The sequence below is a fragment of the Styela clava genome, chromosome 1, assembly GCF_964204865.1.
Source record: "Styela clava chromosome 1, kaStyClav1.hap1.2, whole genome shotgun sequence".
Lineage (NCBI taxonomy): Eukaryota > Metazoa > Chordata > Ascidiacea > Stolidobranchia > Styelidae > Styela > Styela clava.
Window position 1 is genome coordinate 29409372 of NC_135250.1, and position 55059 is coordinate 29464430.

Consider the following 55059-nt stretch of genomic DNA (forward strand, 5'->3'; position numbering starts at 1 on the left):
GGGTTGTTTTGTTACATCTTTGCCCCATGCTAGGCTCTAGATTCCAGATAAATATTCTATGATATGTAAGGAGTAGTGATTTTCCCATATTTCCTCTAAAATTTGAACCCTCTCGTCACTCCGCCCCCAACTTTAAAGTGTAACACCATAATTCAATTCTGAACGTAAATAAAATTATGTTTGAAAATTCCTAACCGTGGCTCAATGGTGGGCAGCTGAGCATTTTATAGCCGACCTGCAATAAATGTTAGTTTATGGCAGTGGTACACAAAAAGGTTCTATAAATCCAATATTACATATAATTTTATTGGCAAATGGTTTTCGTTCATATATAAAACGATTATACGTTACGTTCAATTCATCTAAACAAATTCACCCGCAATACGGGGGTGTAGGGAAATCGCTATATACCATTCTTTTGAATGATATTGAAATTCTAGATGATCGCTGTTTTTTCATTGATGCTCAGTAAGACACGAACAACGCACTGGCGTAGTTGTCACGACTTCCGCTGCCTATTACTCATTTCTATCAGGTCAGTCGTAGTCGTATGTTACACTAGTGCGCTGTAGCACGAATTTATTCCTTAAGTATAAAACACAATCGCCTGTCTATGTAAAGCACACGTAATGCACAATCGACTGTCTATGCGCTCCAAACTGAAAATGAATACCTGTGTACGATATTATCGATTTGGAGAATGCTAAAAATAAATAACGTTTAAACAAAATAAATTTAAACAAAAACGTGTTGCCAAGAATCTTTCATATACAATTGCACGTTTATTTAAGCAAGTTTAGAAATAAATATTGAATGAGTTGTAAATAAATTAGTAAAATATAAACTATGGGATCAAAAGTAGGACTAAGAAAAAAATATTGTCCATGTCGACTCGTCTTATTGAAGCTGGACTGCGCTATTCCCGGAGATTGAATTACGGACTTTTCAAGACTTTTGAGGGTCCAAAAGCGTTTCAAGCTAATAAAAATTGTTATGTATAATACGTAAAATGATTCTTTTTACATTTAAAAGGGGGGGGGGGGGATTCCGACACTCTTCAATGGTAATAAAAAAGTCAAAATTTTGTACAGAAACTCAAAAAGCAGTACGTTTACTGGGCGTTCTTAGTATTCTATCAGAGAGGTCTAGTAGTCGCTAAAATTTGAATTTTTTGGGATTGAGTCAAAGTCGAAATATTTTACAACACGCCAATATTTTCAACCGATTGTTGGAAGTTTATATATTTTTGTCTGGAAGTTGGAAGTCGACGGTTGCGATTTTTGCCCAAGTCAGAGTCAATAGTAAACTTTTCCCGGCTCCACAGACTTGTATTGAAGACATCAAGAATCAGAGATCATTTTCATGAAGTTCCATCGTCTTGATTGTTAGTTCTATTCCGATTTGTCTTTTTGTCAGCTACCCAGACTATGCTGTTATTACAAAACAGTTTATTTAGTGTCAGAGCCAATGCTGAATTAACCATTGAGCAAAATGTCGATGTCACTACCCTAATAGAATCCATCACTTAGAAAGTTTGCTGGAAGTTCACATATAATAAAAACCCTGTTTTATCAATATCTCACTATTCCATTGTAAATATGTGGCTTCAAAAAAAATTTAGAAATTCACCCCAACTTTTGGCGAACAAACAAATACCAAAATGGCGGCAGTTCGAAATTTTCGTCTGAGCCTGTTCGAATAATTTACTATTCGATTCGGAATGTCCTGTCCTACCATACCCATAGCTTCACAGCAGCTCACTTTCTTGAGTTAGAAATTGAAGAGTCCAGTCATGCCAATAATTCTGGTATGATAATGTCTACTCAAACGCGGTACCGACCCAATCTAACTTATCTCACCCTGATCCTTAAATAGCTTTCTCTAACTTATTTGCGTTCACTGGGCCACAATTTGTTTCTAGTAAATACTTTCAAATAACTGGTCGTTTTACGTATTCATAAACCAAATTTTCGTTTATATGTGTTTTCGACTAATACTCTAGTACAGTGGTTCTCAAACTTTTCAAGTAGCGCCACCTTTTTAGAATTTTTCAAGTCTCGCGCCCCCTCGAAAATAACTAGATAACAATGAGCTGCAAATGACAGACAATAAGGCGAAAGTATGTTTTATCAAAAAGACACGTTAAAAATTCGTGAATGGAACTTAAATATTCAAAAGTAAGAAATGTTAATATCCAAAATGAGCCGGGCAAAATCAAATATATATATAAATATTTTTAATTAGCTGCACGCCCTCTAAAATTGTCTATTCCTCATGGTGGGCGCGTCCTACCGTTTCAGCATCACTGCTCTATTATGTAAACAAGACTTAATTTGAAGCAAGATTCAATCAACCCACCTCATAAGCAGGATCGGTACCGCAGTTATAATCGACGAAAAAATCCAAGTGAACCAATGAGATATATATTGCGTTGCTGGGTACATTTCCAAGTAACAAATTGTTGCGAGTAGGAAGGATAAAACCTCAAAACTTGACAGCATCGCGAACGCAGCTCCTATAATAAAACAGTATACACAAAACTTAAATTATTCTGGCAGGAAGTAGCATATTGTTGCGATTATCAAGGATAAAACCTCAAAACTTGACAGCATTGCAAAGGCAGCTCATGTAGTAAAATAGCATCAACAAAAATTGAATTATTTTGGCATGGATAATCAAAAAGTATAAGTCTTTCAAGGTTTAGTTTTTCATGAACCGTGCGTTTTTTGTGTGTATTCGGTAATTTGATAAAGGAAACATAGAGGTTCTTCTTGGTGGACATCTGAAGAAACACTTGGTCGTTTTGCTTCAACTGTTATTGCAACAACTAATCGCTGTCGCGTCGGTCTCTCCAGAATTCTTTACTAAATGACTGAAGTACAGGCTAAACGCTGGTGAACAATTTTGTGTTCAATTCTAATCGAACTTAAATTATGATTAAAACGTAGGGTTACCATATTTTTGTAATCTCCAAAGACCATAACTGTGATTTTTTCTATTTTCAATTTACAGATTTTACATTAGGGGCTTACATTTGAAACTATGCCGACCGACGAAAGAGAAAGAGTTTACGTTAACGTTAAGCACCCTTTTGGCGTACGCTTAACAAATTGTAGCAATTATCCGCTAGCATTGTTAGCGGAAAACAACGAAACAAACAAAACCACGCATCCATCTTTAGTAGGTAGGCTACCGGTACGCTACACAGCAACAACAGTATCGAGAACATGACAATTGGTATTGTTCTTGTATTATGCCAACTGGCTGAACGCCAAATCGGGACTTTTGGCTGACCAGTCGGAACGCCGGGACAAGACGTTAAAAAGTGGGACTGTCCCGCCTAAAACGGGACGTATGGTAAGCCTATTAAAACGCTTACCTTGTTCCGATTGGGAAGCCAATGATGAAATTTGGGCCTGAATGAATGGCTTAGCAATACTTCCAACAATCATTGCGCTTGTCGCTGTAAATAAATCAAATGCAACATATAAATTTGTAAAGGAATTTCTTTAGAAAAAAGCCGGAAGTGGGCGGAAATCCTTCTTATTAAATTTGCTGATAACTGCTGATACGACTGTACGCATCTGTTAAATACCTTCCTGGTATCAGTAGAAGGCAACTGGGCAAGATTTGGTATGAGATATTCATATTTTTTTCTTTGTGATATCAATAATAGACTATTGTGCGATTACTAAAAGGTCTAATGAATTCGAAGTAGAGTAGAACTTTAAATACTCCGGGGTGGAGAGCATTTAGTCCGTTACAAGGTTCGATCTACTAAAATTGTTAAAGTATATTTAGATAACTGACTCGAGTTATAGTTTTTAGCACCCGGAGAAAAAAATTAGATCAAAACTGATTTTTTATTGTCCCGGAGATGATGAGTACTGGCACTTTCTTCGATTCTGAAGAAGTGTTGGGAAAGCCAAAGTCGCCATTTATCGAATACCTGTCCTAAAGTAACTGACTCCATTCATCTGAATAAAAAGACTCTTAAACCAATTCTACATCACTGCTAGTGTGATTTGACTCAAATAATTGGATCGCGACTTAGGATTAATGAATTTCTGCCCAACACCGCTTGAAAGCTTAGCTTCCTCAATGTACTACTGTTTTTCTTCTAAAATAAATAAATAAAAAAGAACATTACCAAGAAATACAATCCAAGTTTCAGTAGCGATTGACATAGTGAACGGAAACATAAAAAATCCAAGCAATCCGACCAGAATTATCGTTTGGTTACTCAGATTCAACAACCTTTGGAAAAGATAAACGACCAATGGTGCAGCACACACAGATGTAAATCTGATCGCCTGTAAATTAAAGAGAAAGTAAAAATCGCATTTTTTTTTTTTTGAGCGAGAGAGAGAATTGGTCAAAACGGGATCTCGAGCACTCACTCAAAAATAAACAAAAAAGGTCACTAAGCAAAGTTACTTGTGGCCACTGAAATACAAAGAAATAAATTTATGTTTGTGCCTTACGACTTACGCACCGTCTCCACAAAATATAAGTTTGGAAAGGAAAGTCATGAAAGAGTCGCGTGCGGCCTAGAAAGGCCTTCACCTACAATTGATTCATGTTGGCAAGAAAAAGTTATGTGAACGCCCTCATCCGAACGACGCTCACAGAGAAAACGAGCCATATTCTCCTCCAGGGGTGTGCAACCTGTGGTCAGCGGGCGGCCCACAAGGAAAAGTTGTGCGGCCCGCGGAGAAGTGACAATTTTGAATGTCGCGAAACTAGTTTTTTAATTTACTTTATTATGGTATGTTCCAGTAATTCTAATCCCTTAGCGTTGCAAAGCTGTACATCAATCCAATTTATAATCTATGCTGACATTACAATACCCTGACAACTAGCTTTGCGAAGCAAACATCGCATGTCACAAAATCAATGAGCAAATTTTTTTACATGGAATTAATAGAAAGCCTATGTTAAATGAAGATGCGACCCGCAGTTTCTCCCAGTTATTTATATATGGCCCCCCTGTATTAAAGGTTGCATACACCGGCCTAGATACTTCACTGTGGCCACCTTACTTTTTATTCATTTTTTTTTATCTGTGTCTCTTACCAGTTGTGCTCCAAGAAGCAAAGGGGTGAAGCAGAGCGGGTAGGAGAGAAAGAACATTGATTGAAACAAGAACACTCCAACGTTGACAAACATGTAAAGAAAATAAGACAGAAGATAGAGCCAGATCCGCCACACTTTGCCTCGTATGATGCCGCCACCATGCTTGCATCTATAGTCAGATGGAATCCGGTCTAAATACAGAATGCGTAATTTTTTAGTGACGTAGTCCGGTGGGGGTTAGGAATAACATATGCAAAAGTTGTTGAGCCAGGCCAACTAGAAGTGCATGTGGTACTATACCAGACCCTGATTTGCTTTATTAAACATATTTAATATTATATATTTCTGATATTATCAGATTGTTATTGTATTACTGTATTAATATTAGGCGTGGTATTAAACTTACCGATATTAGGGTCCGGTCCAAAGCATTCGTCACAAGATAAATATTCTGAGCTGTAAACACGTAAAGCTGACTTGATCAGATCCAAAAATTTATATTTTTGGCGAAATTTCGATTCTTTGGAAGAGTTATTTCTTCCGGAAAGCAGGAGGGTTGATTCAGTTTGGTTTTCATTATTTTCTTGAGCGTATTCATTACTATAAATGTCGTGTTCTTTTGCATGTGTTGTATATCGGTGTTTAATCATGCCCCTCGTTGCAGGGGTGACTTCATCAAATCCCTCCTTCCCGGAATCCCTCGTTTCATATACGTTGGGATGGGCATTTGTATGTGATGTGTATCGGTCTTGTGTTAAATCCCTCGTTCCAGGGTTCACACCATCGAAACTCTCTTTCCCGGGATTAGGAAGAAATGGCAAAATGCATAAAGCTATGAAGCTGAGGACGACCGCTCCCCATGATATAGGAATAAAGCCTTGGCTATTGATCCAATATCCTCCACCAAGACCTGCGAAACCTCCAGCAGCTCCGAGTATAGTTTCCAGAATCGTATATCTAAAAAGATTTGGACAAGTCGCTTATTGTTTTATTAGGCGTTTTCGCTTGAAATTTTTGGCGCTCCAGAAGTATGTGTACCACCAATATGAAGGTAATTAAATTAGTTCGCCTACTTTTTATCAAGTTGTGTAAAGCGACTGAAATTTATGGGCAGGCATTTATTCATTTGGCTAACACAACAGTCCCTGAAAACGTAATAGAACTAACATATAGAAAATCGGAATAAAATTTTGTCCTAATCCTAACCTGGTTCACACACTACAGGAGTATCCGCCGATCGGTATATCCTAACACTTGAAAAAAAATGGGTAGTAATAAAACTTACCGTTTTCCTCTCCCTTCATTCGGAGTGACGTCACTCAAGTAGGCGTTACCCTGGATCAACATTGTCATGTAATATCCAGTTAACCCGTTTACAGCTGCAGCAACGAATAGGCCAGATACTGGCCATCTGGTGTACGAAGAAAAATTTGTTGAGAATTAAGTATAACAAGTGTCACAGATAGGCCTATGCTGCTGTCATTGTTACATCAGAAGACCCAAGATTTTGAATTGATCATTTATGGATAACGCTACATTTAAATAGCGATAGATGCTAAAAAAACATCTGACATAACCGAAAAACAGCTGACTTCCATGTCAGAGGCCGAAGAAGAGAGCAAGGGGTATATATTCTCTCACACGCGTAATGGGTGCTCGGAGTCTTATAATGCAAATTGGCCTGGTGTATAAATAAAACATATTAAGTACAAAGTTTAACGAGGTGGACACGATGGCCCAACGGTTGCAGACTTAGACTGAACTTTGGTATAATCTCAGGCTACTTCGAGTTCAAATACCATGACTACCATCTCACCCAGGGTTTAATAAACTGTTTACCGAAAGATGCCCACACTGCCTCCCTACCAGGGTCATCGAAATCACGAAGGATAATTGCAGGGTACAATAGCAAGCTTATTCCCAACGCTAAGAATAGTGCATGACCCCTAAAACTGGGGGTCGCGACACCACAGAGGGCCTCACAACAAATTTTAGGGGTCGCAAAAGTTACACTAGTTTCACACAAAGAACTATATCTATAGTATTTTTAGACGTAATTTTCAAAACCAGTGCAAAACATAAATCTCACGATTTCGAAAGAATACGTACAATCGAGGAATGGGCGTGCTTTTATTTAACTGTTCAGCATTTTAAACGGGGTCGCTAGCTTAAAAGTTTGGAAAGTCATGAAATAGTGCATCACCATCTCATTTTGAGAATAAATTAATTGTTGCATATCGACAACCTTGTATTGGATAAATCTTGAATATGAACTAGAACCACATTAAACCAGAATTTCAAAACAATTAAATGTCACACCACCTGTACAACATAACCAATGCTTGCATTATCCCACCGATGATCATTCCAATGATGGGAACGGACATCACTACTTTCCTCCCAACTCTGTCTCCCCAAGAAGTCAGCAATCCTCCGACCACAATGGCTGGTAGAAATAAAAACAGACTGTGACGGAAAGTCCATCTGTAACGGTAAGAAATTTAATGAATCTCTACGAAATGCATACTAATTATGAGAGCGATTCCGGAAAATACTCCTAAGGAAATTTCGTCGTAGGAAATTTCGCCGCATAGTAAAATTCGTCGCATGAGAAATCGCCGCAAGATCATTTTGCTGTAAAACAAGTATTTTTGATCAAAACAGTTAGGTTTATAGCAGTGGTTCTTAACCTGTGGTACGCATACCACTAGTGGTGCGCGGGAGCTTTTCAAGTGGCACACGAGCAGCTTTGAATTATTGCAACAATTAACCTTTTAGTTGGCTGAAATATGCCGGCAAAGCTTTATCTTCCCTAGTGTATGTATTCGCTGAACAGCGTTTATGGATGTTTTCCCAAGCATCAGTTTCCTTGTTTATTTCCGTAATTATTACCAATCAGCAATAAGTCAATAATGACGTGACACGTAATAATTGCAAATCCTGCACCCGGACCACTCAAACAGATATTCAAGCATGGTTGTAAACATTTCCTCGTTGTTATAGTTTTGAGTGATACTTGTCAGTTTTCAGTAGTGTTTCAAAAAGAAAATAATTGGTAAGTAATTAACTTAATTGTCATTGTGTCTTAGTTGCAGTAATTAAAACGAATCTCGCAAATGCTGCGATGGACAAGGCTAAACTTAGCTATATCAGTACCTGCAAACGACACATAGTTGGTTAATTTCAATAAAAATATTAGTTTCAAACACGTAAACCAGTTTATAAGCGCCAACACACCAAAACACTTAGATAAGCATAAATTTTACAATAGTAAAGTAAAGAAATAATTTTGCCGGGGCAAATAGTCCAGGGGAAACGTCCATAGCGCTGGTGCGCTGCCAATCCCTGTCTTTAGAGATCGCCCTCGCCCGCTTTCCCATTATTAAATGAAGCGTTATGGGCATGTTTTTACCGTTTTGCGTGTTACGTCACAAAGGATGTAGTGCCACATTATAAAATACTCCCACGGCACGTTTCTTGTGTCCTTTTTCCCTACGCCAAAAAGGGGCTTTGTCGGTGGTAGGCAGCCGTAGTAAAAAGCAGTAAAGTGGTACGCGGTCAGCGAAAGGTTGAGAACCACTGGTTTATAGGGTTAGGGTATGCTCTTAAATGACGAATCTTTTTAAATCAAAAGATACTCGGGTACAGTGTTCCCTCTAAGGTGTGCGCGTGTGCGCGCGCACACAGCTTTCAGAGGCTGCGCACACGCATAGATTTACTGCGCACAGACGTATTTCGATGTAATGTAACAATGTTCTCGGTTGGCAGGTTGAGAAAGTTTGTTGTCGGCCCATCTTAGAACGCCAAAATTTCTTCATTGGTTTTTGCACAAATATTAGTCATTTCCAAAAAAAAGCGCACACACCAAAATTTCAGCGCACACATACTACAAAAATTAGAGGGAACATTGCTCGGGTAGTACCCGCAATAATTAAGCCGACTCTGCCTGACCCACCATATCCGTTCATGTAAAAGTTATACCGCAACCAGGCCCACCTTGATACTTCCCGTGCCACTATTTCGTCTTCCAACGTTTGATTAGTACTGTTGGAGCCGCAAAATGTTTGACCGGTCTTCGTGTAGTTGTGTTCTGCAGATATCACCTAAAGCGAAATATATTCGTTTTTTTTTAGAAAAGATTGTTTGCAAGGTAGTGTTACTGGTTCGTTACTGGTCAATTTCCGTTCGTATCGTAGCAGGTATTCGTTTTTGAATTTAGTCTAGGAGGTTTTTTACGGTCTGAGGAGCTTCAGGCCAAATATTACAGCAATAATCCGTGCATTGACGTTCGGAGATGAAGCACAAATGTGATTTTTAAGGTATAACTCAGTGGCTCATACTGAAAACATACCTTGTACAAACAGAATATTAAATAAAGTATCATATGGTATTTTCCTCTGTCCCGAGACTCGAATTAGTAGAAATTGCTTATTTGCAATAAATATGATGATTTATGAAGCCCCGAGTCGTTTGTGACTTTCAAAGTTTCGATTCATACTTTCTGACATGGAATGGTCAGAAAACGCCAGTTGTTACAACTAAATATAATACTTACAGGAGAGAATAGGTTGCAATCTAAGTAATTTACTGGCTAGCAGCGGATACCCATAAGTGTGGAATTGTTACACACACTCTTTGCTAAATATCGTATCTTTTTATGCCGACAAGAGTTTTTCAAACCAAAGAAAGCTTAATTTTTACATTTCTAAGATAGAGATATTTTTACCTGGTAAACATACTGTGATGTCATAAGCGGTGTCAAGTACGCAGAACCGGAAGCAAGAAAAAGCATGAGATCCAGCGTGTAATATTTCAGCATAGTACGTTGTGTGTGTATATAATGAAAGTAAATGGGCGTACACTGAAAAATAAACTGATATGATATAGGTATTTTGAATGTGATTTGTGAACAATGAATCTTATTCGATGTACTATAGTATACTAAAATGTACTGTAATGTATTACGATATATGTATATATATATATATATATATATATAAAAGGTATAAGTATGCGTACACTAAAAAACGATCTGGTATTTAATAGGTGTTTTGAATGTCATTTATGAACATTGAATCATATAATTACTTTCCCAAAGTAAATCAGGTGTAGACGATTTATAATAAAGCGTTTTCATTCCTTCACTTCGAATAAGAATACGAATGGGCAGTTACTATTACTTGAAAAGCTATTTTTTCTATTATAGGACAGAAATTGCTCTACTCCGTAGTAGGGTAGCGAACACGTGTGGGTGAAACGAAATCTAAAAGTTAACATAGCTAGGCACATTGCTTTATTCACTTAAGTAAGTAAAATCCCTATCTACTATCTGCGTGTCTCAACCCAAAAATTCAATTCTGACGGAGCCTAATTAGTTAATAATTTTATGGAGCTAGAGCCTTCTCAACACTGAGTACATAAATATATGAATATCTTATTGCACCTGCTCATTAGAATTCCCTTTAAACAATATAACGGCAGACGTTGCATTGAAACGCAGACAAATTGATTTTGTCTTTTTTCCATTTCTTACTTCTATTGCGTTTTTTAGCGGCTTTCGCTAATTAGGACTAAACAAATAATAACATGCAATAGCAAGACTTTTGCTATGCGAGACTAACGGTTCGTGTCCAGTCCCTCATCTCATCGCCGCATATTTCCCACTTGCCTGCATATATTGCTACGTATGGACTGTACAGTAACCTGTTGGCCCTCTGTGCTAATGCTATATTACTGATAAAAGCCAGATTGAATACTGAATACCGTAAACAGACATCTATTTCCACTTCATGGCGTGACTAATCAATATAAGAACTTCCTTAGTTTTTTGTGTTAGCCCAAGCACGATAGAGCGATAATACTTTGCAAATTCAGTGCACGTTGTTATACATAAGCATCGAGTAACGTTGTATACAGTTGCATACAATTCTATTTCGAGATATCTATATGAATATACAACGGATTATCCAGAAATTCGTGCAATTGCGCATATCGGAACGCAAACCCAATAAGATCTAGCGCAGTCGTTCCCAAACCTCTTTGGAACATTTATTCATTTTCTTATTGAATGGATAAAAACTCCCGCTTTGCCAGTATTACATTTGCTGTTGTATAAATTCATAGTTTATACAACACAGATAATAATAAATAAAACTGATATACATAATAAAATCTTAGTACACACACTATCTTCCTTCTACGCCAGAGATAAAGCCTGATCTTCCATTGCTATATTACTTGTGATTATCTATTTTATAAATAATAATATTTTGCCGCGGGGTGTTTGCTATGTGACCTAATTCCTTTCCAATTTGTAGATTTAATCGCTTCCGCTATTGTGTGCGAAACAAAAACGATTAACTCTTACGGCGGTTGGCGTATTGTGGTAAGCGTTGGGAATGAGGTCGCCGTCGCAGCTCGGATTACCCTGCGTGGGTTCGCACGTTCGAATCCAATGGGGGGTACGTAAATTATGTGCGAGAGGATTGCTGGTATTCTCCTTGTCGAAGGGTGGTTCATGTGACCGCTGGTCAATTACAGCTTCCTCCACCATCAATTCCAAGCATCTGAAACAAATAACTGGCTAACTATTCTCATACCCGACATGGACTGATAACCGGGCGAGAGGAAGTGGTACGCCATGTATTTAATCTTTGTTATCGGCTTTTCTCTCCCCCGAAATAAGTCCTATCCTACTGAAGATAAAAGGTCCCGTGAAAAAGTATAATTGTAGCGATAATAATAGACAAATAAAATGTGGAAGATATTTATATAAATTACCTTTAATACAGAAGAGCCAGACACAAATAACTGGGCGAAACGGTGGGTCGCTTCTCCACTAAACATAGGATTTCTAGTAGTGGCAGGCACAAAAGTTTTCAAGCTGTTAGGGCGTTGAAAGGTCAAAGATATAAGGTATAGGCTTTGTAACGCTAAACGAATTGGAATTACCTGCGCGTACCAGATTAAACTAAATACTAAATCAAAAACTTGTTTCGCAGGCGGCACACCATTCAAAATTGACACCTCTCCGCGGGCCACGCACTTTTCCTTGTGGACCGCATTTAGCCCGCGGGCCGCAGGCTGCACACCGCTGATCTAGATAATAAAGATATCACGTATTTGTTGACATCTAAATTCTTTTATCATTAATAAAAAATACTAAATAATTTACATTTTGGCGTCATACTGCGTTAAGGCATCATTGTCGACTATATTAAAAAATACAGACTGTCTTATCACAACTATTTTTGACGCTGCAGAAGTATGTGTACCAAGATGGCTCACAATCTGATAACCCTAACCCGGTACAATACTATGTTCAGGTTGTGCACCATTTTGTTACACATACTTCGGGTGCACACTATTTTCATTCATATTCATTTACCATTCAGACTTTATAACTCCATCGCATTAGCCGAAGAATTGAACAGGCGGAAAACACCAATAACCGGAAAGGCAATGTCAAAAGGAAAAGGTCTTCCAGTTAAAATAAAAACGAAATTGAAGAAAGTGGAATGCATTTCACTACGTAAAAGACAACTGCTTGCACTTATGTGGCAAGACAAAAAGTTCATTTCAATTCTATCGACGTACTGCAAAGGCAACAATTTTGATGAAAAAAAAAAGAGTTTTATAGAAAAGCAATTGCAAGGAACATCTAAAACTGATATGGACAAACTAAGGCCTGCGGGCCAAATTCGACATGATGCTGCCACAGCCAAAATAACTGAAACCAAATTTTGATGTTTTAGTTAAAAATAGCTCGAGGAATATGTTGATATTGCGATTAAATTCAGTTTGGCAATGAGATTTTTTGTTTTCCACCTTTGCCTTGTAATACTGTAATATTGTTCTTAAAATGTAACTTTTGACTTCATACTTATATGGCCCGCCAGTCTAGACTGGCAAAATGTGTGGCCCCTGGTTCAAAAACCTTGCCCACCTCTCATCTAAAACCATCATGAAGCCGTCATGCATTGAACTATAAAATAACTTCATGATCGGTTTTGATTTAGCGGACCAAAATACTAGTTACTTTTCAATGAAATCGATGAAATGACGGAAAAAAATATTTTTCTGGTGAATTGAGACGAGCGCCACCAACAGTTATATAATTTATAAGTTATCTTGTTCTGAAGGTAGATATGTATCACTTCTTGAGTACAGTCAAACGGTCATTAACTCTTTTATTTCTAAATAATATCTACTTTCAAATCCTCCCTTTTCCTGGTACTTGACCTTGACTACTTCAAACCCATATAAAGTTCTAAATTTTTATTCAATCATCATCACTAATAATTCATTAGAAAGAAGAGCTAAAGCACTTTCAATATGTTATAAAATTACAGACGGGATTGAAGTAATTGTTATTTGAAATTCCAAATTTATGAAAAAAACTTATTCAAAAAAAATGTAAATGTTTCTTCATAGTCAAATAGGTATAAATATTCAATATACAAAATATTATGTTCAATAAAAAAGCCATAGTTCGGCGTTAGCTTTTAAAAATGTCCTCACAAATTTCAACAACGTGTTTTCTAACAGTGTTCCAAAGGGCTTTGCCGTTACGCCCTATGTCAGAGTTAGCAGTATCAATTACAATGACGCTCCGGAGGTATTCGTACCAAAATTACGCGCAACCTGAACAACCCTAACCTGGTACACGTACTATGTTCAGATTATGCGCCATCTTGGTACGAATACTTCGGGAGCACCATTACAATGATAATCTTGAAGAGTGTGGTATAGACTGGAACAGGCTCTGGGATGTAACGACACATGTAATGCAAACATATGTAGTTTCTTTCTTTGTGTTTTAGTACTGCACACTTTACACCCAGGGGCGGACACTTTCCATAATTTTTTTTGGGGGGGGGGCGTCGCCTACCGAAAAACACCGCGCCGTGCATCGTCACGTAACTATAGTCGGAATTTCCCATTGCCGTCTGCAACAAGCACCGCGATTACGCGCTCGTTAAAAGAGCCGCCTATTTAAGCGTATATTGATTTTTCTGTCGGGTAAAATATTTAATCCAGGACAGCCACGAGATTCTAAAATGTCCTTATATATTAATTTAATTATGTGCAACGTAACTCGCGGTTGCGACTTCTTACGTCAAAATAAAAATATTCCTAAACTAAAGTACCACGGCGATATATGGACATAAAAATATGAAATAAGCTGCCTGATGCAGTTAATTTTGATACATATTTTTGCAATCTTCCGAACTCGTTATCGCCGTTACAAAAATCTCGATATCTGATATAAAATCCCATATAGTACAATTTTACTTCATACAATGAAAATAGTTATAAAGTATACTAGTAAATTAAAAATACAAATTCTCCGCCTCGAAATCCACGCGGAACAGTCGCCGGATTATGCCACTTGTTAAAAGAGCCGACTTTTTCAACGAAAAATGATTTTTCACTTATGCAAAGTAATCAATCAAAGACCGATACGGGCATATTCAAAATGTCTTGATTTATTATTGATTTAATTGTCTTCAATTTAGACTGCGGTTGAGTCGACAAAACAAGAGCCACTCTAAAACACCACGGCAATCCGCGGACATAAAAATGTGTGGTAAACTGCCCGTTTATATATTGTTTTGATTCGTATTTTTGCTATTTTGCGAGTTCGATAAATTTGAGATGTACTTGTAACACTGGCTCCGCTCAATCGCAATGTTGTCACTCCGATTATTTTTAAAGATAAAACCTTTCGAAAAATCCGTAAATTTTCTGTCAATTCTCACGTAGTAAAACTTATTTCAGTACGATAAAAATACATAAATAAATACAAAAATTGATCGAATATACTTTAATCATCCTATGTATCATCACAAACCGGGAAAAAGTCGCGTTCTCAGCTTTGTTTAATGTTAACACGAAAATTTTCGACGTCAATTTAAAAGTAATGAATAGAAAGGCAAATCCCGCTCACAATTGACCGTGTTTCGATTTTAGTGACGAAATGTTTTTAAACGTCGAGCAAAAACAATTTGTGCCGTAGGCACACGAAATTTTGCGATTTTCGATGCCTAGAAAAGTGTTTTTAGACTGTCGCGGGCATCAACAAAACTTATATTGTTAACAGTTTTATTTTAATTATTTTATATTGCTGCTTTCAACTTATGGATACTTATTAGAATTCTCGCCGGGTTCATAAGTCCGTGTTTGTACGAAAATAAAATATTTATCATAGTCATTGTGTCACAAATTTGTGGAAAGTTTGTTATTTAGAGAGGATAAACGCCAACGTAAAGGCGTTTACGACCTAAATAATAGGTCACAATGATGAAAACAATCGGCGATTTTAGCAATTGCAGGGCAATTGCACGCCTTATTGGCGACTTTTTCAGTTTTCAAGAAAATTCAGAAGGGGTGGGGGGTATCTTTTTTAGATAGTTTCTGTGGTCTGAAAAGTCGAATAGGCGTTTCGACATAGGTAATGCTTTTATCTTTCCCGCAAATTAAGCTGGGCCTTGCACGAAATCCATAACGTGAAAAGATACGTCCAGCGGTGAAAATTGTTTATGTTAACTTTAGATCTAGTTAATTTTTTAGCGATAATAACTAATTGTTGTAATGAAATACAGTTTGCCTCTTTCACTACTCTCGCAAGTGCAAACAATAACACTATTGACAATTAGAAAACCATATTAAATTGTACAAAAATGAATTTGTTGTGCAAAACGCGTGATCGGCGGTGCGTTTGAAGACGGAGTGTTACCCTTGCGGGCGCGCAAGTTTCACGAAAATGTCTGGTCCTCATTGTTGTAAGAAAACAGTTATAATATCGGTAACTATTAACCTGTTAATTTCGCTTGACTATTGCACTTTTCGGAAATGATAATTTTGTAGGGAGGAAACAATATATACTAAATGTTTTTGCGAAATTATTGGGAGGTGGGGGGGGGGGGGGGGGGGGGGGTTCCGACCGAATATAAGGGACCCCCTGTGCAGAGCCTTGTCTAGATTGAATGAGGATTCGAAACACCTCATGCTTTTACACAAACACGCTTTAAAGGCATTCAGCGGTATCGGTAAATTAATAAATTAATCGTCTCATACAAGTGATAAGTAGCTAAACCCAAACTGTATTCCATAAGAAGGGTATATACGGCATGTAGGATTTATTTACTTTATAGGCTTGTTCAACTGTGGGCCATAGATACAGTAAGTTGGGGTGTAAATTAAGCTGAATTTGCGGCTAACGAATATTCGATAATACAAGAGCATATGGTTGTTCAACTGCGGAAGTAGTAATTCAAAGTTTTAATTAAACTGCTAAGGTAAATATCAATTACTCTTAAACTCAATTTTCCTAAACATGCAAGAATCAATGCAAACAATACACAAAAAGTGTATAACGGAATTAGAAAAAAATAACGTGAGTGATTCATTGCAATCGATGAGGGGTCGCGAAGGACTGTAACAGTCTTCGAATCAGCGACACCTGTTGACTGATTAATTCAGAGAAAAGAGACCAAAATATACTGATCCAATAATTCAAAAGTATCACAAGATGAAAATCACAAAATATCACTGTAGTGAGAAATGACGCAGCAGCGCCCTCGTGGGTTATGACAAAAATTGCTCATTCATATGAATAAGCAGAAAAGGAAATGCAACTCGATGCGATTGTTAATAGAAAGCTCAAGCTGGAGTTTATAACTGCAGTAAGTTTGGATTCGGTTTAAAAATCAGTTTTTAGATTATCAATCATTCAATGGACAGAGTTATATATCATTTTCACAGATGGCTCCATGGGCTGTCCACTGAGGATAGATATTAAAAAACCCTTGTCTATTGTCCTCCGGGTTTTGCCTGACAGCAAAAATTACAGTTGAGCGTGATGTATCGATATTAGGGCGCCAAACCTCAGTCGGCAGCAGAATAGCTTGGCCCGTCGCTGATTTCAGCTGACCGTTCTGTTGAAATAGAATGAATATATGTCTTGAGAAATATAACAAATGATAGTTTAAGAATATAGTTGAGTATGGCTAAACTAATAATCCTTGTCACATTATCTGACAGAGCAAAACAAATTATTTGGTCCTCGTTTAGAAACTGAATGAAGCGTGACATCATCACGTGATTATACTTCACAGTCACACTTCAGTGATTATCGTAGGTGGAAAGGAATTGCATGAAATAGCCGCAGACAAATTAGTTTGGATTAGTGTTCTCTGATTCAGTATCAGAGCTGTAAAGTTGAAGCGGTTCACTGGTGTTAAAGTCAAATTTTTAATTTGGCGGAAACTTTACACGGAGATTGAAGTTTCTGGTTGGTTTTTGTGATAGAAACTGGAAAATCCTGGAAGCGAATTTTTTAAATCCGATAGAGAAGTAAAATTTAATATCAGCTTGTAGTAGTTACTGCTATAAATGGCTCGATTTGAATTTTCTCGTATGCTACAGCTATATACGTTTGATTTCAAGATAAAATCTAATAAATAGCACATTAAGTGCGAAAAAATTATCGGCCACATCATATAATGAGTTCACGTATGGCCGCATAAGCAACGATATTCGATACTCCTGTAGTATGCGAAGCAAGATGGCAGACACTGGAACGTAGTATGTGTACCTGATTAGAGTTAGGCCATAATTTTATTCCAATTTTTCTCATTATAGTTCCATTAAATAGCCAAATGACTCCCGTAGTATTTGTACCTGAAATTATGGCCTAACCCTAACCTGGTACACCTACTACGTTCCAGTGACCGCCATCTTAGTTCGCATACCACCGGAGTACCCATGATTCAGACTCGCTTTACCTTGTAATTCATTCCGGTACGAACATTAATCTCTGACTCTCCATCAGGAATCATTGATCGTAAGTATTCTAGAATCAGGTTGTAGTGTGTGAAGTCATAAATGTTGGCAAGGTTTTTCCGGCAAATAGAGTTAGCGACGCTGTTTGAGACGTTCTTCACGTCATAAACTGTCGCTTGAAAACATTTCGAATTATAGGCAACGCCACATTCTGAAAGACAAATTAATTACAGTTAAGAGTTCGAAGTCAGATATTTATAAAATACAATTACTAGGATTAAATATTTTTTCCCGGAGGAGAGGAAAGCCGATAAGACTGCCTAATCATATGGCGAACCACGGCCCCTCGTTCGGTTACCCGTTCATGTTGGGAATGGGATTATTTAGCCAGTTATTTTTTTCGGAAGCACGGATTTGATGGTGGAGGAATCCATAACCGACCAGCGATTACGTGAACCGCCCTACGGCAGCGAGGACTCCGCCAATCCTCTCGCACATAGCTATCCCCGCATGGTATTCGAACCTGCGAACCCACGCATTGTAATCAGAGGTGCGATGACGAGCGTATCCCTAATGCCTAATACATCCACGACTATCAGACTTTTATACAGACAGCAGGTTAAAAATGGGAATGATTGAATGTCACTAATCCCCAAAAACATAAATCACCTGCAGAGGTGCACACTGGTGTTGTCGACCATGAACCGTCAGGTTTGCATGTTGCGGTTTGTCCCGTTTTCAAAGTGGAACCATTGCTGCAAGAGTAACTGACCTCCTGATGCACACTGTACAAGTCTTGCTAAGGAGAAATTTTTACGTTGTCAAGATTTCGCTTTGCACATGGTGTAGCTGCAAAATAAACAAATGATTAAAAAGTTTAACTTAATTTGCAGAGTATTTGTTTGTGATTATTTTTTAAACTTGTGAAATTTTTCTCCACTTCAAACAGCAGCCACTGATACAACATCATTGTCATCAATCTGACTGAAATGTGGTTTGAACCCCAGTGGATCGGACAGAATATTCAAAGAATCAACAACGTGCCATTGTCTAAATACATCTTTATACACTTACCCAGTCCATAACATTCGGAGAAGTACAAAGTTGTTATGTTGTCTAACTCTACATTCCCGGATGCCTCAAGCTCAAGCTGTACCTGAATGGATAAAAAAAATAAATTGAAGTTTGAGCAGGACAGCGAGATAGAGTCTAGAGTCAAAGTTAAGAATGCTTTCATTAAAAAGTCGGAATCAAACTTTCCAAATACGAAGTCAGCAACCTGAATTCCAGATTTCTAAATGTAATTATTGGAAACAAACTTTAGACAGATCGCGAAAAGAATTGATTTTACTAAGCATTCTCAACAGGCTTGCATGCGCTGAAGTTTTTGTCACAAAATTTTGATTTACTTGATAAGACTCAAAGTAGAGTAATTAGGTAATATATAATTTTTAAGTAAGAGTAGAATTTCTGTCAGTTTAAAATCAGTCCTTGATTGTATCAGAATTGCGAGTGGATTCTCACATAGTCAAAAGATCTACAATTGAGGTTTACACATGTGGAGTGGAAGAGTGATAAAATGGTTGAGTTTGTAAAGGGATTCTAGAGAAACTCCAATATGCAAGGACATAATTACAACCTTCTGCGTGCAGATGAAACTGAACTACGCCCTACCCAAATCTTAGAAAACTTTTACGTAATGTGAAATGGGATTTACATCCGAAGCGATTCCGATTTAAAAACCTTTTCGATAACAAATGTGTTGCAAACCTCGGTATCTGTGGAGTTTACTTTCGTTAAAGTGAATTTCTCGGTTGTCCAGTTAGTCGAGGCCGAAAACGGCCAGATTGTTTTCCTGAATATTACAAAACATATTATTGCTGTCTTAAGCTGCTGTCCTAACACAAATTTATTTCTGTAACGTTTCGTCTGACCAAAATCAGACCTCCTCAGACAAGCAGTTCTTATTGCTCTTGATCGGTAAGTATGTTGATAGGTATTTGTTTGTCTGTCTGTTAGATGCACGCGATATCTCACGAAAGCGAGGTTGAATCTGCTCCAAATTGCATGTGCATTCCACGTATCTCGGACCAGAAGTCTATTGATTTTGAATTAATTATGTCGTATAATTAACGAGTTATTAATTAATTAATGAATTGATTAATTAATGAATTGCGGGAGATCGATAAGTCGGCGGTCACTGATCGTTATCACGTTTATTCATTGTTTGGTCACAATTGATTTCAAACAAATTTATTTATCGATGTATTTAAACCGCATGATTGTTACTTATCGATTTTAATCGGTAAGTATGTTGATAGGTATTCGTTTGTTTGCCTGTCTGTCTGTTAGATGCACGCAAATCTGCTCCAGAATTTGCATGTGCATTCATCATATGTCGGACCAGAAGCCTATTGATTTTGGATGAATTATGTCGTATAATTAGCGAGTTATTAATTAGTGATGGGACACAAGGTGTCACTATGGAGTAAGAGTGCTGTTTTGGGAAATCCCCTAACTTTCGATCGATAAGTCTTCGGTCTCTGACCGATATTCTCGTTTTTTTCTTGTCATTGTTGTAAACTGCTTGTCTGAGGAAGTCTGATTTAATTCATACGAAATGTTACAGAAATAGGTTTGTGTTAGTGTGCAGCAGGACTCTTGAATTGCATATATATTATAGTATTTTTATTCCTGCTAAAGCATCCTTGCACGGATAGTCATATATTCAATGATTTTGAATCTCGAAATGCAGCAGGTTTAGAACAATTATTTACACTATTCTTTGTAAAACCTCAATTACTCAAACCAATAAATGTCCATGGTAATCTCCAAGCAAATAATTCGGTGCTCCCGAAGTATGCGAACCAAGATGGCGGACATCGGAACGTAACATGGGTAACAGGTTAGGGTTAGGCGATAATTTTTTCCAATTTTCCTTATTTTAGTCCTATTATCAGTTCGAAGACTAGCCAAGAGCCTCCCGTAGTATTTATACCTAAAATTATGGCCTAACCCTAACCTAGTACACATATTACATTCCGATGTCCGCCATCTTGGTTCGCATACTTCGGGAGCCCCAATAATTCTTTACTGTACATTGACTGCTTCACTAGTTCTGCTTTAGAATGAAAGCGACAAATAAACGGGTAATAAAATGAATGCAGTTTTAGCTACTCACGTTACATTTCCGTTGTGTGCCTTGGCCATCAGCTCTCCATCAGATGTTCCTTTTATGTCGACACTCATGCATAGTGACTCATTGCCAGCCAAAGCCTTGGGTAAAGATCTGATTGTACCATTACCAGCAAGAACATAATCTAAAATGAATTGGAATAAAATATCTGATATGAGAATCGTGATAAAACTAAGTATTTTTCGACACAAGTTCTTCCAACTCTTGAAGAGTCTAAAATCTGAACGCGCAATAACACCACGTTGTGTGGCGCAACGTGCTAGAAATGCGCGTGCAATCGCACCTCTAATTACTCTAAGTGGGTTCGCTGGCTTGCATTATATATATTAACTAAGAGCGAGAGGATTCGCCTCACCGGCGTGGGGGTGGTTCACGCAATAACTGGTCTTTCCACCATCAAGTCCATGCATCTGAAAAATATATCGGGCTAACTAAGCCCATACCCAACATAGACCGGTAACCGGGCAAGAGCCGTGGTTCACCATATTATTAAGTCTTCTTGTCGACCCCTCTTCACCCCCTGCGAATAAAAAATAGTGTCACAGTTTCGAATAGATGTTGCTACTATGGGTGTGAATGAATCAGAAGACTCAAGGGTTCCGGATTGGTTGTTTATTGTACGGCAACTCCGATATCAAACTTAAAACAGCATAACATATTACATCACTAAAAACCCAAATATACGACCAACTTCCAGCCCGACAGCCGGGGAAAAGAGAGCGAAAGACATAGCTTTTCTCTCACGTGTAGTAAGTGGTCGGAGTCCAGATCCGACAAAAAAGCATTGAAAAGAGTCAACATAACAGTCTATAAACATCAAAATATATATACACACAATATAAACGCGGACGCTATGGTCCGTGTCAATAGAATACGATTCGATATTCCAAATTTGATTTTAAATATTCTAGAAAAGTAATAATTCTAAATTTACTATCCTTAGTCAGAAGTTATAACACTCACTCAGAAGTGAGAGAGACTTATGTTGGAAAAGTTATCACCTCAGCTGTCATCACTCAGAAGTAAAAAAGACCAATTTCCAATGCAAAGTTACGATAACTCACTCAAAAGTAAATGTGACTCATTTGTAAACGTTTCATATAAAAACAATACCTGTAGCGTCATTATCTCTGTATTCTCTCTGAAATGTCCCATCAACTTTCGCGTAACCGCATGTAGGGTTGATTGATTCAAAATCACATGAAAGATCGACTGAAAAACACAAAAGAACTTATTTTAAATCACAGCCTTGTATTGTGGCCTATATATTTTTATTACTTATCGATCGCTAAGTATGTTATTTGTAAGGTATTTGTCTGTATGTTTGTCTGTTAGACACACGCGATATCTCACGGAAGTGAGGTTGAATCTGCTCCAAATTTTGCATATGCAATCATCATATCTCAGACCAGAAGCCTATTAATATTGGATGAATTATGTCATATAATTAGCGAGTTATCAATTAATTAGTGATGGGACACGCGGTGTCGCTATTGAGTCAGAGCGAATGATACACGCCGCTAGATCGATGAGTCGGCGGCCTCCGAACGTTGTCTCGTTTTATTCGTAACAGGGTCGACATCGGATTGAAACAATTTCAACTCCGACTTAGCTTCGAGGTCCAAAGATAATCAAATGTCGGAATGTTAAACTTTCAATTGTGATAAGTCAAAATTGAAAGTTCCTAACAGATTATTTAAGGAGGCTTGCATTAATTCGACTTTAAAAGTGCAAATTCCTCGTCAGAAATCAATTAGTAGTTTGATCAGCTTTTAAGATAGGATTTTAGGTTATCACGCGGTAGAAGGAACCCAATCAGACTGTTTATTCATATAGCGAACCCCACCAGTGGTCTCATCAGTCATTACCAGTCCATGTAGGATTTAGAAATAGTCAATTAGGTATTTGTTTCAGATACATGACCTTGATGGTGAGAAAGCCGGAAATGACCAGCGGTTACGTGGACAACACCATGCATGATAGCGAGGAGTTCAGCAATCTTCTCGCACAGAACTATTCCTTATTAGAATTTGAACTAAACACTACACTAAGTGATTGGAAGTGCAATTACAAATATATATCTAAAACGATACTCCTGAAGTATGTGCACCAAGATGGCGAACACCGGATTGTAGTACGTGTACCAGGTCAGGGTTAGGCCATAATTTCAGGTACAAATACTACGGGTGTCACTTGGCTAGTCCCCGATTTCGTAATAGAGCTAAAATAGGGAAATTGGAATAAAATTGTGGCCTAACCCTAACCTGGTACACATAGTACATTTCGGTGTCCGCAATCTTGGTGCACATACTTCTGAAGCGCTCCTAAAACTTAGCACGAGGCATCAACTACCGAAAACCGCGGAGATTGGAAAATGATCCCCAAATACACAGCGCTATGTCAACACTTACCTACGCAAGTGGGCACTTCACCCCATGTTCCATTTTCTTGGCATTTTCCTATGTTTGATCCTTGAAGAACGTATCCAGCATTGCATGAATATTTGATAGTCTGACCAAACCCTAAGTCAGGTGCAATGTCTACAGTCCCGTTGTCCGGGGCTTTATGTGCTGGGCAGGAACGTACTGTAGAAAATATTGTTATAGGATACAGACCAGACTTTTTAATTAATTGAACAAATTCCATTTATCCCCTCCCTGAAGAATTTAGAGCTTGGATAGGCAAATTACAACCTTTCGTGTGGTCAATTGGCTCTTTGGGAAAGTTGTGAAAATTTCCTGCAACTACATACGAAAATTAGATCCCCCAAATCTGACCCTCATCTGACTACGTCATTTATAAATTACGTCACTGCGACGCCACGGTGACGTGATAAAACACACCAAAATATACGGACGGTCGTCCAAGACGCGCAGAAGATCAGCCGAAATCGAGCGAGCTGCGTCGTATAAAAAGTCATTCTCATCGTTGGATCATTACGTGGAGCACAAAATGCACAAAAAGCAGACAAGACAATTACTAATACATAAGGATCTACTTCTCTCAAAAACAGCGCAATTTTTCAGTTGCCAGCCTCAGGTGCTGATGAAAACCTACATAAGACACGCGTTTAGGGGGAAAATATTTTCCGAGTGAAAAACGAGAAAAAGAAGGCCACACCAACCTGTACTGTGTTCGACTTTTGAAGTTTCTTGGCGTACAGTAGAGAGAAAGGCTTCCTTAGGTGACCACGGAGAAGTAGCAGGGACGACTGAAGTACGGGCCAAAGAAGTTTTCTTGTCTTTGTATCCTGTTGAGAAAAGTGAGTTTATATTACAGGTTTAAAGCAAGATTTGTAGTTTTGGGTACTTTAAGGTAAGAATGAGATACTAAATGGCAATATGGATATATTCAAAAAGAAAATTTCAGCGTTTCTGCACAATCACCGCATTATCAATTACTCTGGCTGAAGAGAACTCTTTCTATTCTAATGCATGCAAAACAAAAAGACATCTATTTTCATACCCTGATGGGGAGTGCTCGTTTCTTTTACACCTACAACAGAGGGCGGCACTAAATTCGTTGCTGATTCTTCCATCGTCTTATTTATTTGATAGAGCTTACTTTCCATCACGTCTAATTGTTTCGTTAAAACTGCAAAACATAAATAAAAATAGAGTTTATATTGAACCGTTTCACAATCAGTATTCAGTAATTTTTTTGTTAGTAGGTATGTAGCCCACTCTCTCTGGTTAAAAATAAGAATGTGAGATGGGTATTGCAAAACTGCGCGTCATAATGTAATAGTGTGATATCTAAAAGGGGCGCAATTAAAACATAAAATGATTCAACTTTTTTAATCGAACGACTGTTTGGGGCATTTTTGCGATCAGACCGTTTGACATATAGGAAAAAATAGCAAACGTATTTTGAAGGAAATTATATTGCGCACACGAACCTTCCAAAGCTTTCTCTTTATCTTTTGTACACTGTCCCTTTTGAAATAGAACAAGAAAGAATTTTTTAAATATATAGACATGAAGGCTGCACATCCGTGCAGTAAGGCTCTAGTTGAGCAAGTGTTCCCATACGCCAGAACAAAATGTTCCCATGGGTTAAAGCGAAAACATAAAATTTGGGATGAGGGATAGATTAAAATAAGTATCGTTACAGATGAAAGAAATCGCTAGAACGTTCAATTTTCTCATTTTTGTTTTCAGATTTTAAACAAAACAGTTTCATTTCTGTAAATAATACCACCAATATTAAACTACTGCACTCACCGTATTAACGTCTCTCCAAGTAGGTTTCCCGTCACAAACCATAGGCATCCAGCATTTCTCACCTGTTAAGAGAAAATTTAAAATTAAAATTTAGCAAATTGTATTTTTGTGAAAAGGTTTATAACAGATAAACGAAAATTATGTTACTGAACTTTATTTTATGACGAGACTAATTCAGTATCTATTTCTTTATAGTGCATTCGTTCATTCCATTTATAATTTTATACTGCTACCCATGTCAGGCAAAATATTTTCCTCGATGATGATTGGTCGAATCAAATTAGAATTATTGGGCAAATTTGATAATGTTTAACATTACTGCAAGCATGGTCAAAGATTTGATCGATACTAGAGATTCAGTTTTGAGAATATGAGAATCTTATCCTTGTTTTGTTGGCGAACAATAAACACAAAAAAGTAAAATTCCCCTATAGTTTGCTGCTTTGAGCTTTTCACCCGGGTTCACATATTTCCGAGGGTATTCCCGCAGTGTGTGAACCAAGATGGCGGACACTAGAACGTAGTGTGTGTACCAGGTTAAGGTCAAGCCATAACTTTATTTCAATTTTCTCTCTTTTAGGTCTATTGCGAGTTCGGGGACTAGCCAAGTGACCCTCGTAGTATTTGTACTTGACATTATGGCCTAACCCTAACCTGGTACACATACTACGTTCCGGTGTCGGTCATCTTGGTTCACATACTTCAGGCGTACCATTCCGACAAGTACTTCTGTAATTCATCCAACATGTTTCGATGATTTTTCCCGAACAACAAGACTCTGTGTGAACGGCCCCTGATACGTAATAATCTGCTATATTTAGGGTGGGCAGCGTTGATTCGTCATTACAACACCCTGGGTGAGGTGATGGGTATAAAACTAAACCCAATATTTTACCCCGCGATGCCAAAATATCCGAGTCCAACGCTTTACCAATGGGCCACCACGCCCGCTAATCTACGATCGAATTTCCATCAGCGGAACGATATTTGAAAAAATATGGACCTTCAAAAATTGACAAATGATCAGGTTTTGCCAGATTTGTTGCAAACTCAAAAATTCGATGCCGAGTTAGGATATGATCCGCAAAAGATTGTGGTGGGGAACAAATGGGAATTATAAAATATAGAACTTCAAATGTGAGCCAAAAATTGAATTTTCTTAAATTTGGGGCGAACTCGATTAATCGAGGCCGAATTCAAATATGTTACTCTAATTGCCGACATATTTTGACAATGAAGTCTTTTATAGGAACAGGTCGATTGTATAACACCAAAATATGATGATCAGAAGAACAAAATTTAAATAAATATGTACCTTCAAAAATACACGAAAAATCAGATTTTGCTATATTCGGTGCAAACTCGATTATTCGATGTCGAATTCGAATATGATCCGCAAAGTGTCGACAACTTTTGACAGCGATTCCGAACAGTATAGGTTGTGACAAGTATTGGATATAATTGTGGTTGGGAACAAAGCGAGACTTTATCTACGATCGAACTTTCTATCCTGAACATAACGATTCGAATGTATATTACGATACCAAAAATTAAGAGTTAAAAACTGAAACATTACAAACAAGAGAGCTATGCTCAAATATATGGACACGTCACAAGGTGCCGCTATTTTTTATTCTGACACATAAAAAACGAATCTCTTGGAGTCCACAGAAATGATTTAAATAAGTAAAAGTAATCGCCTTCTGGCAAAAAAATCAATCTTTAGATACTGAAAATTACAAAGCAATTGGTCCAGTATTCAAAGAGAAAAGCAATTTCATCAAGACGAAAGAGAAGAATAATAACAACAACAACAACATAATATTGAAACGATCGTTATGTCCACTGACGTGTCCAATGAAGTGATCCTCTCGTCAACGAGCAAACCAAAGCATTCAATCGCATATATCTATATATAACAGAATAAATAAAAATTCCCCTGAAAAGACTATTTAATCCGAGGAGCAAAAAACAAGTGTTTAATTTCGCGAAAAAAACAAAACTCTGACAAGCAAGCAAACCAAACAGAAAATACACGGTTATACTGACCTTTAATCAATGGAAATGCCTTGATAAACATAAGAAGAATGTATTTAATCGGAATCTTCATTTCGAATCCAAGAATTTCGTCAACTTTGCTTCAATGAAAGTCGATTCCCGAACAGTGTAGGTTAGAATGAAGCTTTAATCTATTCGCATCGGAATATATCCTTTGCAAGCTCACTCACTACTCTGGAGCTCAAAGAGAAGTTGTTTTCGCTCTTTCAAATATTAGGGTACGTGTTGCGTCACGAAAAAAGAGAGTTTAATAAATGCTGCTCTTTCTATCTTCATGAAACGATGACGGCGACGTCACTAAAACATCCGTGAGAGTAATAGTTGGATTAATTTGTCGACAATGCCAAAAATGTGCAAAATCTGATGCTAGGGTTATGCTAGTTTAAAACGACAAATGTTTAAAACGCTCATTTCCTGAAATCAAACAGGTCAAAAAAGTGAAAAACAAGTTGAACAGGTTAAATTATTATTTATATCGATTACTCACAGTTGAACCGGAAATATCAGTGATTATTTTTGTGTTATGCAACGTGGCCTTTTTCTTGCTCATGTCCAATCGCTGGGACTGTTTTCTGCATGGCTATTTTGTTTGCCCTCTATACCAGTGTTTTTCAACCAGAGTGCCGCGGCACACCGGTGTGCCGTAAACGAACGTCAGGGGTGCCGTGGGAAATTTTTCAATTTGTATGTTCATGCGGTGTAGCGCCCAGCAGAGTAATCATGTAGTACTGTTCTATACCAGAAGGTGACAGCAGCAGGTGGCGATTTGCCGCTTTGTTTGTTTTTATTTGATTACTATTCAAGATGTCCAATTCAACATCTTTCTTCGATGTTTCTTCAAGAAAGTTCATATTAACAATTTAACACTTATATTGTGAACATCAGGTCTTATCCCCGCATTTTCAGCTGGTGGTGTGTAGAGCAAAGTTAACACAGAATATTACAATAAAGTACCTGGATTATGATATTAACCAAACCACATTCCAGATTTCTCTGAAAAATGAAACAACACACATGATAATGCAAGGGGTAGCCAATTATTTTACCAAGTGGGCCAGTTCCAGATAATAGCCTTGCTTACTGGGCCGAAGGCTAAATATGAAACTATGAATAAAAAACAGTTTATTCACAAAATATCAGCCTAACAGATAATTTTCAACAAACGGTGCTCCCCGAAGTATTCGTACCAAGATTGCGCACAACCTGATCATAGTATGTGTACCAGGTTAGTGTTGTTCAGGTTGTGCGTCATCTTGGTACGAACACTCCCGGAGCGCCCAACAATCAACTAGTGTACCAAGTGACACAATGAATAATGGGGATTATGTAGCCTACTGAACGCTTCTAATAGCTTATTCAAATCAGGATACTTGAGCTGAATCTTTATACCGTTCGTAGATTTGCATACGTCAGAGACTGTTTTTGAATTTGAGGTATATCGGGTTCGTTTTGCACATTATATTCAGGTGCAAACTCGATTCAGCAGATAAATAAACCACAGCTCGCGAAATTTCAGCAATGATGTATATCTCTATTGTTACGTAATATGTAAAATATTCAATCATATTTTAGTTATGTTTAACACAATTCTGTTAATTTTTTCGGCGCTATCTGCAACTCTTCTCTCTTTTGCGGCGCGCACTTTTGAACCGCTGAATTACAGTATTCATGTTAGTCGACGATTCTTTATTTTTATTTTTTTGGATTTTCAACTGAAATTCATATCCATAACAACTATACTCCTAATTTCAACACATACAACGAGCCGAATACTGAATGAAACACTTTTTAGGTTTGTCTGCCTCTGCATAATCCAACATAAAACCACAATTATAATTTACTATAATTTTGACGCCAAAATCTAACAATGCATTGTTATGTGTTCAAAGATTGATCCTATTAGACGCAGGACTTGGTCATTTCGAGTAAATAATTTGAATTGGTTCAGACGATAATTTTGGATCACCGCCATCTTGTTTTTGACCGCCAAAGGTCGAGGTGAATCCCTAAAATTATGGCCTGTCCCTTACCTGATACCCATACTATGTTCCGTTGTTCGCCATCTTGGTTCACATACTACATACTACGGGAGCCCCGATAAATGTTAAAAAGTTACCATTAGTGAAAATTTCCTCTATAAATTATTACACCCAGACAAAATTCAACCCAAACTGCATTACAAGGCTTTTTCAAGTAATTCTTTTTAATGTCAACTATAATAGCTAGCTTCAGCGCGATTAGATTCATGCTTGCATGAGCCGAATTGTTAGTGCGTATAGAGGTATGCGCAAACCGACCCCAGTTGGGTACTTTGTTTTGAGTTTTCAACTCGGCTTATATCCGAGGATATACGCTAAGTTACATTTCGAATGCTTGTTCAGCAAAAATATGCGAGTTTGCAAATTGTTTAAGCTTTTAAGATATTTACTTGAATTCGGTTGGAAACCGAAGACTTATCGATCGAAGGTTAGGGGATCCCCCACAACAGTGGTCTTACTCCATAGTGACACCGTGTGTCCCATCACTAATTAATTAATAACTCACTAATTATACGATATAATTCATCCAAAATCAATAGGCTTTTGATCCGAGCTATGATGAATGCACATGCAAAATTTGGAGCAGATTGAACCTCGCTTTAGTGAGATATCGCGTGAATCTAACAGACAAACAAACTAACAAACAAACGAATACCTATCAACATACTTACCGATCTTAAGATCGATAAGTAATTTCACAAGAACACAAACGAATGAGCAATGATAAAATTCAGGGACGCGAAAATTGAACATCGGTATTAGAAAGTCATGAGCTGCGCTCTGAGCTCAAAAGATTGACAAAAAGAGTACCAATATAAAGCTGTTCTTATACACTATAAAAAGTGATCCTATCGAATTCGCTCAAAAGAGTGACAGACCAGAGTAATAGTATAAAGTATTCCTATACGCCATAAAAAGTTTTCTCATCAAGTTTATTCAAAAGATTGACTGAGAAGCATGACAGTATAAAGTGTTCCGATAAGTCATGAAAAGTGTTCCCATCGACTTTGCTCGAAAGATCGACAGATAAAGAAAAATGTTCCCATCGATTAAAATACTACGAAAAAATTGGGGTAAAATATCGGGTCTCGTTGAACTTGATGAAAGTTTATTCGAGCAACTTATTTCCTCTTTGAAATCGATTAACCCACAACAACCGCATTTTAAAAACGGCCGATAGGTAGGGCTGGGCATTTTCGAATACCTGATAATTTCAGAATTTTTTCGAATTGCTTAGAATATCTAATAATTGGTCGATATAACATTATTTGTAACTTTCTTATTGTCTTAGGTCCTCCAGACACAAAAATTACTGAAAACATAGGATACATCACTCAAGCAGAATGCTGAGCCTTCACACACAAAAAAAAAAGTTTCTATCAATAACTCACTACAGAAAAGAGTCATATGTCCGAATTGCGTTGAAAAAATATGGTTTCAATAAAAAAATATATAAAAATTTACCCCGAACATTGGCGGAAAGAAAAAAACAAGATGGCGGCGATTCGAAACTTTGCTTTAAGCCGATTCGAATAAATTATTATTCGATTCAAAATGACCAGTCCTAACGATAGGTCCACTCCGCAAAGCTTAGTAAGTTATATTTCAGAAGCGAGCGCAAGCCACTGGGTTGAAAATACCGAACCGAAAAGATTCCATTGTATTCCGAATTGGTATTTTCATACAAATCGTTATATATACCAGTGGGGCCTCACATCATTCAAAATTGGCATTTTTCCACGGACCGCAAAACTTTTTCTTGAGGTCCGCATTTGGCCAAGGACCGCAGGTAGCACACCCCTGCTTTAGCCTATTGTCCACTAAACTATCTATTCTTCCCCTACTACGTTAAAAAGCGGGATTCCGTGTTATTTATCCAATCTTCGAGGGATCATTAGCTAGTGATCCATTTGCGTTCTGGCTTTTATACAGTTTTTATATATAGTTTTTGAAATGTTCATAAATATATACAGAGTAATATTTCTATATTTTCGACAAAACAACAAAATTCTTCTTCGGGGAAGAATTCTTTCCCGGTTAGTAAACGCTGCGCCATCATTAGTCAATTTAGCCCATGATCGGGGTTTTTCTGTCAACAAATTGATTATTGTGACTGGTTCGAGGGAGCTGCGGTCAGATTGTCGACAGATTCTTCAGTCTCTGGGTCTGAATGGAAATAGAAAGGCATGTTACATCATGACTAAAAAGCTTTCTTCAAGATCAAACAATCTCAAAATTGGGCGGGAATCAATTATTTTTGAAATAGTAGATCTCCAAGATAGACAATTTCAACGCCGTGATTTGAGACATTGTCTCTGCAGTTTCCAAATGCTTGAAGATTTAAAATATCTTTTTTGACTCGAACTGCGAACTGCTTTAAGTATCTAGACTATCAGGATTTTTCGGCTGCGCAATTTATATGAATTCAATAGGTCTTGGGGTTTCAGTGGTCGACATAACTTTGCTCAAGAATGAGTGGCCTTTCTAAATGAGTGATTGCGACCTTGCTTTGAGCTCTTTAGATCAAAAAAAAAAAAATTGTGGTTGTCATTGTTCATGTTGATTGTATAGGGTATCCATAAAGTCCTAACTTTTTTTTAAATTGCCGAAGGAATTATGTCCATAAAGTCCTAAATTTTTTTCAAATTGCCAAAGGAATTATCGATACCATATATTGTTTTGGCCCTCACAGATGTATTAAATTAAGTAATAATACTTAAACAATTACTGATTAAAAACAACGCACCCGGTTAAGATATAAAAACTGACTTCATGACAAAATTGAAATTGTAAAGGGACTTTATGCACACCCTGTATTATTGAGAAAAATTGATTGAATAGCTCCCACTATTCCAGCGGGCCCAGTGCCCATACCTTTGCTCAGATGTGTGTATCATTAACTTTCGGGTGATTGAGCGACCTTGACAGAAAATGTTATTGTAGTTCTCTCTTTGTGAAATTTCGGCAAATTAAACTGACTGAATAAACCATTGCTATAGAGCGCCATCATTTATCTAAGCGCACTTAACATAACAGAGTCTCACAGAGCTATCAATATCCGCTTGTATAGAGGTACCAGCCTCAAAAATTATAAAATTACGCTGCTCTCAATACAAAGAATTGTTGTTGTTATTAATGTTGCTTGTTGTTGTTGTTTTTATTGTTGTTGTTGTTATTATTGTTGTTGTTGTTATTTATGTTGCTTGTTGTCATTTTTGATGTTCCTGTTGTAGTTGTTGTTGTTGTTATTTATGTTGCTTGTTGTTGTTGTTGTTGTTATGCATGTCGTTCCTGTTGTGGTCGTTATTATTGTTGCTGTTTAATGTCGTTGTTATTATTGTTGTTGTTCTTATTCATGTTGCTTAATACCGTTGTTATTATTATATTGTTGTTGTTGTTGGTAAATAAATTTCTTTTTCAGAGGTTGTAAATGACTCACCTACAAAGGCAGTTCTCCAGTAGTTTGAATTGGTAGTTCCTGAAATGTCGCCCCCTAGTGGACAAAAGAGGTACAATAGACGGCAAATAATGATCCAATTGACGAGATGAAACCGTGGGATTTGACATATACCAATCAAAATACCACTCGGGGTATCTCTGTTCTATTCTAATCGTTTGTAGTTTGATTGTAGTCATTGACGCAGAAAAAATATACTTAGAAATTCGGGAAATAGAGTAAGCGCAATGGTCGCATTGCTCGTATTTTCTTAATAGTGATAGGGAGAGGGCACGAGTGCTAAAAGCTTGCGAAAGGGGGCGACGAGTCATTGCATAGATTGATGAAAAGGGCCAGAATCACCTAAATTTTGAAAATCGCCACAATTTTGAAGAAAAGCTATTTTGCACATACAACAACAATTTAGTAAAACACCCACAAGTTTCAATAAATCGGAATTTTCTTCTTACCTTGCTCATTTGCAGCATCTACTGCCTTCATTGTATTGGTGCTGCCCATGGGAGAAATATCGTCATTTTTTTCTGCATCGTTTTCTGAGAAATAATTAGAAATTACATAGCAGTTTGTTGATTTAAAATGAAAATAAAACAGAATAAGGGTATTTTAAAATGCAGGACTTCATTCATTTTTATAATAAAATTGCCAATTCCGTATTTAGGTATGAAAATTCCCTCCTCCAAAAACAAGAGTTGAAACTCATATCTCGGGATATTTTAAAATAGACTCCAAACTCAGCAAAAATGTATATCTGCATTACTTCGAAATTTATAGAAAATATGAAAGGGAGGGAAGCGAGAGTGAGAAAACATGTGATACAAACAGGAGTAGAGTCAGAGAGAGAGAGAGAAAAAAAATTTGAGGCAAAGATGCTTGATGAATTATGTCCACTACATATATATTTGATCTCAAAATTTATGGGTTAATATAAATTCAAAGCAAGTTTGTAAAACACTAAATATCAATAAATATTACCATCATTTAACGAAGGTGGTTGACCCATGGTTGATGCTTGAGACATTGATCTAACGCTTTGCCGAGACATAGTTCCGATGCGACTGCCTGTTTTGGACCCGACAACTTCAATTTCCTGTAAATTCAAACTGAAAAGTTAAGGCAAGCAATTTAAGAAATATCAATGATGGGTAGGTTGGATTTATTTTACTTTGCTATATTACCTTCTCACATTATATTCTAGTTTCAAAAATAAATAATTAGCGACGTGATTCGAACATTAATATCGCATAGCAGGGTACACAATATGTCGTGAGCTTGCAATTAAAAATTGAAATTTGAGTAGCATCGTGATAAAATACCATATTTTGTATTTTTACACAACGGAATATAAGCTGGCCTATTCATTTTATCACACCCTGAGTTGGGGTGGTGTGCTTAGAACTTAAGATTTTAATAGGCGATGCCAACAGAGCCAAGTACAACACTTTAACCACTAGTACCACCCGATATATATTTAAAATATTACATTTCCGTTCTGTCTCACAGAGCTATCAATATCCGCTTGTATAGAGGTACCAACCCCCTTCTTCACTTTAACTTTGAATATATTGCAGGCTTCACGCGGAGCTTTTTTTATGAATTGCTGGACTTGATCAAGGGTTTCGTTTGAAAATTTGTTTTTTACTTCAACTTCTTTTGGACAGCATTTTGACAGCAATTTCAAATCCCCGAGTTCGATGCAGCACGTAATCCAATCCAATGTAATTTTGCTGTGGGTGTACACGTAATTCTTGATTTCTTCCTGGTGTTTTGTAATGAATTTTTGCAGAAATTCGCATTTTGCTTTTATAATTTTATCTATATTCAGGGGCAAATATTTCTTCATGATAGTAATCGCTTTGCCTGAGGTCGTTTGGCGAAGAAGACCCGATATCATTTTCCCAATAGTGGAATTTGGTAGGTGAAGTGGGAAATGTTTTTCAAACTGTTTAACCTCTACGAAGTACGCTGCATGAAGAGCTTTAATGCACATTTCGTACAGTTTAAAACAATCCATTTGCTCTTTTTGTTGGGATTGTAAAGAGATACCACTTACTGACGGCATGTAGCTAGCAACTGAAGTACTTGTTGTATTTTGTTTCGTAGATCTCCTTCGACCTCCTTTATTGGGCTTGACTTCCTGAAACTCGACAGATACGCTTGCCTGTCTTTTAATATCGGCAGCTATTTTGCTCAATATGACCGTCTTTGCCTCCTCGGGATAGTGGGACAAATGGTGCTCCATGGCGTGAATAAAAACAGCCGCCGTTGAAGAAACATCGAATTGAATCTCTTGACTGATCATCTGTAAAATACTGTAGCAAAGACCTGGATTGCATAAGAATAACTTCGTTTGTTCTGGAATTGCGTCTGGGTCGTGTTTGTTCCCGAGTATATTTTTGATGATAGTTTGTTTACTGTCGTCACTAAATCCAAGTAACTGTATTGCTTTAGTGTGTTCAATTTTAGTATACAAGTCTCTGTGGTTAGTGGTGATTAGTGTTCGGCACTGCGGGATTTCTTTACGAATTAGGCACAAAAAGCTTTGAATGAGCGTTATTTGTGGCCCTCCGTTGCCTTCGTTGTTGACAGCAACATTGTCGAGGACAAGAGCTATTTTCCCAGAATTACTTTTCAGCCAACCCATGACAAAAGTCATTTCTCCAGGTGAAAGATCTTCCAAGTAACGTTGAAAAAAGTTTTTCAGATTTTGTATTTTCGTGCTTGTGACTTTGTTAAAATCGAAATAAAGTCCAAGAATGTCATCCTTGAGAGATTCCATAAAATTTCCACATAAGACAGTTTTTCCAGCGAAAGGGATCCCGTGTATTACGTAAGTGTCTCTCGGTTTTACATCCAATTGGCCCAGGTTAACTTCTTTCCCAGATTTTTGATCTTTGGCGTTAACGTGAAGACATTTTTCTTTTTTAATTACTTTTAAAGACTCTTGAAATTTCTTCTTTAGATATGTTAAAACTGAAAAGAAGCAGAAATAAATCAGAAAAATTTTAGTGAACAATGTTTTTTTGTTGGAATTAGCTTTCAAAAATTCATATAAAAGAGATTTTAATGACGCATTTTTGTTGAACAAGGGTTGTTCATAGAGTTTTTTTTGCTCAATTATTGTTGTTAGAAAACACTTAAAAAAAGTGTTCTTAAATTTCACTTATAAAAATGTTCCCAAGTGTTCCAAGATTTTATTTGTAAAAGTGTTCCCAGAATTCACTTATAAAAGTGTTCCCAAATTTCACTTATACCAGTGCTCCTAAATTCCGATTATGACAGTGTTCCCATATTAATCACACACATATAAAATAACAGCTCTAACCTTGTTTGAATTTCAATTCTGCTGGATCACTGTTTCCCCCACTATTGATTGCAGAAACAGAAACTTTCCAATTCACAGCCATGCCTTTTATTTCGTAAGAAGGAGCAGTTGTTTCTTTCTTTTCTACTTTGTCATTCTCATTCGTTATCACCACTTCGTATTTCGATGCTCCGTGACTCGGTTTCCATGTAACTTCTGACTCGTTTGTGCCCAAACATTGAAATGTTAAATTTTCAGGGCAGACGGGGGCTGCAACAATAAAAAGAAGGAAATAAAATAAAAATGAGCTAAATTAATGAAAATAACAATAAAAAGTAAAAAGACAATCAATATACGCCATAAAAAATGATTATGTTCACCATAGATCTAAAGCAGTGGTTCTCTATCGAGAACCCTTGGCCCACCAAGGGGACTACCCTAAGTGCAGTTGAAGGGGGCTACCATGCTTGATTTTACTTTTACCAGAAAACTCCCCCTTCTTCCTAGTTATACTGCTCGATAAGGTTATTATTTCACAGGGTGTTTTCCCTTTGTAGAGCATGGATTGTTTGAACATAATCGAAATCTACCAATCAAAGTAACACTATAAATACCACTGAAATGATAAACAAGTGACCGGCTTGGCGTATATGTATGTACCTGAAGTGTTGCACCCCGGGCAAGGCACATCGACCTTAATATAAAAACGCCAAATCTGTAATTATCCCGGTTGTTTATTGAACTGTAATGCGAGGGGTGGCGGAAACGGAAATGATGGTGTGTATAGTTCTCTAAGGGGGGAGTGGGGACAATCTCGTAGCCATCCCTAATATTATTATTTATTTTTTTTTGGGGGGGGGGGGGGTGCAAATTTGTTTTATATTAGGACAGAAAACGACGCTTAAAATTTGCAACTTCTAATAATGTTTTTTTGACTAATCAATTTTATTGATGTGTTCGCCACTTTCTGGATATTCGAATACAATTAATTATATCAAAGCTTGGAATTAAATTGTGGTGTCATACCTCAAAACATTTTTTTCCAAACTTTATGAAGGGCTGTTATTTCCTATGGGGAGTATGGATATTCCCCATTGGGAAGTGATAACCAGAGATTTTAAAGGAACAATTACTGTTACCTGTCGTGAATGATTGGATGTCAGACCCTGTTTCTTCGCCCCGTGCACTGACAGGAAATACTTGGATTTCGTAAGTATTTCCACAGCTTAAGTTTTTCAATATTAGTTGAGTATCTTTGGTTGAGAATGGTTTTATCTCGTTACTGTTCTTTATCTTGTGTTTCACTTTATAGGACTCTGCAGCTTCGATTTGCTCCCATGTTACTTTGCAACTGGTTTTACTGACGGAAGAGATTTGAACATTATGCAGCTTTGAAGTACCTGGTAAAAATAAACGATATATGATAATTATCTATATAATACTTATATCATTACTGATGTACCTGACACAAAATAAGATTAAATAATTTATTATTAGGATAGGATAGGATTTACATATTTATCCCGGGGGAGAGGAAAGCCGATAAGACGGCTTATCCATATGGCGAACCACGGCCTCTCGTCCGGTTACCATTCCATGTCGGGTATGGGATGAGTTAGTTATTTTGTTTTTTCGGAAGCATGGACTTGTTGGTGGAGGAAGCCGTAACCGACCAGCGGTTACGTGAACCACCCTACGGCGGCGAGGAGTCCAGCAATCCTCTCGCACATAACCATCCCGCATGGGATTCGAACCTGCAAACCCCATGCAGACTAATTAGGGCTGCGGTGGCGAGCGTATTCCTAACGCTTAGCCCGTTGAGCCACACCGCCGAGCCGACAAGAAGTTGCCATCCAGAGCGCAGCCAGTCAAAAATGAGGAAAGAGCAAATTTTTTTGTGTGTATGTACTGACGTAGTACGACGCTTACTCGTGCATTTTGTCAAACAAGGATAAATAAAGCGGCCACTGATATCATCTAACAATATCTTAAAGAATCTCTCTACAAACTCCAAGGTATACAATCTCAATGGCCCACAGAGCAGTTGCAGCGCGGCCGCAATGCTAGTCGAAGCTTTCCTTCCTCAAGAAAACTCGTCATTCATCCTAGTTTCACGGCTTGATAAAGTTCTTTACGGGATGTTTTAACTTTTTCGATCACAAATTGATTGAACATAATCGGATTTGGAATCTACCAATGGAATCTACTAATGAGCCGATAAGAAAACTTAAGCATATGGCAAACCACGGCTTGTCGCCCGGTTACCAGTCCAAATCGGGTAAGGAAATAGTTAATTAGTTTTTTTGTTTTGCTTCAGATGCATGGACTTGATAGTGGAGAGAGCCGAAACCAACAATCGGTTACGTGAACCAACAATAGACGGCGAGGAGTCCGGCAATCATATCGCTTATAATTATTCCCATTGGGTTCGAACCTGCGAATGTTGCTAACTCTTAGCACATGCCATATCAACTTAATTCAGCTTTGGTGCCTCGTGTTGATTTTATTTAAAGCCAAATATACATACCCGTCCATACTGTATTCGATGTTGTTACGTCGCTTCGTAATTCATCGTTTTCGTCATCTATACAGCAAACGTCTGCCTGATACTGCTGGCTGGGTATTAAATCTGGCACTGTTATGCATTTAGCTGCTGTAACTATCGGTTTTGAGTTGGCACCTCCGCTCAAATTTTTTAACAATATTTTGTATCTTCTTGTTCCCGGAGCAGTAACTTCAACATCAATTTTTGTTGCTGGGTTCAACTTATTTGCTGAAATTTTGACGCTAGATGGTGACCGAGGTGCTAAAAATAAAGAAAAAATGTGTTAAAACGAGTGAGCGATGGCCAAATATATAGAGAAGAAGGCCAAAACAAGGTAGGGTACTCTTGTAGTATGCGGACACCGGAACGTAGTATGTGTACGAGGTTAAGGTTAGGTCATAATTTTATTGACTTTTGATGTCTTCACATACTACCATATGAGAGTACAGAAAAATATTGAGATATGCAAACAAATACACCGAAGCTAATGCGTCGCTACGTTATAACGGTGGTTCTCAAACAATGAGGCGCGCCCCGCAAGAAGGCTAAGACAATTTTTGAGGGGTCGTGAAGATGATTAAAAATATTTGTTAAATTTGATCTTTTCCGCCATATTTTGAATATTTACGTTCCATCCATGTATTTGCAATGTATTTTATGAATAAACGAACTTTCGCCTCACTATCTGTCATTTGTATTTCTTGTTAGCTAGTTATTTTTGAGGTGGGGCGCGAGAAATTCTAAAAACGAGGCGCGGCTTGGAAGTTTGAGAACCACTGGTCTAAAATATGTAGGTTACCTGTTTTGAACTTTTTTTGATCGGAGTATTTCCCACCATACGCTGATTTACTCTTTGCTCGTACTTGGATTGTATAAATCTCACCGGGCTCAAGCTTCTTCAATACTAAAGAGGCATTGCGAGCTTTTTCAATTTGTTCCGAACGTTTTCCACATTGGTATTTGACTTCGTAGCCATCAGATCCGAGTATTTCTTTCCATGTGATTTTGTATGAATTGGAATCTTGATACGAACACACAATGTCCTGAACTTGGCCTGGTGCTGGTTTAAAGTAATATTAAAATATTTAGAAATTATAATCGTATGTCAGAAAGTGGGAAAACAGTTCTGATTAAATCTAAGTTGAAACAACCTAACTACAGTGCTGATGAATCTCGATTCATATACTCTACTCTAGTTAAACTTGTTTCCCCATTATGCAGCAAAGATTAACGCAGTGGCGTAGCCAGAAAGAGTGGGGGGGGGGGGGTGCCAGTTGGAGCTCTCTCGTTTGAAATTTTTGGAAGACAAAAAAAGTAGCTAATAACGTGTGCGATAGAATTTTGTTGAAATCGCCGATTGTTTTCGTCAGCGCGACGTACTATTCAAGCCGTAAACACCTTTGCGTTGGTGTTTATTCTCCCTGAATATTCACAAATTCGCTGGGTTGCTTTTGAAAATTTTACTGTTACCGGGAAAAATGAATCGAAACAAAATATAATCGGACACATTGCCACACATTTGTATGGCCGCGGCATTTTGGAGCAGTAATGCTTTTTTATTTCTGATTTTTTCTTTACCCCCCCCCCCTTATTTGGAAAATCCCGGCTACGCTTCTGGATTAACGGTAAACCGAGTTATCTAAATCGAACTTGGACCTCCATTCATATAACCGATACCGAGCATGACTCTAATCGGATTCAAATCGAGACTCAGATGATCTCTGCTCCGACGTGTGTCATGAGTCTGGCTTTGCTGCAGCCGATTTTAGTTGGAATGAGGGCAAAATTGTTTGTACAATGACGTAATACGACACTCCCTCGTGTCTTTTGCTCCGATCAAGGCTAGATAAAAACATTTTAGGAGGGAGGGGGGCATAGCCCGATTTCGGTCCTACCAATATCTGTTACGGCGCATCGTTCGTAATCGTAACAAACAGCATGAATAGGTAGGAGCTGGTTAAATAGTAGGAGAACAAACACTACGTGTTACCTGTTCATATGGGCCTTGACCTAACCATGTGACAAACTTTATTTCAGAATGTAAAAATTGTTTTCTCATCACGAAAATACTTGATTTTGTTTGGAATATCCGCCCATACGCTACTCATTGCAATTAAACGTTCAAATTAACCGATATTTCGAATTGTTTCATCGCCTTACAGACGGCGTCGTGAACCTTCAGTAGGGGAAAACAACTGCTCAAAAACGCCACGTTCAACGAGTTAAAAGCAACCAAACCACTAGGTGCAAAAATGTTACCTGTCCATATAAGCGTTGACTTGACCATATCATGCAGGCTTACATCGTCCCTTTCGCCACAATGTGCATAGAACACATACACTTTGCATGGATCCAATTTTTTCACTGTTGTGTGGGTCCCAGATACAATTATTTTCTGTTTAATTGCCCCTTTGTGTGTCGCCAGGAGAGTGTATTTATCCGTTTTGTGATCAGATTCGATTATCTCGACGTCTATTTCTGTTTCTGGGCACGATTGGTTGCTACATACCTCTAGATCTGCTGGTAGAGGTATGCGTGTATCTGTAGTGTATAATAGGTATAAATTTATTACATATAAAATGACGAGGGTACTGAATGATCTTGCTTTACATATGACCAAGTAGGTAGCGAGTGGACGCGCCGACATCATTGAATAGGTCAGCGGAGATAAACGGTGTTCCCTATAACAAAACAACGACTCCTCCGACAATAAATATTTACAGCATCTGGTCCATTAGTCGTAGACAAAAGAGATTTCCCTACAACAACAAGTTTTTCAAAACAATATGGATGTAACAAACTAATCCATAGGTCCTCTTTGTGTCCAATAGCAATAGCAGTTAGTTACCTATACAGAGGCTTGGTATTTGGCACTCCCAATACATAATATAATCAGGTTGTGCGCCATCTTGGTGCACATACTCCGGGAGCTCTTGGTACTTTTGTACCTAAATTTGGAAGAAGTAGCCACTTTGTTATTGGGGAACACTATTGTCCGCGAATCTTTTCAGCCAACACGGCGCTTTCAAAACCGGCAGAACGCGATAAAGCCTTAGATGGGTTGCTGGAAACATCGGTGGACGAGAGTGACGGAATGAATGTGTTTTTATATTAACGAGAGACTCTGGATTTCCCGAAAATCCGCTAGATACTTGAACGTTTCCAATATACAATTTTATTTAGTGTGATTATTTTGCTTTTTCATTCATATTCATTTTAAGCTTTCTATTTCATGTTATTTCGTCATGCTGTGTTAGACCCCATCTAGGGTGTCGCTGCTCGATAACCAGTACTGGTTTTTCAGCGTTTCCCTCCACCCTGAAATGCTATTCTTTTTTTTATTTTATTCTGTATATGTACCTTGCGTATTTTCAAATGGTGGAAAAAATAAATTACTGATACTGATACTGATACTGTGTTAACATTCGAATAAAAAGTACTCCAGAAGTATGTGAACCAGGTTAGGGATAGGCCATGGGTTGCCCACCTACGGCCCGCGAGCCGGATTCCACGGTACTCTGTCAGCTGTTTTGACGATTATATTGTTTACGTAACAGAATTTATTGTGAGACACGTGTAGACTAAATTACGTGTATAAAATTTTCAATTACTCGTTTATTGAGCCTATAATTTAAATATATTTAGACAAATGGCAACAAAACGCAGAAAAGTTGATGCTAAGTGCAAAAGGTTCAATGGCTCCGAAAATATTTAAATGGGATTTCTTGAGATGCAATGGAATGATGAAATAAATCTTCATTCTATTCAAAAGATGTATCACTGCTTGATTTTTATTAAAAAAAGTATCATCTATTCGGTTTTCAACTTTTTAAAAATATGGGCGGCCCGCCAATGACTTGCAACCTTTATTTTGGACCGCGAGCGACAAAAGGTTGCTAACTCCTGGGTTAGGCCCTAATTTCAGATACAAATACTACAGGAGTCACTTTGCTAGTCCCGAACTCGTAATAGAACTAAAATAAGAAAAATTACAATAAAATTATGGCCTAACCCTAACCTGCTACACACATTACTTTACGGCGTCTGCCATCTTGGTCCACATACTATGGAAGGTAACAATTCAAACGAGAATATCGGTCGGAGACCAAAGACTTATCGATCGAAAAATAGCGAATCCCCCAAAACAGAAACTGCAGTTTCGATTCATGCGCTCTTACTCCATAGCGACACCGTGTGTCCTATCACTAATTAAATAATAACTCGCTAATTATACAAAATAATTGATCCAAAATCAATAGGCTTCTGATCCGAGATATGATGAATGCACATGCAAAAAGCAGATTCAACCTCGCTTTTGTGAGATATCGCGTGTATCTAACAGACAGACAGACAGACAGACAGACAAACAAACAGACGAATACCTATCAACATACTTACCGATCTTAAGATCGATAAGTAATAATACAGGAAAACAATTCGGGTGAAATATTAGGAACTCATGAAAAATTTGAGTTAGTTACCTGTCCAGAGGCTTGATATTCTTGAGAACGGCCCTTTTCCCGAGTCGTTTTGAGCTAAAACTCTGAATTCATATCGAGTATCATCCTTGAGATCTCGAAGATAGATTTCATTGATATTTCTTTCAATGGTTATGATAGCTTCGTGCTCTTCGCGGTATTGAACGACGTACTTTTGGACACCGATCGTGTTTCGCCATTCAATGCGATATATTTTTGCTTTTATTTTATTCGTCTCGATATCTTGTATTTCTCCCGGAACTGAAAAAATCCATAATTGTGTAGTCGACAGGGGCGTAGCTAGAATTTTGCAAAAGGGGGAGGGGGGGTCTAAAATTTCAGATTTTAAAAAGCCACCCAGTGGTAGTCCAAGCGGTTAGTAGAAGCGAGTGATTTGAAAGAGTATTTATTAGTTAATCAACGCCTTCAATCTATTTTAAACCAGAAAGGCCGGGGTTTCGTATTTTAATTTTGACATTTATTTATTCATAGTGAGATGAGGTCGAAGTCGATTTTCTTTTTTTTCCTTAACCGTAGTAGTCAATATTTTGGCCTACTCGGAGTTAGGAATCGATTCTGAAGTCGATTTCTGAATCATAATTTTGGTATTTCAAAGTCGAATTTTTTAAATTCGGAGTCCAAAATTTTGTTGAGTTGAGAATTGGAAGTAGAATCACTTTGCGAATATAAATATTGTTATTCCGGAATCGAGAGCTGGCACACATTTTTGGAATTTCGGGTCAAAGCCGACGCGGAGTGGAAAAAGTTAGAGTCTATTTCCAAATTAAATTTTGTTTTTTCGAAACCGAAGTCAATTTTCAAACTCGGGAGTATGAGGTCATAATGTCACTCTGGCTTCTACACAGTTCGGACAATCCTAATAACTAATAATACTAAATAACTAAACAACATGAGTGAATCGACACCAAATACTAAGTAATATTTTCGTGTCTGGTGAAAAAAAAAATGATACGTTGAATTATTTTGTACCTGTTAATAACGGATGTGGAAAGACACAAGGTGGGCTCGTCAGACCATTTCTTTCTGCAGTTACAGCAATTTGATACATTTCACATGGACTAATGCCCTGAATAATAGTAGCAGAGCCTCGAATTGTTTTCTCCTGCTTGTCCTCTTCGTCTCTTATATTAACTACGGTTATATGGTACACTGTTTGGTTTTGGGCGTCATCTGCCGGATCGAATTTTACTAGAATTGCTGGGTCAGAATATTGCAGAGTGTTTTCAGCTGTTATACGAACAGGAGCTTGAGGTGCTACAAGAAAAATATAGTTATTAACTTATAAAAAATGGAATTTAAAATTCTCCTTTTTTCGATATCCTTCATAGCAATTTCCTGTAGTTAGAAACACTTTTTAGACTCTATACTCCTGAAAATTCCCTTTTTTTTGGGCCAGACTTGCTATCTGATACGGTCTGACTTGGTAATTTGAAATTTTAAAATAACCCCATGTTGAAAATCAGCTACGCCCATGAAAACATTGTTACTTACCCGCATGTATAGTCACAGTTTCTGAATATTCGCCTATGCTATATCTATTTGCTACCGCAACTCTAGCTTCAATGCTTGATCTTATATCAGTGAAATAGTACATTGTATCAGTTATTTTTATCAGTTTTTTGTTTTCGCTTTTTTCAAGAGTCCACCATTCTAATATGTAATGTGTAGGGGCGATATCCGGGGGTTTCCATTTCATTTTCGCAATTTTTCCATCGTTATCGACTTCTAATTCTCCAATTTTGTCGGGGTCTAATAAAAGGACAAATCAATTTATTAATATTTTTCACAAACTTGACTGAAAAACGAAATAATTGGGAGATCATAGATTTTACAAAAGCGCAGCCAGTCAAAAATTGTTGTAGAGCAATTTTTTCTGTGCAATGACGTAATACAACGTTTTTTTGTGTCTTTTGCTCCACTTATTTCAATTAAATCGTTCAAGAATGAATTAATTGGAAAATGGTCTCGGAAAAACGTAAGGATTTATGTCTCACTACAAGTGCCACAAACTTCATTTCAAAAATAATTATTGAAACTCCCTGGTCATTTTAAAAACAACTGTTAAATCACCGTAAAAATACTTACAAGTATAGCATTGATCCATTAGCAGCCTACTTGACTCCCCCATTCGTCTATTGAACGTGTCACAAAAACTAGTAACCTAACTCTAAAATCAAAAAAAAAATTATGAATAATTTTATAAAATGCTTGATCGAGTTCTGGCTCTGTGAGGTTTTTGTGTCACTAAACAAATTAGGATTGATTATAATTATGCTGCATTCTCATTGTTACAAATTCTGCACAAAAACAGGGTTGCCTTACGTTCATAACGCCTTTAACAGTGATTTTCAACTGCTGTTCCGCGCAACAATGGTGTTCCGCGACCAATTTTAACACAAAAAATATAAACCTTTCATTTGCTGTCCGTCAAAATCATTAAGATATAAAATATGTTCCGTGTGTTATAAAAGGTTGAAAATCTCGGGCTCCTGATCAGGACTGGCCTTGGGCCATTGCCGTATATGCACTCGCTGTGTGCCCCGCATTTTCTTAGACCCGCGCTAATTTCAAAACTAAATTATTAGATTTAACATTATAAATTATATATTCAAATATGTCAAAGAATAAATACTGTATACATAGGCGTATCATGGGAAAGGATGGGGTAGAGAAATCGTTTTCAAATTTTTTTAAATTCGCAGTGGGACATAATTCCTTACGGCTTTCCCAACACCATTTTCTTATATCCTCGAACGATTTACTGAAAATTACGTTCACCTGCCGATCATCCTCGCATGGGATTCGAACCTGCGAACCCAAGAATGGTAATCAGAGATGCGGTGGCGAGCGTATTCTTAACGCTTAGCACGATGCGCCACACCACCGAGCCGTGTTAATCACCCACTGCTTGAATACCCCTTGGTCACAAAAGTAGTCAGGGAGGCTTGAGGGACGGTGCAATTTTGCGGCATTTGAAGTAAGACATGAATTCTTACGCCTTTTTCAAACCAATTTACTCTATTCTCAAACGATTTACTGAAAACTAACTTCACCTGGCTTGCTATCAATAATTCTTTCACCAAATGAACCAACTGAGATGAATAAAAATGCCTTCTTGTATGCCTTGGATAACTTCGACAGCGAAGGTCTGTCTGTAAAGCAATCACAGTGGCCGCTTTCATCTAGCCTTGTTCGGAACAATAGCTACGAATAAAAGTAGTATTACGTCATTAACCCCCAAAAATTGCTTTCCCAATTTGTAGCTGGCCATGCTCTTGCATCTATGCACTCGCAGGCCTCGCACTTAAGCCCCGCGCTAATTTTAGGGGTAAATTCTCATATTGAAGCATTATAAATTATATTCGAATATATTTGTTAACGAATAAATACTGTATAGGTCCCGTAAAGCAAAAGTAGATCGATTGTGATTTTGTACTTCAATAAATCTAGAAAATGAATTCATTTTCTATTATAAATTCAAGTTATTTTAATATATATACTTCATTATATCGTTACATCTTTCAACTTGTTAAATACTGAACATAAGCAATAACCCTAACTAGCTACCAGTACTAAGTAATGAAATGAATAATGGATAATATATATGAGAAGATAAATACTGCGTGTGTCCTACTAAGTATTTAACAAACGTACACGCTCATACATTCATGCGGAACTCAACTGTTGTCTGGTATACCAAGTTGTCCAAGTGTTTTATGGGGCCGGCAATAATTACTTATCGATCTTAAGATCGGTAAGTATATTGATAGGTATTTGTCTGTATGTCTGTCTGTCTGTCTGCCTGTGTGTCTGTGTGTGTGTCTGTTAGATGAACGCGATATCTCGCGAACGCGTTGTTGAATCTGCTCCAATGTGCATGCATCTTACCTCGGACCAGAAGCCTATAGATTTTGGGTTAATTATGTCGTATAATTAGCGAGTTATTAACTAATTACCGATCTAAGATCGATAAGTCTTCGGTCTCCGACCGATATTCTCGTTTATACGTCGATCAATTTTGACGAGCGACCGAACAAATTAATAACATGTGGAAAAGTAAACATCGTCGTGAGACAAAGTCGTTAATGATGATGAATAAAAATAGAAAACCAATGCAATTTGACAAACACTGTCAAACTAACATAACTTCCAATGTTCCTTAGCTCAATAGAAAACAAAATAAGGTCAACTGTAAGTTGGTGTTACGTAAGACGAACAAACTTTCAAACAAATCAAACTAAATAAAAAATGGTATATACTAGTGCAGATGATCAGTTAAATACATAACACATTTTTATAAGTTACAAATAGTTTTATTACTCATAGTCAAATATATACCACCCCCTAAATTTGGACCTCTTTCCATGAAACAAAATAAAATTGGGAAACATATTGCGCAAAACTAAATACCTTTCCTTGCTCTATGCCAGGGGTCGGCAACCGTTTGTCGCTCGCGGGCCAAAATAATAGTTGCAAGTCATTGGCGGGCCGCAAATATTTTTAGAAATTTGAAAACCGAACGGATGATACTTTTGATAATAAGAAGCAGTGATACATCTCTCGAATATAATATAGGTTTATTTCCTCATTGTATTGCATTTTTAGCGCCATTGAACCCTTTGCATTTAGGATCAACGTTTCTACGCTTTGTTGCCATTTGTCTAATTATAATTAAATTATAGGTTCATTAAACGAGTGATTGTGAATTTTATACTTGTTAGATTATAATATAATTTAGTCTACAAGCGTCTCACAATGAATTGTGAAACGTGAAAAATATAATCGTCAAAACAGCTGTTTTGTTACTATAATTCAGGAAAGCGTCGCGGGCCTGATTATATTACTCCGTGGGCCGGATCCGGCCCGCGGGCCGTAGGTTGCCGACCCCTGCTCTATGCATTTGCGCCAGCCAACAATATGATTATAGGAACCATAATTACAAAAACTTTGCAATTTCAAAACTTCAATATTCCTGTGAGTTGGAGTTACGTATAACACTAAAAAACTTCCAAGTTCTATGCCTTTGAGCAAGTGGATCCGCATAAAGCAAGGATGCTGTAGCAAGAGTGAAATGAATATTCTATTTCATTCAAAATTCCTGCGGTAACATTTTGTCTGTTCTATGCCTTAGCACTGTTAGATCCGGGTGTATAAAACGCAAGGAGGCTGTAGCAAAGCTAAAAATTACTATATATACTATTTCATTCTAGAGTCTTGATGCCCTTATTAAAAAAATGGGGGCTCCCGAAGTATGCGAACCAAGATGGCGGACATCGGAATGTAATATGTGTACTAGGTTAGGGTTAGGCCATAATTTTAGATATAAATACTACGGGAGGCTCTTGGCTAGTCTTCGAACTGATAATAGGACTAAAATAAGGAAAAATAGAAAAAAATTATCGCCTAACCCTAACCTGTTAGTCTGTTACCCATGTTACGTTCCGATGTCCGCCATCTTGGTTCGCATACTTCGGGAGCACCAAAAAATGCTTATCTGAAGGTGACGAAACGTTACATGCTCGTAAATACATCAGTATTAGTGTGTAGCAAGATTCTTGAACTAAATAGAATTTCTCAATTCCGATGTAACTTTTTCTCAGAGCATGCTCGCTGACTCACTTTACACTGAAAATAACTTTTTTTGCAAGCCTGTTTCACAATGTCCTGGTACCTGAGCTAAAAGTGGAAAGGATAGGATAGGATTTACATATTTATCCCGGGGGAGAGGAAAGCCGATAAGACGGCTTATCCATATGGCGAACCACGGCCTCTCGTCCGGTTACCAAGTCGGGTATGGGATTAGTTTTACTGTATTGTTTGTTTTCGGAAGCATGGACTTGGTGGTGGAGGAAGCCATAACCGACCAGCGGTTACGTGAACCACCCAACGACGGCGAGGAGTCCAGCAATCTTCTCGCACATAACCATCCCTGCATAGGATTCGAACCCACGCAGAGTAATTAGAGGTGCGGAGGCGAGCGTATTCCTAACGTTTAGCCCGTTGAGCCACACCGCAGCGCCGCCCCCGAAAGAAGTTATCCTATGCGATTTGATAGTCTTGCTACACACTAATACAAACGTATTTCTGTAACGTTCTGCATGATCAATTCACCCTACATTCTTTATCTTGGGACTATGTTCTAAGCGTTGCAATGCTTCGTCATGATTGTTGAAACTCCCTTGTTGTATACAAAGGTTTAATCGAGAACAATTAATGCGGAACATTCCGACACCGCTCTGGCTATCGTATTACGTGAGAGCAAACAACTATAGAATGCAAATTTGTTTTTGTGAAAGCACCTATCGTGCGCAAACTTAAGGCAAACTAACCGTATTGTCTCAATAAATTGAATTATTCAAAGTCGGGGTAGCGCTTTTTGTTGCGTTAAATTTGAAGCCCAGCATGTGATTTAACTTTTGTAAGTTAGCGTCAAATATTTCGAACCTGTAAAATTGGTCGGAGTTTTAGGCGTTCATTAGTCTGAAACCGGAATTGAATTTTTGAAGTCATCGTATAGAGCAGGGGTCGGCAACCTTTTGTCGCTCGCGGGCCAAAATTAAAGGTTGCAAGTCATTGGCGGGCCGCACATATATTTAGAATATTAAAAATCAAATGAAGGACCAATGAATCACATTTTATCACACAGATCAAAAGATAAATTTTAAACAGCGCGCAAAGACTGACTAATTGAATATTTTTTGTGCAATCAAACCATTTGCACTTAGCATCAACTTTTCTGCGTTTTGTTGCCATTTGTCTAAATTATAATTAAATTATAAGCTCATCAAACGAGTAATTGTGAATTATATACATGTTACGTTATAATATAATTTAGTCTACACGTAAATTCTTTTGCGTAAAGAATATAATCGTCAAAACAGCTACTTTTGTTACTTTAATCCAGTGAAGCGTCGCGGGCCGGATACGGCCCGCGGGCCGTAGGTTGCCGACCCCTGGTATAGAGCATCGATGGGCAAGGTTTTTGCCCCAGGGGGGAACAATTTTGCCCAACTGGACTGGCGGACCATTAAGGGTGACGTAAAAGTTTACATTTCATGAACAATATTACAGTGTTATAAAAGCGAAAGTGGAAAACAATAGGTCTTGTGCCAAAATAAATTTAATCGCAATCTCAACAAATTCCTTGAGCTATTTTTTTTTTTGAAAAAACATCAAAATTGGGTTTAAATTTGGTTGTGACAGCATCAGGCGAGCCAGATTTATTTACCCGACGGACCGGATTTGACCCGCGGAATAGAGTTCGCTAAACGTTTTTGTGTTCAAAGTTTTGTCACCTAGCGGTCCTAGCTGTCATGAGGCCAAGTCAAAGTAAAACAGGTCTACCCGGCAAAGGAGAAAAACTGAATTTGAATGTTCGAATGTTGCTTTGGTATCAAGTAACCAGGCTCATTTTGAAAAACTCTGGTCTGAGCTATAGTATCTTATGTCTTTACTTTACTAAGAACATATAAATAAGATCAATGAAGCGTAACTGAACAGCATCGCCACTGTATCTTTTAGGCCAGGATTATTCTGTCTAAACACGATTGAGTAATTCTCTGCAGTCAACGCACCAAAATCACATCATGGTCGAACAGGTTTTTTACATTTCATCGGTTTGTTTTATCGCAATATTAAAGAATGATACAAGTAAGATTCACAATCAAAAATACTATTCGGATTTTGTAATTGTATTCTATATGTGTTTCTGCGATTCTTATATTTGAACATTGTTTGCGCTACCTCTGCAACTTGCGAAGCCCTTATTTGCAAATTCTAATCTCCAGACATCGTCAAACAAAAAGTACGTGAGAATCACGACGATTAAACAAATTAATGTTAAGTTGAAGCCAGCGGGCGCGCAGCAAACTTGCGCAGTGTAAAACAAGTGAATGGAGGACATTTTGTGGTTGCCTAAAATCAACGTGAGACGTTTTGTTCAATGACAGAGAATAATTGCCTCTAAATAAGGATGGCGGAATCGAGTCTGGATTCGAATCGATTCCGATGCATTGGAATCGATTCTGAAAGTTAAAACTTGGGTTGCAAACAATGTGTAACGTTTTATGCCAAGTCCTTCACATATATGTATAAACTGCTTTACTGAGTTGCTACGACGTCGCAAACTTCACCATGTAAATATATTTTTTTTTTTGCTAGAAGGCTTTACGTTTATTTATTTTAAAAGTCTATGTGGGTTCTGAGGAATTATTTTTTTTTTTGCGATTTTGTCTACTGTGACAGATTGAATACCTATACTACTTAGTTTCAGCCTTCTTGTCCTTCCATATATTTGAACATAGCTAGCTCTCTTGCTTGATTTCATATGATATTGCTTAAATGGGTATGTTTTCTCGGCAAGATATGTCGAGGAAACGAGATTCGAGAATCGGAATCAAAAATTTAGAAACTGGATAGGAATCGAATACTTGTAAGTAGTCATACTTGACATTCTTACATTTAAAATAAGTTATGTGCATTGTCTGAGCGTTGCCTCGTTTAAGATATGCAAAGGTGTACATAAAGTCTCTTAACAATTTCAATTTTGTTACGAAGTCATTTATTTTAACCAGGTTTGTTGTTTTCAATTAGTAATTATTCAAATATTTTTACTTCGTTTGATACATAAGTGAGGCCCAAAACAATATTTGGTATGGACAAATTCTTGCAATTTAAAAAAATCTCAAGAATACATGCTTTGGTTAAAACGATTTCCCGTATTTGGGCGAAAATCAATTTCCCTGATACGTCTTCGAACTATTAATAAACAAGTCTAATCTAGTCCTGCTAGGCAAAACATTGTACAAGTCGCTTTATTGGGGGAGAGAGAGAATAAAATTGCATTTTTAGTAACTAACGCGACGTAAAATACGATTTGATAGCGCCACAATGTCCCTTTTCACGGTGAAAAGAAAACTGAAATTCCTAATTCTTCTTTCTATCAAATTGTTTACCAAAAAAAAACGGTTCTCCTGAAGTATGCGCACCAAGATGGCGCACAACCTGATTTCAGGTTGTGCGCCATCTTGGTGCGCATACTTCTGGGGGTCCCTTATAACTCTATAGCTTTGTAGCATTCCAGTTGAATGTTATGTAGACCTACTTCCAGATCTATTATCTGGTTCTAACTTCCACTGACTACCGTATGACATTCTTATTTCAAACTATCTTCTCTCGCGTAATTCGAATTTTAGAGCTATAAACCTGTACGTCTACATCGGTTCAAATTCATGAAAGCACTGTGGTGTACCCTACTAAGTATATATTGACATAAAACCAACGTACGCCCACTCAGTTTATGCGGAACTTGACTGGCGTCTGCTATACCAAGTTCTCAATAAAAACTACAAATGTTTTATGGGACCGGCAGTATTTGAATTGTCGATCAATATTGACGAGCAACCGAGCACATCATAAACTTAAAAACATACCGTTTTTTCCCGAAAATAAGACTGGGTCTTATTTCAATTTTCTTCTGAAAAACAACACTAAGGCTTATTTTCGGGGGATGTCTTATATTTTCATTCATCAAAAACAAAATTACAAATTAGAGAATAACGAGATTTCCAAATATACAAAATGTGAAAACCAATATCCATTTACTTATAAATAACATGTTTTTATTTTATTTAAAATAGCTGCAACATATAGATCATCAATCATTTAAAACGTGTACGAGATTTTTGCTGTCGTATAGGTCAAAAAAATTCTCGTTATAGGTCTTATTTTACGGGGAGGGCCTTTAATTAAAATCATTCCTAGAATTCAGGCTAGGTCTTATTTTCAGGGTAGGTCTTGTTTTCGGGGAAGCACGGTATGTCTTTTCAATATTCAAGTGTAATATTATATAGACCTACTTCCAAATCAATTATCTGATTTAAACTTCCAATGAATACCATTTTCAATTCCTATTTTAAACTGTCTTTTCACGCGTAATTCAAATCTGAATTTTAGGGCTATAAACCTGTACGTCTACATCGGTTCAAATTCATGAAAGCACTGCGGTGTACCCTACTAAGTATATATTGACATAAAACCAACGTACGCCCACTCAGTTTGTGCGGAACTTGACTGGCGTCTGCTATATTTTCCAAGTTCTTATTAAAAACTACAAATGTGAGAATGAGAGAATCATAAATTCGAAATCATCATTTACAATTTGCCATCAAAAGTGCATGATGTTTATATATATATTAGGTTAAGATATGTTCCTAAGTAAAGGCGATAATTTAAAAAACGAACTAGTTAAATCTTGGTCTTGGCACTTTGGATCCGATATTTGAACTGACTCGAACAGTAAATTATTCGAATCAATTCACACGAAAATTTCGAATCGCCGCCCTCTTGTTTTTATTTGACCGCCAAAGGTCGAGGGAAATCCCTCATTTTTTTTTTTTGAATCCATATTTTTAAAATGCAATTCTGAAATAACTCTCTTCTTTTAATTAAATGCTATGTTCCCCAGTTTTTCATTTTAGGCTGGGGTCCAAATTTAGGGCGTGGTACTGGTAGATATTTTGTTATTAGTGATGAAAGTATTTGTATAAGTTCTATTTTTCTGAATATTCCTATAAAAAAAAGTATCTTTACTTGGCCCATTATTCTTTCTAGCTTATATAAACGACATACCTAGGTGTCTGGACTCATCTGAGTCAATCATGTTTGCTGATGACACAGACTTGATTCTCTGTGGGAAAAAATCTGGAAGATCTATTCGCAGTTGCGAACCGGGAACTAGCCAACATTCACAGTTGGATGCTGGTTAATAAACTCATCTCTTAATGCAAACAAGACTAAATTTCTACTATTTTATCCTAATATATAAGCATAAAAATTTGAATCGCTCAAAATCTTTATCACTCAATGGCAAAGAAATTGAAAGAGTGAGTGAAATAAAATTCTTGGGAGTTATCTTTGATGAAAATCTATCTTGGAAATCACAAATTACACATGTTTACCAATCGCAATGTGGTGAAGGCATTTTTATCGCTCCATTATATATAATATATATATATATATGTTGTTTGCTTTGACAGATGGTAACTTACATACTTGGATGGTGGTTTTTTTTATGAATAGCTGTTCACTTTCTGACAATTGCATGGTCATGCTTCTTTTCTTGGTGTGGGATCATTCTTATTACACTTGTGTGGCTTTTGTTTTCTGCATGAGGGGTGGTATAAGATACCAGGCATTGTAACTGGTCGAGCATATTGGATTCTCCCCTTTAATATTTTTTTAATTTTGGGTTGGTGATTTTAATTTGATGTGGTTTCTCTCCCCTTAATGTAAGCATGCACTTTATGTTTAGGTAAGCTATTGCTGTGGAGTTGACTTGTTGACCAAAGTGTAGATAGTGTGATATGATCAAAGTTGAGTGTTTTGCATGGTGTGACAATTGTGTCCCTAACAGAAATTGCTTTTGGATCCTCCAAACACCAATATAAAGTGATAAGAATTTATTGGGTAATACCTTTAAAAATCAGTTTAACAATTTCATTTATCTCCTAATATTTAATAGGTCAACATATATCCATATAGGCAATCTTTTAAACCTCACTCGCAGATTGTTTTTTTGGTTTTTCAACAATTTGGCAATATTTTGGCTGGTCTTTGGTGAATGAAAAGGTTTAGCCCACTTCATCGTGCACTCAACTTTGGTTGGGCAATTTGGCATTTATTATAATCAGCTTGGCGAAATCATTTTTTTGTCTTTATATTAAATACTGTTCACTCTTGTTTGGGAATTTTTATAAAATTCTTGTAATGGTGTGGCAAACAATTCCTATTATTTTTTACATTTCATCTTTTATTCTAACTTCTTTTTTACGTGTTTATTTTTTATTTTTAATTCACCATATAATTTATCTAAAGCTGCT

At 37.3% G+C, this 55059-nt stretch overlaps 3 protein-coding genes across 6 annotated transcripts; all 3 read right to left on the bottom strand.

Annotated features, from left to right (window-relative positions):
• Nucleotides 1-762: 762 nt before the first annotated feature.
• On the bottom strand, nt 763-10703 carry LOC120335117 (proton-coupled folate transporter-like). 3 transcript variants are annotated; one of them, XM_078113292.1, is made up of 11 exons: nt 10520-10703; nt 9803-9937; nt 9073-9179; nt 7399-7560; nt 6362-6487; nt 5483-6033; nt 5077-5267; nt 4151-4313; nt 3380-3463; nt 2359-2515; nt 763-1430 (listed from the first exon to the last, which is right to left on the bottom strand). In XM_078113292.1, the coding sequence occupies exons 2-11, from the start codon at nt 9893-9895 to the stop codon at nt 1361-1363; spliced, it is 1704 nt and encodes a 567-aa protein (XP_077969418.1). In that variant the 5' UTR covers nt 9896-9937; nt 10520-10703; the 3' UTR covers nt 763-1360. The 3 variants fall into 3 exon arrangements, with proteins under 3 accessions (XP_077969418.1, XP_077969420.1, XP_077969419.1); XM_078113294.1 differs by lacking the exon at nt 10520-10703 and having other exon boundaries at nt 7399-7522; nt 9803-9819; XM_078113293.1 differs by lacking the exons at nt 9073-9179; nt 9803-9937; nt 10520-10703 and adding an exon at nt 7604-8075 and having other exon boundaries at nt 7399-7522.
• A 5330-nt stretch (nt 10704-16033) lies between these two features.
• On the bottom strand, nt 16034-22923 carry LOC120334962 (uncharacterized). Its single transcript, XM_078115915.1, has 8 exons — nt 22905-22923; nt 22172-22270; nt 21044-21182; nt 19633-19717; nt 18937-19018; nt 18532-18711; nt 17865-18073; nt 16034-17015 (listed from the first exon to the last, which is right to left on the bottom strand). The coding sequence occupies exons 1-6, from the start codon at nt 22921-22923 to the stop codon at nt 18662-18664; spliced, it is 474 nt and encodes a 157-aa protein (XP_077972041.1). The 3' UTR covers nt 16034-17015; nt 17865-18073; nt 18532-18661.
• Nucleotides 22924-29384: 6461 nt separating this feature from the next.
• On the bottom strand, nt 29385-45357 carry LOC120335044 (uncharacterized). Of its 2 annotated transcripts, XM_078113295.1 has the most exons (14): nt 45266-45357; nt 44672-44929; nt 44150-44434; nt 43163-43420; nt 40941-41222; nt 39481-39741; nt 38664-38942; nt 37276-37536; nt 36158-36406; nt 34316-35805; nt 33808-33922; nt 33285-33368; nt 32818-32871; nt 29385-31544 (listed from the first exon to the last, which is right to left on the bottom strand). In XM_078113295.1, the coding sequence occupies exons 1-14, from the start codon at nt 45306-45308 to the stop codon at nt 31483-31485; spliced, it is 3981 nt and encodes a 1326-aa protein (XP_077969421.1). In that variant the 5' UTR covers nt 45309-45357; the 3' UTR covers nt 29385-31482. The 2 variants fall into 2 exon arrangements, with proteins under 2 accessions (XP_077969421.1, XP_077969422.1); XM_078113296.1 differs by lacking the exon at nt 32818-32871.
• Nucleotides 45358-55059: the final 9702 nt, after the last annotated feature.

Bases quoted from the DNA above. Each gene is read 5' to 3' on its own strand.
- LOC120335117 (XM_078113292.1), bottom strand. From the start codon at position 9,895: ATGCTGAAATATTACACGCTGGATCTCATGCTTTTTCTTGCTTCCGGT. The intron at 6,034-6,361 runs GTAAGTTTTATT...AAATCTTTTTAG, and splicing joins AATGAAGGGAGAGGAAAACG to ATATACGATTCTGGAAACTA. The intron at 1,431-2,358 runs GTGGGTTGATTG...TTGTAATAACAG, and splicing joins GTACCGATCCTGCTTATGAG to CATAGTCTGGGTAGCTGACA.
- LOC120334962 (XM_078115915.1), bottom strand. The intron at 21,183-22,171 runs GTATTGTTTTTA...AATTCATTTTAG, and splicing joins CAGAGATAATGACGCTACAG to ATTATGTTCTTGCTGGTAAT. The intron at 18,712-18,936 runs GTAAGTGTATAA...TTTATTTTGCAG, and splicing joins CTCCGAATGTTATGGACTGG to CTACACCATGTGCAAAGCGA.
- LOC120335044 (XM_078113295.1), bottom strand. From the start codon at position 45,308: ATGGGGGAGTCAAGTAGGCTGCTAATGGATCAATGCTATACTT. The intron at 44,930-45,265 runs GTAAGTATTTTT...TCCTTTTATTAG, and splicing joins AATGGATCAATGCTATACTT to ACCCCGACAAAATTGGAGAA. The intron at 37,537-38,663 runs GTATGTATATTT...TATTTTTACCAG, and splicing joins ATCGAATACAGTATGGACGG to GTACTTCAAAGCTGCATAAT.